At 37.0% G+C, this 72,089-nt stretch overlaps 2 protein-coding genes across 2 annotated transcripts; one reads left to right on the top strand and one right to left on the bottom strand.

The window, feature by feature from the left end:
* Positions 1 to 49,172: 49,172 nt before the first annotated feature.
* On the bottom strand, positions 49,173 to 64,844 carry bco2a (beta-carotene oxygenase 2a). The gene is made up of 12 exons (XM_062988331.1): positions 64,795 to 64,844; positions 57,992 to 58,178; positions 57,580 to 57,791; positions 55,953 to 56,068; positions 54,162 to 54,264; positions 53,932 to 54,060; positions 53,302 to 53,462; positions 52,768 to 52,935; positions 52,229 to 52,366; positions 50,651 to 50,833; positions 49,738 to 49,848; positions 49,173 to 49,624 (listed from the first exon to the last, which is right to left on the bottom strand). The coding sequence occupies exons 1-12, from the start codon at positions 64,820 to 64,822 to the stop codon at positions 49,508 to 49,510; spliced, it is 1,653 nt and encodes a 550-aa protein (XP_062844401.1). The 5' UTR covers positions 64,823 to 64,844; the 3' UTR covers positions 49,173 to 49,507.
* A 3,524-nt stretch (positions 64,845 to 68,368) lies between these two features.
* On the top strand, positions 68,369 to 71,016 carry timm8b (translocase of inner mitochondrial membrane 8 homolog B (yeast)). Its single transcript, XM_062988730.1, has 2 exons — positions 68,369 to 68,685; positions 70,243 to 71,016. The coding sequence occupies exons 1-2, from the start codon at positions 68,566 to 68,568 to the stop codon at positions 70,408 to 70,410; spliced, it is 288 nt and encodes a 95-aa protein (XP_062844800.1). The 5' UTR covers positions 68,369 to 68,565; the 3' UTR covers positions 70,411 to 71,016.
* Positions 71,017 to 72,089: the final 1,073 nt, after the last annotated feature.

Genomic DNA, 72,089 nt, shown 5'->3' with positions numbered 1-72,089 from the left:
AGTCTGGTGAAGTGTCTCTTGCCCCCTGTCTCTGAGATGTGTTAATACTATGTGCCTGGCAGTCTTCCGTCGCTGATTTGCGTGCCTTTGTGATGGTTACTGGATGAATTGTGATTAAAACGTGGTTAATATCATAATTACTCCTCCTCCCCTTTGTTTCGGTGCTCATCCCCAGCTCAGCATGTCTCTTTCTGTGTTTCTGTTGTGTTTTTGGCATCATTTCCACACACCTCCTTCTCCTGTCAGTGGGGAATCCAGTCACTTACACTGTTCTCTCAATAGAATGTGCATACGTTTTGGTTTTGAAAATTTTATTTTGGGTGTGGGTGTCAAACAGCGCTAGGGTTGTGGGGATATGGATTCAAACCTTCTTTTGTACCATTGTGTTTTTTCTTGGTAACCAAATTTCTTTCCACCTCCCAAAATCATGCCAGTTGATTACCAACTCTTAATTGCTACTTGAATGTGACTGAGTGTGTGATGCCCTGCAGCGATATTGTGACTGTTTAGGGTGTGTTCCCAAATGTTTTAGAGTAGGCTTTGGGCTTACCGACTATAAATTATTAATTATTTAATCAAACTTTTCAGTTTCTGAATGGCATTATGTTCCAGTTATTGAGGTTTGATGGCTTTTGTGCTGCAACTGTGTTTTAAATCCTAAAGACTAAGAAGACCACTTCAGGATAGTTCAAGACTAATTCCCCAATCTTTGCCTGGGATGATTTGCTTGCTGTGAAGTCCAGTTATCACCAAGGTTCAATTTGACCACAAAGGCACAACTTTCCACCTCAAAATCTAACCAGAAGATGCCAGTCACACTGTCAAGATTGCTAGAGTCTATATCAGAAAAATATCCACACATTGTCACTGACCCACCACCATCCTTGACCATGGGCATAGTATTCTTCTGGGCATACACCTTGACTTTCTTGCAGCAGGCTAGTGCAGCAGACTGGGCTGAACAATTCCAGTTTTGATTCATCACTTCTTAGAACTGTGTGCCAGAACTCTGCAAGCCTATACAAATTCCTTTTAGCGTATTCCAGTCAGCACTTCCTGTTCCTCTGGGTTGGCGACCCCATTCAACCCTTCCTGTGCTTCTTGGTTGGTGTATTACATTCAACCCTTCCTGTGCTTCTTGGTTGGTGATCCCATTCAACCCTCTTGGTTGACATATTCTAGTCAACCCTTCCTGTGTTTCTTGGTTGCGATCCCATTCAACCCTTCCTGTGCTCCTTGGTTAACGTATTCCAGTCAACTTTTCCTGTGCTTTTTGGTTGACATATTCCAGTCAACTAGGGATGTCCCGATCACGTTTTTTTGTTCCCGATCCCGGTCCCAATCATTAATTTTGATCCCAATCCGATACCGAGTCTCAAACCGATACTTGTATTTTCTAGATATTGTCTAGATAAGAACTAGATAATACTGTTCACACTGCACACTTCAAGTACATTACAGTTATTCAAATTAATCCAATGTATATGTTTAACAACTAAATAGCTCTGCAGTGCTGTAGGAAAAAAATTGCCTGCATCCAGGCTATTACTTAATGTTCTTTTATTTTTACAAAATAAAAGTAAACAAACTTAGTGCAGTATTGTAGTAGTAAAACTAGAACACTCAAACTGAAGTGAAGGTTCTTTTTGAGGAAAATCAGCATCTCAATGGTTTGATGGACGTTTCTATGCGAAGTGAGTGTGTTTTGACCCTTTGGGGCTTCCATAGTGCATGGAATAGCGTGCTTGACTAACGCGATGACTCTAGCTGTCTGCCATTCGGTACCGTAACAGAAGAAGTTAATAAAGTGTTGTGCTCCCGACAATTTGTGAATATACCGTGTATTTGTTTCTTTATTAAACGAGTGCATCACTACGTTGTTTTGTAAACCGGAGTGATCCTTGACTCACACACCATATAAATAGTAAAATGCTACAGTAATGAACGCAGCTCTGCTACTACCGCCTCGTGAAACGCTCACATTGCAGACATTACACTTCACTGTTGGACTTGTTTCACTTTCCAGTTTAAAGTATTTCCACACAGCGAACATGCTGACGTAAAACAAAGGATCGGGATTAGGATCGACTTTAGTAAAGCCGATACCGATCAGTTAAAAAATGCCTCTTTGAGATCAGGTCGGGACATCCCTACAGTCAACCCTTCCTGTGCTTCTTGGTTGGTGATCCAATTTAACTCTTCTTCTGCTTCTTGGTTGGCGATCCCGTTCAGCCCTCCCTGTGCTTTTTGGTTGGCGTATTCCAGTGAAACTTTTCTGTACTCTTTGGTTGGCAAACCCATTCAACCCTTTCTGTGCTTCTTGGTTAAGATGAGCAAGCATTGTAATGTCCAGCCATAAAGTCTTTGGTTTAAAGTAAACCTCTTTTGGTCACAGTGTTCATCAGGTCACCCTGTAAGCCATTTGTATTAACACAGGAGTGTATTTTCAGGACTTTGTTGTCCTGATGACTTGGCTCTGAGAAAAATTGGTATGCTAAGTGTATGTTCTTGCAGCAAAAACTGAATACAGTCGCAAATGGTGTATGTAAGATTTATTGATTCACTCTTCAGTTTCCTCTAATATTTCAGTTTCCAAACAGCTGTGTGTACAAATTCCTTCTTTTCTTCTCATATCTGATGTTTTATGGTTTAGCTGAAATGTCAAGAGGTGCTAAGAGCTCTCTGCTAAAAAGTTTAACTCAAATACAGATTCCATTGTGTAAGGACGTAAGTGCTAAATCAATATCAGTCATTTACATTCCTCAGAGTCTGGAATTTTTTGGATTCTTCATCAGGGTGTATCGCGCTGACAGCAGGGATGGCCTCGTACTTAAAATAAATAGCATTCTTTAAATCGTTTCCCTGTGACTAACGTATCACTAAAGGATGCTTTGAATAGATTGTTGATAAGAAGTTCTGTTAAATACAAGCTTAGCTTTGGAAAATTGATCAGTTTGATTGTGCTCCAAAATTACTGCTACTAAGGCAAACAGGTTTAATATCAGTGCTGCTGTTTGATGTTTGACTGCCACACATTCTAATGTAATACACTTAATAGCTGTGTGTCACTTACACCTGGATCTTAGCCTCTACATACAATAACTATTGTATCTTAATTCTATTGTATTGTATCTTAGTCTAGTGCCTGCAGGACACAACTGACCTGCTGCAAGTCTGGATTAATAAGATCTAGTGTGGAATTCCCCTAAAGAGTTGTTCCCAAACTATTTGCAGTCATGTATCTTAAGGACATTTATTTCATCAACATGTTTAACTGACTCTTACTGCCATTGTCCCTACCCATGAGCACATACTCTCAAGAATGTCTGGCATCGGAACAATAGGGGAAACAAGAATGCCATCCCACCTATCCAGAAAGCAGTGCCAAACAACTTATCGCCATCCAGATCTGCTGTGGAAGGTGCTGACTGGACCTCACTAAACCTACATCTGTAACTCCTATCTGTTTGGCCTTAAAATGAGTGAAACTGCAAAACATCTGGATATGCAAGAAAAGACAAAATGAAGAACAAGACCTAATAGAGTTAAAGCACTTTTGAGACTGATCGCTGGCTCAGTTGCAAACAGATGTTGCTGGTCATTTGCTTATTGAACAAATGCATGGTTGACAAAATCCAGAGCACTGCTTATTTTTTTTCATTGGTAAGTTTGCTTTTTGTCATTTTGTCATTTGCTCCCTTTAATGCTCTATCGCCATCTCCTTTGGCTTTAAAGGGATGATTCCAATACTTTCTGCCAAACATTTGGCTTTAAAAACAAGCAAGATGTGACCAACCAAACTCCACGGTCCACAAGGTCTGAACTGACTTTGCAAATCAACACCGGTACAGCGAAATACACTAAATTTGGATTGCAAAGACTTGTCAGAGAATTTAAGGACAAGCAGGATGTTGCCTCTATTTGTATGTGGTCATAATATTATGTTTAATTATTGTTTCATTAAGGTTCCAACAACTTAACTAAGAGTTTTTCTGTTACCAGTTTTTAATCATCCACTAACAAATATGCAGTACTCACAAATTAATCCACCTGTTGACTGGCACTAATGCAAAGGACTAAAGGTATCTAAATTAAGGTACTTTAAAGAACCTCGTCATAACACTGACCTGACACTGGCATTTCCATAAACATTTTATACTTTTAGATAATTTAGCAGATGTTTTTATACAAAGTAGCTTACAGAATAGCATTTTATGCTGCCTAGTGGACATTTCTGCACCCTGGTACATAAAGGTAATAGTCTATAAACACAGTTCAGCTAAAACTGTGTTAGGAAATATAGTAGGTGTAATTAAGTCCATAGTCAGTGCTTATGTAAGTACTTAGTAAAAAGTGGGTTTGTAGTTATTTACTTCAGACAGATGGGGAACCAGTTGGGTATCAGAACAGAGGGGTGGATCAAGTTAAGTCAGAATTGTGTTTTAAAGATAGTGAACTGGGTCAAAGTAGTGGATTTTAGAAAGGTAAAATTGGGACCATTTTTTGGCTGTTTCAGTTATCTAGGGTGATAGCAAGATTTACATTAACATTTTCAGCATTTAGCAGACACTTTTTATTCAAAGCGATTTACAGTACGTTGACAGTATTCTGTCTAAGCAATTGAGGGTTAAGGACCTTGCTCAAGGACTTGAATCAGCAACCTTGTGATTACTAGTCTAGTACTTTAACCGCTAGTCTACAACAGTAAGATGTTGATGTTGGGACCTTATATACCAGAATATCACATCATAGTACATACTATATCACATCTTTGTGTCTTAGACACAAATGGTCGAAAATTAACTTTGACAAAACATGCTAATATTTGCTAGCTTCTGCGCTAGACCCATACTGTTAGCTAGCTTTGTAGCTTACCAGGAAGCTATAGTAGTAATCTGTGGTATTTAAATTTTTATCAGCTCGACAAATTTTCTGGCTAACATCATTTTGTACCTTTCTGACACTGTGTAGGTTTAGAATAAATGTTTAGTGGACTTATTAAAACCTTACATTTTTTGTCAACTAGTTTTCATCAGAGACTTGATTTTTCTAAACAGTTAACTGTGTAAGAAGCATTTTTAACTTGAAGGACCTTTTTAAGCACAAAAAGACAACCAAAAATGACAAATTTAACTATAAATCTTCTATATACGGAAAGTTTAAGCACCCATTTAAGGTTCTATCCAGATCTGTTTTTCCCAAATGGAAAAAATAGTCATCTTTAGTGTAGAATTTACTGCAACATTAATAGATAACAGCTCGTATTGTAACACAACAAACAATATTAGCATTGAAATGAAGCCTTGTAGAGCCTCTTAATTTTTCTAATCATTCCTATTAATACCTTCTGTTGCTTTATTGTGTTTATATTTCAAATCACTCACTTGGTAATGTACTGACTTTTAAACATTTCCAGAATTGTACTGGGTCTAATCCTGGTAAAATGTTATGCTATTCTTCCCTGGGATTTCTCATGTATACTTAGAACTTTATTAAATATATAAATTCCACTTTAATTTTTGGTTAATAGGTCATAAAATGTGAAGTGTTTGTTTTATGCCATTACATTTTTGCGGCACAGGAATCCACATGATTGTGCTTGAGGGTAGTATGAAGGGTTCATCCAGTTTAAACACACAGCTTCCAAATACGTTGAACCAGCGCCAATATGGCAGAACTGTTATTGCCTAAAAGCCTGGGTGGATATATTCTGTCTAGCACTGTGTTTTATGCCACTGAAATACACTTGAAGATTCCTGGGAATGTATATGCTGTTGTACCACATGACTGCTGCATGTGCACCACTGAAATGTGTCCCCCTGTTATGTTAAGCAGTATATAGTATAGAAAGCCACAGTAAGATCTTTCATGCTAATCTCAATAAAAACACGTGTTTAAATGTAACTTAATTAAATATAAAGGCAGTTCAGCTCTGACACGAATGATCTGTAACGATGTGAATAATGAACATTGAGGGAACGGCATGCACGTTCACCAGACCGACAATGGCCGACTGACACGTGGGCCAGACAGGGAGTGTAAAGGTGACTGTGCCAGTTTCTGAATTAGGGTTGCCATGTAAACAAGCAAATAAATATCAGGATTTACATAAAAACGAACAGACAGATGGACAGAACGACACAAATTTATATACAAAATGGTTAACTGATGACGATTATCAAGAAAGTGTTACGCCCACCCAAAGGAGGGCTTTCCTTCCAGCCTTTCTTCTTACAAACCAGGGAAGTTTGCACAAAGTAAGAACGATAAAAGCCATTGTTTTGCCCGGCTGCCCGTTATTTTTTTCGTAAAATGATAAGTAATAAGCAATAAGCACCCTTGGCCATTTTGATGAAGCTAAATAAGACGACCCTGTTCTTTCTTCTATCCATGTCTCTTGTCCTTTCTCTACGTGGATTGGATTGGTTGCAGGCTGGAAGGAAGGTGGGAGCTTTATTGGAGACAGACATCAAAGCTCACCAAAGAGCGAGACATGGCACATTTTGCAGAAAAAGCAATCCGGTGTGAAAACAGTCCTCTCCACTTTAGTATTCCGCTCCGTTCCTTCTTTTTCAAAATCAAAATCCCCTGGTAAGCTGTACTGTTTTGTGTAACACCCTCTTTTGGCATCTCCCTCTTCTCTTCCCTATCGTCCCAAACTTTTGCTCAGTTTTTTTTTCCCTCCCTGCTTTATTTTTTCCCTGCTCCGATCCCCTGTTAGGTTTTATTCATGTGAGTCAAAGACAAAGAAGCATGCATATTTTGGCACTGTCGAGGGAGTCAAAACCGCAGCCAAGGAGCCTGCTGTGATCCAAAAAAGTCGAGCACAGCGAAGCGTCAAAAAAAAACAAAAAAAAAACACCCTTCCTTTGCCTGGTCACAAATTCCACTTTTCCTGTAGCCTGGGCAGTGCTGAAACTCCTCCTCGACCACATCTCACCGCATTCGACCTTTCTGCCTTCTCCCTCTCTTCCTCTAGTACGGAACCTTTTTTTCCAGAACCCGCCATGTCCTGATTTTTTTTTTTTTTGCCTTCGCTGGTTACTGTGGACTGAAGCTGCCACCAGGAGGGCCACCGAAGGGACAGACAGTTTTTTCAGGCTTTCTCCGCCAATTACTTGGCTGTACCGCAGTGTTGATCTAGCGCCGAGACTTTGGGCTGCTGTTTGTTACTGTAGGTTTCTGTGTACGCTTCATATTCAGGTCTGGACGTGTCTGTCTTTATTTTATGTTGTAACTAAACCTGGTGAACTGTGGTTTAATTTGCTATGTCCCTTTTCTCATTACAGATTTTTTAAAAACGTTTTTGGCGACGGTTTTGGCCTAGTCTGCACCCCAAGCCTGCGTCCGTATCGCGGCCATCAGAAGACTAAACGTTCCAGTTCGGACCATGCACCGGTCAGCGCCACGCATGCTGCCTTATGCCACCCTTCTCTGCTGGTATGCTCCTTTTTTCTCTCTATCTTCTTCTTTCTTTTTTTCTTTCTAGTTTTTTCGGTTTCACCTCCAGCCATTTCAGTGTTTTTTGGTGCTGCATTTGTGATTCGGTTGAGGATTTTCGTTGGTACGGCCAAATGTTGTAATCGAGCGCAGAATTGAAATTTAATGTTTGGAAAAAATGTTTGGCTGATGATTTTTCATGCTCGGATATAATTCTGTATTTTCAGCTCTATTAGAAATGCAGTGCCAAACATGGGAGGATGTATAGATGTGTAGATCTAGGCCAAAACGCTTAAGTAAATACGCTTTTATATATAAAAACATAGTATTTTTCTATGTAACGAAAAGGATTTGTACCTTGTAACAAGGTTTGTCTATTTTAAATCATCCGTAATCATTGCTTATATGTTAAATATTACATTTTGTAAACCTGGTATCCCCATTTATGCTTCCTAAAACATTCAAACATACTCATACATAGTGTTTTAGTGTAGTAAAATCATTCAAATCAAATTTCTTTGATGGAGTGGCAGCTGAGCTCGTTCGTGTCTGAGTTTGAGTAAACGAGGTAAACCTCTGGTGCAGTTAAAAATACGTATAATAATAACGAACAACAAAAATACTTTTGTCCTCATACTGCGGACCTGAAAATTTGATCCGTGAAATGTAGATATTTAAAAAAACCCAGCAAAATAGCGATAACTAAGCATTGCTGCATTGCTGCATTGCTGCATTGCTGTTATTGTTCAAACGTTCTTAGATCTGCATTTATTCCACAAATGTTGTATTTTCTACAACCTGATGCGTGTTTTACGGTCAAAACTTTTAGATTGGCAATGTAGCAAGTAGTGCTAAGGTGGCAATGACTTTCATAGTGACCTTGATGCTGTGCCGTTCCTGGTGAGACAAGGCAAAAATTTCGCATGCCAAAAATGTTTTGGCAAACAATGACCAACAGAGCTCTAAATAGATTGTTTTTTTGTTCTAAAGCTCGTGTTCACATGTCTTTTCACTTGCGGAAGGAAAAACACAATATTAATTTATTTGGACTGTGATAATTATGGGAAAATTCTTCAATCTTAATTTAAACATTATATTCTATAAAATAGTTTTTGAGCTGAACCAACTATTGAGACAATGTAATATTACTTACTTGTTTTATATTACATGCAGCATTGAGGTGAATGAAACAGTGTTCAATCCTCAGATTAGGAAAAACTTTTTATTTATTTATATTTTTTCTTCTTTTTTAATGACGTTTTACAATTAAATGTCTTATAATTATTTAAAAATCATATCATCTTCCTTTATCTGTCTAATATGAGATGAAAGTTGATTTTGTGTAACAGTACAACTTGGTTTAGGAAATGAAAAATCTATTGGTTGTGTTTAAACGATTTATTAACATTTACATTTTTATTTTTACATTTGATATGTATCCACACAGCCTGATCTCACACTAATGCGACACACTTTTGTTAGCACTTTTTACCTCTTAGTAGAAGTTGTTTTTTTATGATACAGGACAATCATGTAAAGATAAAAGTTGGGAAAGAGGATTCACCCGTTCAGAGCGAAACTGCCGGCTGACATAAACCCGTAGATCCGAACTTGTGGTGACTCTGGGCACAAGATCGTTTCTACAGGTCTGTGTCTGTAGGGTCACTGAGACGCCTTCTTCATATCACACCAGCGACCGTGTTTTAAAACTTTTATTAATTACATCTAAACTTGAGCTTTACCAGCTGTGGTGCATTTATAGCAATTCCATATAAATTGAGCGTAAAACTGATATTAATTCTAGTGGAGTTTTAGTAAATACATTTAGAAAATATTATTACAGTGTGTCTCTATGTCCACTGAATCGCTTATTTATATAATACATGAAATCACCTATTTGTGCATTAATATAAATTCCTAAATATTGCACTGTATATGAGATCACCCACTGGTGCTTTGATATTGGTATAAATTCTATATAAGATCGCGCAGTGGTGCATTGATATAAATTCTACATGAAATTGCCCAGCGGTGCATTGATATAAATTCTATATAAGATAGCCCAGTGGTGCATTGATATAAATTCTATATAAGATAGCCCAGTGGTGCTTTGATATAAATTCTATATGAAATCACTAGTGGTTAAGGTACTGGATTAGTAATCAAAAGTTGCTGGTTCAAGCCCCACCACTGCCAGGTTGCCGCTGTTTTGCCCTTAAGCAAGGCCCTTAACCCTCAATTGCTTAGACAGTATACTGTCATAGTACTGTAAGTTGCTTTGAATAAAAGCGTCTGCTAAATGCTGAAAATGTAAATGTATATCTCACACTGGTGCATTGATATAAATTCTATATGAGATCACCCAGTGGTGCATTGATATAAATTTTTTATGAGATCACGCAGTGGTCATTTGACAAAGATTCTCAATGAGACTGCCCAGTGGGACCTGAATTCTATATAAGATCACTATTTGGTCATTGATTTTAATTCTATTTAAGACCGGCCAATTATGCATTAATATAAATTCTGTATAGACCATCCAGTAGTGCATTGATATTTAGGATTTATATAGGATCATCCAAATGGTAATTTATATATAGGTTCTATATCAGATCACTCAGTGGTGCTTTGATATAAATTCTATATAAGGAAGATCAAATCTATATCTCATCATCTGATAGTGCACCAATAAAAAAAATTCTATATTTGTGGTGTATGAATGTAAGTTTTATTTATGACCAGCTAATGGTAAATTTATATTAATTTAACTGTGTATGAGTGTATGAGTTGTTCCATTGTGTACTTATATAAACTCTAAAATCGCTCATTGGTGGAGTGATACATTATTTGTGACTGACCAATTGTGCATTAGAAGAAAATGAAATGGTGCATTGTTATGAATTTTGTGTGATATGGCCTAATTGTGGTGCAATTGATTTAATTAAAATAGGATCTCTTGGAGATCTCTTGGAGACATTCTGTGATATATGGGGTTGCCAATGTTAAAACATTCTTACCCATTTTTTTCACTTTATTTTCACTGAAAGATTGTAAGAGCTTTTGATGGTTGACTCTCCATTCCTGTCTTTCTTCAGTGTAACACAGTTTTCTCAGAGTGAGGTAGTAGGTTGTATAGTTCAGAATGATACCGTCGAAGATAACTGTACAGCCTCCTAGCTTTCCCTGAGTAGACAGCCTGCATCCTGCTGACTGGGTTTAACACATGTTGCAATAGTAATAACTTTTTTCGCAAGCGTCTAAACGTGACAGACTCGTTGGGTTATTTAGGAAGCCTGTTTTAGTGCAAATCGAGAATTTGCCTATTTTACTTCTACTTGCCTATTTTTTTCTGTTCAGCCAAGAAAAGCATAAACGAACTACTAGAAGTATATTTGAAATATACAGCTTATATTATATAAATCATGTCTAACAGGTGAAGAAAATACGATTGATTAAATATATGAGTGATCACTACATGGAGCTGCCCACTGAAACGACAGACAGATGGCAATCCAAGACCACTGATTTCATTATACCTGACACCCTACATTGTTATTATTACTATCAGATGTAGCCTAAATATTTTTAAGAATGCTTCAATTTTGTAATTATACCAAGTTACCTAGCTAGTTTGGCTAACTATATGGCTATTCTCGCAATCTGGCTACTCAGACCAACTATATAGCTATCAGACAAGATGGATATTTGTAGCAGCATTAGTAATAGCTGTGGGTACAGGGAGTGGTCACGTTTGGTAGCATTGTGTAGGACGTTCTAATTCATTGACGCTCCTATAATAAAACATTCCAGAATTTTCTAATCGCCAATACAAAATGTTATGCTGTTTTTTAAGGTGTATATATATATATATGCATACATAAGGTAATATAAGATGGACATGTTAAAATTATGTAAAAATGTTGTTTACAGTCATAACAGCAGTAAATTTATGAATGTGATTGATTTATTCTCTAGTCTAATTTCCAAGCTAGCTAGTTAGTGTATATGGCTACTAACTAGGCTCTGCTGGTCAGACTGATTGTAGTGGTTGAAGGATCAGCTGCACAACCAGCAGATAAACCAGACCAAACCAGCCAGAACCAGCAAACCATATTAGGCTGATGAGTTTTTTTATTAGTAACAGAGCTACTAGTCTTGCACCACAAAGCACTGTGGTCATCGTTCGGTTTACTGTGCAGAACTGCACGGCAATCATTATAAACCTTTTTAAAATATAAAACGCTAACACTGCATGTATGCAAGTACTTCTTAAACTTGAGTAAACTTTTTTTAAGGTGAGCAGATGTGTACCGGCAGACTCCTGTTCAGTGATTTTTCAGGATAAATATAGCATTTGTTAAAATGGAGCGCCGCTGAAACTGAGCAGTTCTGTTTGTGATGGCAGGCATCTGTTCAGCATGGTTACATTCAGCTTACCAACGTTCTGTGTGATAGCAAGCTGACACAAGTTTCAAAAAAGTGGATTTATTTTATGTTACATATTTTCTCAGTCTCATTCACAGGGTTTTATACACATACATATACAACTAGTTTAATTAGAAGCTGACATAAGTGTCTAGACTGTGTTGCTACAGGGTACCTACAGTGGGCATTAATTATTAATCATTATAAATGGTTTCTTTACATTTTTGAATACAGAGTTTTCTTGCATGTGATTGGTTTAGAGTGATGCATTGATTATTCCTCTGTATTGATTTTTTAAAATTAATAATTTAATTTAATTTTGTTTGCTTCTGTAGTAAAAAATATCCAAAGTAAATATATGCTACAGGGTACCTACATTGCAGTTGATTGGTTTAGAGTGATGCAACTGCCTTTTTAATTAATAATTTAATTCACTGTTTGTTAGCTTCTGTAGTAAATAATATTCAAAGTAAATATATGTTGTAAAACATATACACCAGTGCTTCTAACTACCACCTTTGTGGCAACAGTTTGGGAAAGGCTGTTTCCTGTTCTAGCATGATTGTGCTCGTAAAGCAACATATGGCTGGACTGGAATCAGGACTGGCTGAGTACAAATAACTAAAGTGGCATACTAATCATACTATTTGGTAAAATTTAATTAAAACTGATTTATTAGGTGCCTAATGGGACAATTGCTTCATTCAAGGGTGATATGCATGTTTGTTCTTTAAATAACTTATTTATTTATTTATTTTTACAAAACGTGGTGTTTGAAGTGAGTTTTTACACTAATTCTTTTTGTGTAATATCAGGATTTGCTTAATAATCAAAAATAATTCATTGTAACAAATACGCGATTTCTTTGCAGTTGATGCATTTTTAAATTGGCCAGACATAAAGTGGATCTGTGTGAGATCAGGACCGCAGTATGTGTTCCCCTGCCACTCCTCTATCCTGCAGTCTAATGCGTCAAACAAAGGAGGCATGCAGAATAATGCAGGACGGGTGGCACACCTATCATGAAAGGTGTGTGTGCATATAAACTCTTTAAATAAACAATTAAACGTTGTCATTAAATCATTTATTGTTTTTTAGGAAAAACTTTATTGCATTGTGAATTTTATGATGTGAAAGATAATTTTGTGCTTGAAAATATTTTTTAATCCAAAAAAGGTTCTTCACACTGACTCTTATTTCACCATCACCAAATAGCTTTTGTGTAACGTCCAGCTTATAAATAAAAAACCTGGTTAATTTGTAACCTGAAACTTTTACTCATTTGTGAATGTTAACCCCAGCACTGCTAACCCTTTGCAGGTAGCCAGTCTAGATAATAATTGTCCATCAAGCTAGCTAGCATTGTGCAAATAGAAGCTAATACTGGTGTATTGTAACAGTACAATTACTGTAGAGTACAATTACTGTAAATTATTGGGTCATTTATAATTTGTAATTTCCTTATATTGCACTAACATTGGTGTCTGTACTAACCTGAACACTCTGTATAGTAAGGACCACCTAAGTGTGGTTTGAGACGCAGCCCCTCGGCTCAACAGCTGCAGTAGCTCCTAACTTCAGCATACAGTAATATAGTGAGTTTTAATTCTGCACATACTTCATGGTGTATGATAAATTATTACATACGTTCTATCATATAATCCATATTGTCATTTTTGTTATTGCAATTAATTTCTAGACTGCTGTCATGGTGCTCACATGGCGCAGTAACTAACGTACTTGTGAGTTGAATCTTTAAGGTGCTTCCGATGTGATGTGGCTTTCAACAAACACAATTCACTGTGTCTAAGGGAGGGAAGGCTGAAACAGGATTCACCTCCTTGCTGCTTTAATGGCCAATTATATTTTCTGGTTAAGGTGTTGGCATGATTGACAGGAGAATGAGGGGAAGAGTATAAGGATCCTCTAAGTTTCCTTTGTTTCCTTATTTTTTGCAATAATTGTTTATTTTTACCTGTTAAAAATTAAGTAGCATTACAATGACATTACAGTTATCAATAATCAGTTAATATTAACTAGTAAAGGTTAACAGTAATGCTAACTGTGCAACTATTTAAGGAGGCTAAAATAAGAGGATTTTATGTGATAGCTGGTGTATAAATGCATTTCTTTGGTCATAACAAGTTACAGGGTTTGACTATCTTGCACCAAACACCCTGCATTCCTCAAATACAAACATGGCAGACTCAAAGTAGCCAGTGGAAGTAAACAAATAGCTGATATCATGACTAGCACCACATTAAAATCTAAAATCTAGCCTCCTTAACATTGTAATGCAACAGCTGACAAAGGTTGAGTTCCTGAATAATAATAATAATAATACAGAATTTGCTCAGTGTGGTTTGGTTGTTCTTGTATTTCCAAACATTAAGGTTAAAGAACCATCTTAATCCAAAAAACCTCCTGGGTTTAGTTTTTGAACACACGAGTACCAAGAACCTTCTGTGTTATAGTGCAGGTGTGTGTACACTAGGGTGTGGTGTGTGTCTGCACATATTCTGCAGGTTGTGTTTCTGCTGGGGCTCTAAACGTTTATTCATCAATACATGTGCAAGCTTGTCACTGCGCATTTTTGCTGACCTGGCACCTTTTGCAAAGGTGGCACAGGAAGCCTGGATGAGTCTGATCCACGTTCATCTCTGTCCTGACAGGAAGAAGTAAAAATAGTTCAGGATTCAGCTCTTCCAGTTGAAATATTGTCATCATGCAGATTAAATGAAAATCACAGATGCTGTCTGTCTATCCAAAATAAAATAAAATGCTCTGACTTAAACCCGCTGAACTTTGGTCTCAAAAAACAAACTTTTGGCTGCTGTGCTGTTTTTGTTATTTGATCATGCACATGCTCTTTAAATTTACACACGTCATGTTTTTTGATTTGTCCTTAAAAAACTAAAAACTATGTATTATAAATGAAAACCAGCTTTAATATATCCTGGTATACATTCCAGTTTTGCTTTTTTAAAGACATGAAATGTCTTAGTCCTGTTTAAAGGAAAAAGCCCTGAATCATGATGCTTCCACCTCTGTACATAACTGAGTTCCCCAAACATGACGAGCTGAATTATTGTCAATTTGTTCTGTTTTTGTTTAATCCAGCCATTGTTTTACATTATCTTAATGCTTGTGTGTGAAATTGTGGTCTGTACATCATAAAAGATGTAGGAGTGTAAGAGGACAGTTTACTTTTAGTTCATGCTACTTTTAAGATTGTTTAGTGTGTAACTGTTGTTCATGTTGTTTTCAGGACTGTTTAGTGTGTAACTGTTGTTCATGCTGTTTTCAGGACTGTTTAGTGTGTAACTGTTGTTCATGTTGTTTTCAGGACTGTTTAGTGTGTAACTGTTGTTCATGCTGTTTTCAGGACTGTTTAGTGTGTAACTGTTGTTCATGTTGTTTTCAGGACTGTTTAGTGTGTAACTGTTGTTCATGCTGTTTTCAGGACTGTTTAGTGTGTAACTGTTGTTTATGCTGTTTTCAGGACTGTTTAGTGTGTAACTGTTGTTCATGCTGTTTTCAGGACTGTTTAGTGTGTAACTGTTGTTCATGTTGTTTTCAGGATTGTTTAGTGTGTAACTGTTCATGTTGTTTTCAGGACTGTTTAGTGTGTAACTGTTGTTCATGTTGTTTTCAGGACTGTTTAGTGTGTAACTGTTGTTCATGTTGTTTTCAGGACTGTTTAGTGTGTAACTGTTGTTCATGTTGTTTTCAGGATTGTTTAGTGTGTAACTGTTCATGTTGTTTTCAGGACTGTTTAGTGTGTAACTGTTGTTCATGTTGTTTTCAGGACTGTTTAGTGTGTAACTGTTGTTCATGCTGTTTTCAGGACTGTTTAGTGTGTAACTGTTGTTCATGTTGTTTTCAGGACTGTTTAGTGTGTAACTGTTGTTCATGTTGTTTTCAGGACTGTTTAATAATAATAATAATACATTTTATTTATATAGCGCTTTTCAAGATACTCAAAGACGCTTTACATAAGACAAATAATCAAAACAAATACGTACATACACCATACAAATCAAATCATAGTACAAAATCAAAATAGTACATCAACATCAAGAATAATTAAGATAAAAACAAAGAGAGCAGCATAAGACAGTTCATTAAAAATTAGCTAAATTATGAGAGAGAACAACAAATATAGAACAATTTCTTAAAATTAGACAGAAACAGGACAGATTTACATGCAATCAGGAAACTGAAAACTTTACAAGTTTTAGGATCTAGGACTTCACATTTCTGTCGTGATCTAAGTATAAAAACTATTAAAAAGAATAGCAAAAATAAAAGCATTTATTTCGTGTTGTTACAAGTTAAATGCCATATTGAATAGATGAGTTTTGAGAAGTGACTTGAATTTGGACAGGTCAGGACAATCTCGTAGGTGTTTGGGGAGAGCATTCCATAAAGATGGAGCAGCTATGGAAAAGGCCCTGTCACCCCAGGTCCGGTGCTTGGTCCTAGAGGGTATGGACAGTAGGTTAGCCTCAGAAGAGCGAAGGCTACGGGAGGGAATGTGCTGATGGAGCAGGTCGGTGAGGTAGGATGGGGCCTGATTATGGAGAGCTTTGTGAGTGAATAGAAGAATTTTGAATTGAATGCGTTGAGCAACGGGAAGCCAATGAAGTTTTTGTAGAACAGGTGTAATATGATCACGGGAGCGAGTATGAGTAAGGAGGCGAGCAGCTGAATTCTGGATATACTGAAGTTTTTTTAGGATTTTGTTAGATGTACCATAAAGGATGCTATTGCAATAATCAATTCTGGATGTAATAAAAGCATGAATCAAGGTTTCGGCGGCAGAAAAGGAGAGTGATGGACGTAGACGTGCTATGTTTTTTAGATGAAAGAAAGCAGTTTTGGTGATGTGATTTACATGGCGGTCAAAAGAGAGGTTGCTATCAAAAATTACACCAAGATTTCGGATGTTAGAAGACGGAGACAAAGTGTCATTATCAATGGTAATTTGAAAATTTTTTGTGGTTTTTGCCAGGGTTGTAGGACCTACGATGATCATATCTGATTTTTCACAGTTTAATTTGAGGAAATTAGCTTTCATCCACAATTTCATTTCAGTGATGCAATTTGTCAGAGTGGAGTGAAGTTCAGTATTAATGGATTTGGAGGAGATGTAAAGCTGAATATCATCAGCATAGCAGTGGAAATGTAAACCATGCCGACGTATGATGTCACCAAGGGGGAGCATATAAAGAATAAACAAAAGGGGACCTAACACTGAGCCTTGGGGAACGCCTTGGGACAGTGGAGCAATGGCAGAACTACAATTGTTGATATTAACAAACTGTTGTCTGTTTACGAGATATGACCTTAACCACAAAAGGGCAGTACCAGTGATGTTGACAGAGGATTCAAGGCGGGACAGAAGAATGGAGTGATTAATGGTGTCAAAAGCTGCAGTAAGATCAAGGAGGACGAGAATATTAATTTGTCCAGAGTCTGAGGAAAGAAGAAGGTCATTTGTGACTTTGAGGAGGGCTGACTCAGTGCTGTGCTGGGGGCGGAAACCAGACTGAAATGATTCAAATAGATTATTGGAATTTAGGTGATCTTTGAGCTGTGAGGCAACAACACGTTCCAGTATTTTCGACAGAAATGGAAGATTGGAAATGGGCCGAAAGTTACTCATAATGTTAGAGTCAAGTCCAGGTTTTTTAAGTATGGGAGTAACAGCAGCCAATTTGAGTGATTGAGGGACTGAGCCAGAACTAAGAGAGGAATTGATTATCTCTGTGATAAGTGATGAGATAACTGGAAAACAACCCTTAACAAGTTTTGATGGAGCAGGATCCAAAACACAAGTGGAGCTTCGCATCCCTGTTAAGATCTCAGATAGGTCCAAATGAGACACAGGTGAGAACTGAGACAGAGGCTGGGTAATAAATTGAGGTGAGATAGGCGGAGAAACAGAGATGACAGGGGAAACTGTCAGAAAATTGTGGATATTCTCAACTTTTGTTTGAAAAAATGAGAGGTAAGAGTTACACTTGTCAACTGTAAAGGAATTGGTAGTATTGTCAACTGGTTTGAGAAGTTTATTTATTGTGGAAAAGAGAGTCTTAGGATTTGTTGATCCAGCATGTATGAGTTCGGAATAGTAAGTGGATCGGGCTGCCGTAAGAGCGTCTTTGTAATGTTGAAGATAATCAGAATAAATCTGATAATGTACTGTTAGACCGGTTTTCTTATAAAGTCTTTCAAGCTGGCGTTTACGGGATTTCATTTGGTGAAGCTCAATTGTGTACCATGGTGCGGAATGACTAAATGAAACAAATTTGGTTCTCAAAGGAGCCAGCTCATCAAGACATGAGGCGAGTATGTCATTATAGTAATCGACAAGGTCAGATGAATTACTAGACAGTACAGGACAGACAGACATCTTTTTAACAAGAGAATCTGAGAAAGCAGAGGGAGAGATATATTGAAGATTCCTGAAGGATATTTTACGTTTAGCTCTAGTGATGGGCCTAGTGACCTCAATGTCCATGATGATTGTCAAATGATCAGAGACAGTAAGGTCATGGCTGGACGGCTGATGAACTAGGACACCAGTAGAGCAGACAAGGTCAAGAGTATGACCTTTTTTATGAGTTGGAAAATGTATATGTTGTGTGAAATTAAAACACTGTAACAATTCCAAAAATTCCCTGGCAAATTTACAGTTGTTGTCATCAATATGGATGTTAAAATCACCCATAAGCAGTACAGAGGATGAGAGGGCACTAAGCTGGGTTAAAAAATCTGAAAAGTCAGAGAGAAAGGAAGCGTTTGGCTTTGGCGGACGATAAACTACAGCAGTGACCAGAGGAGTAGGCCCTGACAACTTGAAAGCCAGGTGTTCAAAAGAAAGAGCAGCAGGAAAAGACAAAGTGGTTATTTTAATATCATCCCTATAGACTGCAGCAACACCACCACCTCGCCCTTCCATACGAGGTTCATCAATATACGAGTATCCCATTGGCGTGGTCTGATTTAACGTAAAATAATCCAAGGGTTTATGCCAAGTTTCAGTGAGACAGAAAAAGTCTAGTTCACTGTCAGATATAAATTCACTGAGTACAGTACTTTTTGTGTTGAGTGAACGAACATTAAGCAATGCCATTTTCAAGTGGTATTGTTGTGTAGTTGGCTGTGAGGAACGAGGAAGAGAACGGAGATTTGCTAAGTCCACTCCGCGTTTCCCATCCCACTCCGTGGACAGCGTTGTCATGGAGACTACACCGCTACTGGTGTGCAAGGCAGCAGCGCTCTGATGACGTGTTTGCGGAGCGACAGTGCGCACGGCTGACCAGAAGGATGGAATAGCGTTACCGTTTCGAAGATAAACAAGCTTTCTCCGGGAGCCCCTGTGAATATAACGAGGCCGGCGAAGGAGTCCAAGCTGTTTGATGACTGAAATACACGATGGAGTAGTGCAGTTGTTGAACTTCCTCAGCTGGTCAACGGAATAGTTCAACATCGTGCCGATCCCAGGAAAACTCATCCACCGTTCACCACCGGCCGCAGACGCGATGTACAGTAGAAAGAACAAAAAGTATCAAAAGCACAAATAAAAGTATCAAAAGTAACATAAAAGAAATAGATCCACAAGGTGTGTAAAAAGATGAAAACGAAAAACGATAAAAATACAATAAAATACGGTAAAATACGGTAACGGTAGCGGCAGCCAAATGCGCCAGCGTCCACCATCACCATGGCAACTCTGTGTTTAGTGTGTAACTGTTGTTCATGTTGTTTTCAGGACTGTTTAGTGTGTAACTGTTGTTCATGTTGTTTTCAGGACTGTTTAGTGTGTAACTGTTGTTCATGTTGTTTTCAGGACTGTTTAGTGTGTAACTGTTGTTCATGCTGTTTTCAGGACTGTTTAGTGTGTAACTGTTGTTCATGTTGTTTTCAGGACTGTTTAGTGTGTAACTGTTGTTCATGCTGTTTTCAGGACTGTTTAGTGTGTAACTGTTGTTCATGTTGTTTTCAGGACTGTTTAGTGTGTAACTGTTGTTCATGCTGTTTTCAGGACTGTTTAGTGTGTAACTGTTGTTCATGCTGTTTTCAGGACTGTTTAGTGTGTAACTGTTGTTCATGTTGTTTTCAGGACTGTTTAGTGTGTAACTGTTGTTCATGTTGTTTTCAGGACTGTTTAGTGTGTAACTGTTGTTCATGTTGTTTTCAGGACTGTTTAGTGTGTAACTGTTGTTCATGTTGTTTTCAGGACTGTTTAGTGTGTAACTGTTGTTCATGTTGTTTTCAGGACTGTTTAGTGTGTAACTGTTGTTCATGCTGTTTTCAGGACTGTTTAGTGTGTAACTGTTGTTCATGTTGTTTTCAGGACTGTTTAGTGTGTAACTGTTGTTCATGTTGTTTTCAGGACTGTTTAGTGTGTAACTGTTGTTCATGTTGTTTTCAGGACTGTTTAGTGTGTAACTGTTGTTCATGCTGTTTTCAGGACTGTTTAGTGTGTAACTGTTGTTCATGCTGTTTTCAGGACTGTTTAGTGTGTAACTGTTGTTCATGTTGTTTTCAGGACTGTTTAGTGTGTAACTGTTGTTCATGCTGTTTTCAGGACTGTTTAGTGTGTAACTGTTGTTCATGTTGTTTTCAGGACTGTTTAGTGTGTAACTGTTGTTCCTGTTGTTTTCAGGACTGTTTAGTGTGTAACTGTTGTTCATGTTGTTTTCAGGACTGTTTAGTGTGTAACTGTTGTTCATGCTATTTTCTGGACTGCCGGCTTCTCTTTGCTTATCAATACTCTGAAGGCACATTGTGAAAGCTTGAATTGCTCCATGAACTGTTCACCTATAGATTATTGAACCAGTTGCACTGACAGGGTGTTTAAGATGTTTTCTGTGTGTCTGTAGCTTTTTAAATTCAAGTGCTCTGAACTAAGAACTTTAGGAACCTTTATCATGATTCCTACTCATTGCATAAAAGGTTTAATTACAATGTATTTAAATAGTATAGTTTAAAAAAAGATCAAAATCTATCAAAAATCATACATTTCTTTGTATTTGAAACTAAATTAATTAAACCTGGATTTCAATTCTTAGGTAATGGAACTGGTCAATTTGATACTAAACACAGTACTGGAACTGGTATTTAGAATAAAATAGAACTTTACTTGTCATATATACATATACATGTGTACAGTACAACAAAATTTTTGTTTCGCATGAAGCTGGGGTCAGAGTCAGCCATTGTCCAGCGACTCTGGAGCTGAGCAGTTTAAGGGCCTTGCTCAAGGGCCCAACAGTGGCTGAATGGCAGGGATTTGAACTCTCAACCTTTAAATGACCGTCCAAAACTATACCCACTGTCCCTATATATATATACAGTATATATATATATATATAAATTTTAACATATTATATCATTTTAAAAGTATTTAGTTCTAGAACTTCAAATGTTCAAAGTTTCCAAAAACTAAATTCTAAACTCTGAAGCCAAAATTAAAACCTTTGCTGATGGACCTAGAACGTTTGGTACAGAAAATGTATTATTTTGTAATACGTAGAACCAAACCCATTGGTAGTAAAACGTATTTACTGCACTGGTACTGTCTGGTTTAAAAACCGGAAACCCTGATTCTGAAACTGGTGTCTTTGGTACAATATAGTATAATATACTATATAATGGTATAATATAGTGGTATAGTATAGTTTTGCTCAAAACTAAGACGTTTAGTCCTGGAGTTGGAACATTTATTACTGGAACTTGAAGATTTAATATTGGGACTGGAATTGTGTTTGGATTGTGTTACCAGAACTGGTGCAGTTGGCACTTGATCTAAAACATGAACTAATAAAGCTACAACATTTTTTTTTAATCTAAGACTTTTGGTACTGGAACAGGTGTCCAGTACAGGAAAGTTTAAATACTCTGTGCTATATAAAATAGGATCTTTTGCTCTGAGAAAATGCCTTTCTCTATCGCCACCAGTTCTAGTACCAGTAAGTTTACCAAGACTGGAGAGGAAAACGGTAAAGGTAGTAATGCAAATTAAAAAAGAGGGAGCAAGTGCATGCTGAGGCATTCATCCTGTCGCTGATTAGAACCTGTTCTGGGTTGGTTGTCGGATCGCCTCCTCTGTGATCCCCCTCCATCCTATTCCTTGTTTCTTGATTTCTTTCCTCTTTTCTCCTGTCGTTGTTCCCTCTCCTCTGCTGCCTCCCTCCGTTTTCTCTCCTGCCCTTCTCTAAGGAATGCCAGGGGAGATTAATATAAGCCGAGCACATAGCCAGCATGGTCTTTGTCTCTCTCTCTCTCTCTCTCTCTCTCTCTCTCTCTCTCTCTCTCTCTCTCTCTCTCTCTCCCTCCCTCTCTTGCTCTCTGTTTAATTTCGTTTTCTCATTTGTTCCCTCGCTCTCTCTCTTCTTTGGGCTTTGGGTCCCTCCCTCTCTGCTCCAATCTCCAGTTGCAGAAAGAGAGCTAGTAGGAGAGAGAGAATGAAGGGAATAATGTCAGACGAAGAGGGAAATTCCAAACTTTTTTGGGGGAAAACTTGAAAGAGGAAGACACTCGCCGGCAGGATGAAAAGGCCCTTTTACTTTTACTTGTCCTTTCCCACCACGTTCTTTTATTTATTTCTTTTTTTATACATAATTTTTGCTTCTGTTTCCTTTTCATTTAGCCCATGTCTCTCTTTTTTTTACCCCTCATTCTAGGGATAGTGGGCCCCTCGTGCTAACTGGTATCAGCTGTGGGAGGAAATGGAGAGATGATTTCCAGTCCACCATCAGTGCTTTTTCTTACTCTTTTTTTCCTCTCTCTTTTATTTTATTCATCTTTCCTTCCAGCCTGGATTTCAGGTGTTTAGTCAGAGAGCGAGAGAATCTCATGTGTACAGAGACACAGAGGGAACGACGGATTAATAAATGGAATGAGAAAAATGGTGAAGAACAGAAGACGATGAACAGAAGAAGAACATCTGGGATGTTCTTTATGTTTCTTCATTCTGCTCTTTATGGCTGTGTTTCAACCTGCTATAAAGAAGCTCGACTGTCAGGCAGCAACCTTCAGAATAGATACGCAGCACCGGCACACGTGACAAACAGGGAGAGAGAGTCTAAGCAAGTAAGTGTGTGTGTGTGTGTGTGTGTGTGCACGTATATGTTCTGTGATAAAAGAAACAAAAGGTTTTTACATTTTAAACTATTATCATTAAAGATTGTAGATGTGTGTAGTTTAAAAAATGTTACTGGGTGCAAATGTTACAAAAATTATACATAAGCAAGTAGATAAATAAATAGATGGATAAATAGATAGATATAATTATATGTAGTATTGAGTCCACATAGATGTATGGTTACAACAGTAATGATGATTTTTTTTTTAATTCAGTTTAATTTATATCATACAGTTCTGTAAATTTTGAGAGTTATATACATAATTAGATACATATATGTGCACATGGACAAGAATTCAATATGTACAGTAAGTAATTTACATAGATTTATAATTCCATCACTGATAAATGTAGATCTAGCAAGCTAGACATATGTACACGCATATACAGATATTGGCGTTAATTTAAATACATTGATTGTAATATTATTAAATCATTAATGGTGGTACATCGTTTTGTTAATTAGTAAAATCAGTTGACCCAAATCATGCTGTGTTGTCTGTTCATAGCATTAGACATTCACATTAAATTAATGTTGCATGAAGTCTCTTGAAGACAATGCATGTAGTGTTGTAACCTATATATAAGACAAATTACTACCATTATATACCTATTGTATTTAAAATGGTAAGACTTTATATATATGTAGTATTTTGCCATTAAACTATTTTTTTCTATTTTTTTCTAAACAATCTTTGTATCTATAATAATTATAGTCCTTTGCCATCATATACATTTTTTGTAATTGTATGCAAATATATATGATTTATAGATATGTATGTTCATCTATTTATCCATACAGTCATATTTATCTGTCCATATGTTTATCCATCCATCCCTCCTATTTACTTTTTACAACTACAGAACTTTCATCCACTTTCATCAGTTTTCCTTTTTTTCCTCCTTCTACTGTTTAAATTTCCCTCCTTCCTCTCGGCCTCGCTGTACTCGCTCTGTCTTTCTTCCCACTTGCTCCACCTCATGATTTCTCTCTCTCTCTCTCTCTCTCTCTCTCTCTCTCTCTCTCTCTCTCTCTCTCTCTCTCTCTCTCTGTCTGACCAATCCGTTTATGCTTTTCTCTTCTCGTGTCTTTTTGCTTTTCTCCACACTTGTTCATTCACCCCTTCATACACTTATTTCATCATTTTTGTTTTACACGAGAGCCTAAAGAACAGACGTTTCATCTCCATCTCTCTCTGTGTCTTTCTCAGTCTCATACACATGGGACTGCGGCACCTGGTCAGTCCGTATTGGCAGCTGAGTAAGTCCAGTCTTTTGCTTTGTGTGAATGAGTGTATATGTGTGAAAGAGTAGTTTAATGCCCCCAACATGTTATAACCTGTTATTAGCTGTCTGTGTCCATATGGTGCTTAGAGGGCTGTGATATGATGTGAAATAAGATATACCAGAGTATGCTTGTGTGTGTGTGATTTACATTGTCTATAGCTAAGAACATTTTATGGACTAATGCTTTGCCAATGATGTTTACTGCGTATATATTTATCCATCTTTTTTTATTTTTATTTTTTTTATTTAAGTAGAAGTTTTAAATTATTGTTACACCAGCGCACTGGAATTTCCAGCTGATACTTACTGTTTCTTGGAAAACGCTGCTGATAACCCACGCTACATGTGTATACCTTTTTGCATTGCCTGGCCACTAGGGTGCGCTGTGTTTTTTTTCTGTATCAAGCCAACCAGAAAGATTTTGATTGGTCACTGGTATCCTATCTAAAAAACCACAAAATGCCCTGAGGTTTTTTATATACCATGATGCAGCATCTGGTGTGTAAGAATGATCAGTTCCAGTCTGGTATTGTTTAGACTTCAAACTGGATGCATTCTTTATCTTAAATACAAAAAAATTTCTCACTAAGAGATTATAAATGGCATAGTAGCGTACTTCATACCATGAGCAGCACACAGCATCAGAATCCCAAGGACCTTGGTTTGATTGTTCATGTTCTTCCCTGTGTGGGTTTCCACCCAGTATTCTGCTCACCTCCCACAGCCAAGAACATTCAGAATATGAACTCACATTGATCCTTGGTGTGAGTGAGTAAGTGTGTGGTGCCATACAATAGACTGGTGCCCTGCCCGGGGTGTATTCCTGCCCTCCGCCCTAAACTTCCAAGTGACTTTTAACCAAGCCAAATATTATTAGCATGAATTAATTGGAAAAAAATTATAAATACAGCTAATAGAAACATACAATAACCAAACAGAACAATTTGTACTGTGGATTTAGGATTATTTATATTTAAATTAAATATTACATACAGTGTATCACAAAAGTGAGTACACCCCTCACATTTCTGCAAATATTTCATTATATCTTTTCATGGGACAACACTATAGACATGAAACTTGGATATAACTTAGAGTAGTCAGTGTACAACTTGTATAGCAGTGTAGATTTACTGTCTTCTGAAAATAACTCAACACACAGCCATTAATGTCTAAATGGCTGGCAACATAAGTGAGTACACCCCACAGTGAACATGTCCAAATTGTGCCCAAAGTGTCAATATTTTGTGTGACCACCATTATTATCCAGCACTGCCTTAACCCTCCTGGGCATGGAATTCACCAGAGCTGCACAGGTTGCTACTGGAATCCTCTTCCACTCCTCCATGATGACATCACGGAGCTGGTGGATGTTAGACACCTTGAACTCCTCCACCTTCCACTTGAGGATGCGCCACAGGTGCTCAATTGGGTTTAGTCCATCACCTTTACCTTCAGCTTCCTCAGCAAGGCAGTTGTCATCTTGGAGGTTGTGTTTGGGGTCGTTATCTTGTTGGAAAACTGCCATGAGGCCCAGTTTTCGAAGGGAGGGGATCATGCTCTGTTTCAGAATGTCACAGTACATGTTGAAATTCATGTTTCCCTCAATGAACTGCAGCTCCCCAGTGCCAGCAACACTCATGCAGCCCAAGACCATGATGCTACCACCACCATGCTTGACTGTAGGCAAGATACAGTTGTCTTGGTACTTCTCACCAGGGCGCCGCCACACATGCTGGACACCATCTGAGCCAAACAAGTTTATCTTGGTCTCGTCAGACCACAGGGCATTCCAGTAATCCATGTTCTTGGACTGCTTGTTTTCAGCAAACTGTTTGCTGGCTTTCTTGTTCGTCAGCTTCCTTTTGGGATGACGACCATGCAGACTGAGTTGATGCAGTGTGCGGCGTATGGTCTGAGCACTGACAGGCTGACCTCCCACGTCTTCAACCTCTGCAGCAATGCTGGCAGCACTCATGTGTCTATTTTTTAAAGCCAACCTCTGGATATGACGCCGAACACGTGGACTCAACTTCTTTGGTCGACCCTGGCGAAGCCTGTTCCGAGTGGAACCTGTCCTGGAAAACCGCTGTATGACCTTGGCCACCATGCTGTAGCTCAGTTTCAGGGTGTTAGCAATCTTCTTATAGCCCAGGCCATCTTTGTGGAGAGCAACAATTCTATTTCTCACATCCTCAGAGAGTTCTTTGCCATGAGGTGCCATGTTGAATATCCAGTGGCCAGTATGAGAGAATTGTACCCAAAACACCAAATTTAACAGCCCTGCTCCCCATTTACACCTGGGACCTTGACACATGACACCAGGGAGGGACAACGACACATTTGGGCACAATTTGGACATGTTCACTGTGGGGTGTACTCACTTATGTTGCCAGCTATTTAGACATTAATGGCTGTGTGTTGAGTTATTTTCAGAAGACAGTAAATCTACACTGCTATACAAGCTGTACACTGACTACTCTAAGTTATATCCAAGTTTCATGTCTATAGTGTTGTCCCATGAAAAGATATAATGAAATATTTGCAAAAATGTGAGGGGTGTACTTACTTTTGTGATACACTGTAATTATTTTACACATTTCTTATGTTTTGGATGCTTGACATGTTATGTTTTATATACATTACGGGTTGATGTCTTACACGTGTTATCTTTTACATACTTTTTGATACTTAATGCTTTTTTTTACACATTGTTATGTGAGTTTTTATATGTAATATTCTTTTGTGTGTGTTATTCTATGTCCTTAATATTTTTTTAAATATTCAAAAATGGCTGGAATTTTTGGTTTATTATTTTTTTTATATTATCGATTATTTTGTAAAACACTGTAAAATATCTTCCATATTTAGAAGGGTGAGTTTGTGCTGATTTATAAAATTTTATCACGAATTATAACCAGGTTTGTCTGGGTGGCCACATTCAGGCTCAGTTTTTAAAGGTTTATGGATTAAGTTCCGACAGACATCAGTGTAAATGTGTGTTTTGTTTTATTGTGTGTACATCACTGATAATTGAGACACTCATGTATCTCCGTCAGTGTGTGTGTGTGGTCGGCATGCGGAGCGTGTGGCGCCACTCCTCCACTCTCGTGCTAGTCTTCAGCGAGCATGCGTTTCTGTGTACAGGACTATCTTCGTATGATGCAATTTGACAAAACCGTGTTTCAAAATCAAAGCGCAATGAGGAATAAATGAGGAATAATTATGATTTTGGGAGAGCTAGAGAGCAGATGAGTTAAGAAGGTAAATGGTTCAATGAAGGAATGGTGTCAGCGTGGCACGGGCGAAGGACTGGCAGAATGGCGGCCTCTCTCTTTCTTTCTTTAGACTGGACCGTGCCTCTCTCCTTCCCTGAGACCCTAACTTGTGACGTTGTGGCTTGAGGTCCACGGGTTGGGTTCTCGGGAGCTGTGAGGGGTACCTGAGCCTCGAACCGAATCGGACCAGAAACAGAGAACGTGATTTAAGGATTAGTTGCAAGCAGAATAAAAAGAGCAGTATGAGGACAGCGAACGCATTACGATCGAGTAAGGAAATCGAGAAAGGATGAGAAAAAGAACAATGTAATAGATAAAAGAAGAAAATAAGAGGAACATTTAAGGTGGAGGGGGTAAAATGACGACCTTAGAGTCATGTGGTGGGGGGACTGAAAGTGAGAGAGAAATAAATGAATGGGTGCTTTGGGTATGGGTTTGGTCCAAATGTAGATTAAAATGTGAGTCAGGAGACTGTATGTGTGTGTGTGTGTGCGTGTGTGCATGTGTGTGTGTGTGTGTCAGCATCTGTAAACCAGATTTGGGTGACTTCATCTGTTTAGCATTATGTTTGATTAATTTAAAACGTTTCATTTCAGTCACAGTCATGTGAAAGTTAAAGAGACTTTACGAACAAATTCAGGGACAAAAATGATTCTTAGCAATTATTAATTATAAAACTTTAATGGAAAATGCTTTAACGAGAGTAAAAACATTTAACATCTCTCTTTGTACAACTGGTTTGATAATAAGTTTAGTGTAAAGTTCATTAAACCACAAACAATCGTCCCTAAATCGTCCCTAAACAGCTACATCTATGATTTTTCATGATTTTTCAGGGTAAGAAATAAATCCGCACCTGTTAAGAGACCAAAGCATTTAATCACCATTAAGAAAGATTTGCTTTTGCATACTGCTCAATAACTGTTAAAACTAATCTGATGCTGGTGGTCTTCTCAGCCCTGTCCAGTTGGTGTTTTCTACTGATGTAATTTGAAGCATTTCAAAATAAAAGGCCCCCATGAAAAAAATGTCAGGCTTTTTATGTATAATTGTGGGCAGCACGGTGGTTGGTGGGTAATCCTGTCGTCCCACAGCAAGAAATCCCGGGCTAGATTCCCGTGTGGAGTGGTCCGGGTCCTTGCTGTGTGGGGTTTGGATGCTCTTCATATGTCTGTGTGGGTTTCTTTGGGAGGTCTGGTTTCCTCCTACAGACCAAAGACATGTAAGTCAGGTAAATTGGAGATACAAAATGTGTAGACACAGGGAGAACATGCAAACTCCACACAGAATGGACCCTGGAATCAAACCCGGGCCCTTCTTGCTGTGAGGCGACAGCGCTATCCGTTACGCCACTGTGCTGCCTTATGTATAAAATCAGCTGCTGCAAATTGATTGTAACTTTGTGAATTTAAATCTCTTGTTGCATGTTTCCCCGCAGGGTTCCACTTGTGCACCATTTTTGTTCTTGAATGCAGGGTTTTTATGTACAATTGCACTCAAAACTGGGTGCAAAAGGCTTGAAACAGTATAACAAGAAACACAAATTTAATAGTGCATATACTGTATAGTAATGTGGTATGGTATCTGTTTACCTAACAAATCCAGTGCAAATACTGTCCTAACCATCACCCAGACACTAATATAATATTAAATGTATAGACACTTTGTCTGTGTTTTGTTCTACCACTTTGAGAGCATCACAAGGTACTTTTGAGAGCGTAATTCTGACAGCTCGGTACATTTGTGTTTGACCTCATGGGAAAATTCAGCGTAAAGATGCAGCGTGTGTCTGTGCCATGTGAAACAAACATGTTGCCATGGTTAATGGCCATGTGTTTTTGTTTGAACAAATGAATTGAACAAACGGCTTGAATCAGAGGTGTTTGACGACGTATTGGCGAATCAGCTTGCTCAGACCCATGGCTTGTGCGTAAGATGTGTAAGATGGAGCTTTCTCTTTTCCGATTGGTTCCAAACATTGCATTACTCCCTCTCTAGCATCCTACGCCGTGCCTCCCTTAGTGGAGGCTCCCTATGAGTCAGAAAGGGAGTATAAATGACTAATTTGAAACACAGCCGAGAGCACGGCCCTGTCTGGAACACCCAGGCGTATGGAAGGTTTTCTCAACGACACAATAACACACTGAACCACAGGTTACACATTCTGATAGAATGTTTTCTCAATCATTTGGGTCTAAGAGTTTCGGTTCCTTAAATGTTTAACCCGTCATGTGTTCCGAGACGTTTATTTATGAAACATTTGGAAATGTTTCCCTTTAATTTTTTTGTCTTCTAGCTTTCAGATCATTAGCATGTTATGATCCAAACCACCACTACATTATATTGTCAGAACATTTACTGTAATGTTTTAGAAACTATGGATAATAAAGATCAGGATAATCTAGGGCAGATCGGATGCCTTTATTTGTCATATATACATCTACACATGTACAGTACAATAAACGTCTTTGTATAGCCCAGGTCATAGCTGGGGTCAGAGCGCAGTGGCAGCCATTGTACGATGCCCTTGGAGCCAAGAGGGTTAAAGGTCTCGCTCAAGGGCCCAACAGTGGCAGATCTACCCACAAGGCTACCACTGTCCACTTGATAGGAACAGTTTGTATATCCTATTTTTAAGACTTTGAAGGTATGTTGTAAAAACATGAAGCAAAACTGTGTTACATTTCAGTAAGGTTTTTTCCATGTAACAAATATTTTTGTTATATAAAGTATTACATTAAACATATAGTGTTACATCACAAAAATAGTATTACATCACACATAGTATATCACAAAAAAATTGTATTATATAACAAAAATAGTGTTAGATCACACTTATAGTACATCACAATATATTATTACATCACACTTAAAGTATATCACAATATATTATTACATCACACTTATAGTATTATATCACACATATAGTATTATATTACACAGTATATAACAAAAATAGTATTAGATCACACTTATAGTATTATATCGCACATATATTATTATATCACACATATAGTAATATTAAATTACAAAAATAGTATATCACTCAGTATTATATCACATATAGTATTATATCACTCATATATTATTACATCACAAATATAGTATTACATCACACAGTATTATATAACAAAAATAGTATTATATAACAAAATAGTATTATATCACACTTATAGTATTATATCACACGTATACTATTATATCACACATATAGTATTAGATCATACATATAGTATTATATCACATATAGTATTATATCATACATATAGTATTATATCACACATATAGTATTAGATCATACATATAGTATTACATCACACGTATACTATTATATCACACATATAGTATTAGATCACACTTATAGTATTATATCATACATATAGTATTATATCACATATAGTATTATATCATACATATAGTATTAGATCACACATAGTATTAGATCATACATCTGGTATTACATCACTCTTATACTATTATATCACACATATAGTATTAGATCACACATATAGTATTACATCACACTTATAGTATTACATCACACTTATAGTATTACATCACACATATAGTATTACATCACACATATAGTATTACATCACACATATAAATATAAATTTTCTCTATTTTCTTTGTTAATTCAAGAACATGTGAACCATTTTTACAGAATTATTGGCCATCCATCAATGAGTGAGACTTCCCCAGACATCTGATGGCACTAAAAATCAGTTGTGGAGTTGTGATGGACATACGCCGGTATCTGTTCTTATGTGTTTGTTTCTGTAGGTAGATTATGGGTATCTAAAAATATATCTGACACTCTGCTGTTTAAGCTATTTAGTCTTTAAATCCATTCACATTCTTTTCATTTTTAGCTTCCTCCCGCTCTCTGTCCTCAGCTGGCTTTTGCCCTAGTTTGCAGAACGGAGCTGAGACGAGCCAGCCTCCACAGTCATAACTGCCAGACAAACACCCTATGAGTTCTGGTGTGTGTGGGTGTGCAAACAATAGAATAACTGGGTAGAATAAATATTGTAGATTATCCTAATAGACTGCTGGAATATTTCCAACACACTGACTTCATAAAGACAAACCAAGCAGACACACCAGTGTCAAAAAAAAAATATATAAAAAAACAGGTAATATAAATGTATGTCGATCCTGAGAGATGTGGTCACTTTATTATGTCTGCTTTACCTACAGGCTAGTGTCATTCGGCATGACAGAAGAGTCACAATAGCCACAATAGCATCTTTAATTCAACATGTTAAATTAACAGATATTTCTTTTACACTGCTTGGACATTTCTGCTGATTTATTTGTTTATTTACATGTTAATGTATATTTGTGGACAGGAATGTTTTCTATTTTATAAAAAGGCAAAAATGGAGATAAATAAAATATTTTTTTAATAATCTGAGTTTAATACATTTTCAGCATTGTGGTCAATAATATAAAATATGTTTTGAAAAGCAATGTCAAACTGGCCCTGAAATTTCATAAAGACAAAACCACACATTTTAATAAGTGGTTAGAATAAATTTGTACATTTTAAAATGGTGAGGCATAAAGCATTAGCAAACTGAAAAAATCAAATAAAAGCAATGCAAAAAACCTTCTAGGTTTAAATTCAGGGCTTAACACAGAATGAGAATAAAATCTGGCATTTCAGTAGTGGTGATGACAATACTGCGCCTGTACGAAAGTAAACTCAGGAAATCTAGAAGGTCATTTAAGTTTTAAGTGGTTTGTTACACACTTGGGTGTTTAAAAAAAAACGTCACAACTTGGCATTTCAAAAAGCAAAGTAGAAAATGATAATGACAACAAAACTGGAAACTCCCAACCACAAAATCACACACACACACACACACACGCTCACTTATTCACAAGCACACATTAGAAAATGTGAAATAATAATTAAACTTAGTACAACTGCATTTTGAACTACACAATGAAACTTTTTAGATTTTCATTTGATATGTTAAATATGTTCAAGAACTGAACAGACGAAATTGTAAATTAAAATAAAATTACCATCACAGCAATAATTAAATATAGAGGATAATTTAATATAATCAAAGTTCCTCATATTTTCCTAAAATAATGCTGGTCACTGACATGACCAGGTAAGGAATTACTTACCTTTTTACCTTTGACCTTTTCTACTTACTTTTCTACAACAACAACAACAACAACAATAATAATGAATACAAGAACCAGGTTTACACAGTGGTAAAGGGAATTAAACTAAAATTACAGTATATAATGGGAATATTGTGGAAATCGATGCTGACCATCGAGCTGAAGAAGGGTGTATCTTTTACTGTGCTTTGTTAAACCTCTTATGTCTTTTGCTTTATGAAATGTTCCTCTCATTTTTTTACACACACACACACTCTCTCTCTCTCTCTCATTTACAAAAAATGAACAAAGAATAGCAGGTCTGTGCTGCAGGGTCAGTGTGTTCTTGTTACTTTGATTTTAAATAGTTTGGATGTTTAAATATTTTATATTAATATGTATATTTTTAAGGTTCAGACATATTCAGTGTAAGATTAAGCTCATTCATCACCAACACATTTTTAATTACTGTATTAAGGTTGCCAGTTATTATCGAGATGTATGTCTACCAGTTAAAATGTTAAACATTTGATGTGAGACTTTAAACAAGGGGATTTAACTCTTGGGTTTATAATTTTTTAAGGTTGTCATGAGAAATTGATTAATCTTTTTGTATTTTAAATGTTTGTAGTTGATTTATTTTGCTTTAAATGGATACATTTATTGTAGAACCAACTAAAGATATTAAGTTTCCTAATATACTGTAATAATACACCAAAATAACAGAGATATTTTACTGACACAAAAAGATGCCTTAAATTATTGCCTGAATCAAAGTTTAAATTAAATATATTAGATAATATAGATACTTAACTGAACTTGAAGTCGTGTTGCATCCAAAACAAACATACTTTCATATGGATTTTTCTTGTTTTATAATATCTAGATTATATTTTTGAGGTTTTTTTTACTGTTATACATGAAATGTAAAAAATACATGACCAATGACCATGTAAAATCTGCATGTTTTTGTTTGTGTGCCACAATCAGTATTTTTCCCCACAAAAACTAGCATCGACATTACACAGAATTGATTTTACTCTTCTTTTTGCTCATCTGTTTTTAATGTTACATTTCTACCTTTGCTTATTTATAGTTCTATGGTTATTTTGTCCAGGTCAGTGTTACTATGGTCCTAGCACCACCTGAAAACTCTGGGTGCAAAGCAGGTACTTGGTGGCTTGGACAGAGTGCCAGTCTATCAGTTTTCTGTATATATTAGGCTCCATATTCAAGATTACTGTTATTGAAAATAATAATAAAATACATTGTTGCATTTTGTTGACCTATTCTATTTCCCTTATCTACAGTATATTTCTGCAGATACAATGTCTAATTTATTTGTGTTAATTTAATCATTTTAGCTGTTAAATGTTTTTGTTGTAAATCTTGGAACTACAACAAATGATTGGACTAATAAAAAAATCAGACTTTATGTCTTAAGAGTTAAGACTTAACATGTTAACATGTTTGAATAAAATTTAATTTGCAGAACTTTTACAACCACTGTTGTCCTCCACAGACCCAGCTGTGGCTGAGAAAGGTTTCTTCTCTCTCGTTCCTCTCCCCCCTCTGTGTCAACCAAAGTCCTTTTATAATGAATGGCAAGGTACGATAATAGCCTTGTGGTTTCCATAGAAACCAGACAGGAGCCCTGTGTGTATGCCGTATCCTTTTTTTCCCCTCTTTTTTTTCGAGGGAGCAATTGATAGTGGAATGTGAGGTGCAACAATCCCTCCCTCCTTCCCCTCACGCCACCTCCTTCACTCTGTGCACTCGATGCACTGTATTCCCTCTCCTTTCCCCCTCTGGCACCGGCCTCATGTTCTTCCTACGTTTGCTTTCTTCTCTGTAGTTCTACTCAGTCATATATGTTTAAATAATTACAAAAAAAATCATTGCATTAAAATGGGATTTTGATTCAAATGTAATTAGAATTTACCTGCAGTTGATCACAGTTCATGTGTTACTTTATTCCACATACGTGAACCAATACCATTTAGTTCACTGACTGAGTCTTTTTTACAGACATTTAATAGCTATCGTTGTTTGTCAGATGGTTACCTGAGTTACACTTATTTATTATTAGGTAGGCAGTGGTAGCTTAGTGGTTAAGGTCCTGGATTTTGCCAGGTTGCCACTGTTGGACCATTAAGCTCAGCCCTCAATTACTTGCATTGCATTTGATCAGAACTGTGAGCTGCTATAATTGTACATGAACAAATAGTCTAGTGACCACCTGTAGGATGACCATGATGCACCAGAAATACAAACCGCTAGGTTTTTACAAACTCAGTTACTCGAGTCATGTTTTTAGCTGATTTAGACTTCGAACATCTTGGACATTTTGACTAACCGATTACTAACTGAATTGCCGTAGGATTGTTAGGACGCCTCATAGTGCAGATTAATCAGTAAACATAAGGCATTTGAACGCTACGTGAATAGAAAATGTTGAATCGCTAAACACAAACCTTAAAGTTTGAATTTCACAGCATATTGCATATTACATGGGAAACGGCTTATTTCACGGTTCGTGATGCCATTTATTTTAATGGCCATGAATTAGGTAGGGAATTAGATGTAAAGCACCAATCACCAGCCCAGAAACACTAATATGAAACAGTATCAATGAAACCACTTTGAAAATGAGCATTTTCTTCATTGTTGTGATGAAAACGACTGGATTTTGCTGCACTTTTACCTGTAGTGTGAACATAGCCTTGGATAACTTGTACAGGTGCTGGTTTAACCACAACACAACTTTTAAGCACTGATGCTTCCTACAAGATTCACCATTGCTGCTTCAGTGAAAACAGAGCTCACCATAGTGCTGTTTCAGCGCTTCCTACATGCAAGGTTGCAACTGATAAATCGATACTAAACCCGAATCGTTTTAGTGCGTAAACTTGCTCTGGATTCTCTTTCTGTCCAGGCTGCCTTGCTCTGGTCAGGCAGTATAGCGTCTGGGGGATGAGGACATACAGCAGGGTGGTAAGTGGTGCACACAGATTAATCATCAACACACACACACACCGTCCTATATGTGCACACACACAATGCTCGTACAGCTGTCAAAGCCAGCGCTGTCACCATGGTGACAGCAGAGCGCTGCTCAACAGCTGCTCTCTGTGGAGATGGTATTGATTGAGTCTCCGCTCCAGCAAAATGTGTAGATGTGTTTTAGTCTATATGTGACTAAGACAAGTGGAGGGCAAAATATATAAATGCACTGAAACAGTAACAACACCATTCATGATTTCTTTTGTAGTTGCGTTTTGTCACACTGAATGATTTTAGATTATGAAACTAAATGTTACACAAAGGTATCCTAGGTAAAACACTAATTGATACTCTCTACTTATTATACTCTATATTTATATAATTTTAGCTTATTTTTTGTTGTACTGATATATGTTTTAATATTTTACATTTAGTCTCAATAAAAGCTACCAAACAAAGTTTCATTGTATAACCACAATGACAAAGTCTATCTTGTCTATCTTATTTTATCTTTATTAAGGGGTCGGAATTCAACACTTATATGAAAATGTAACACTTGTGAAAATGTAACTTCTAGTTAACTTAATAAATGGTAGCTTCCGTAAAACATTTTAGAATTTGATGTTTGTGTTTTATAGCATAACTGGGGGGTATTTTAACCATAATTTATGTAAATCAGACACACGGCAAGATTCAGAGTAAGGCTTTATAGATGTACTATGTTCCAAATATTGTCCTGCTGCATAACCTGACTCAGCTTCAGCTCATAGACAGATGACTTCAATCCCTCTGACATTACTACACTACCAAACCTATATTTCACTGTTGGTGTTCTAACTATAAGAATGGCATAATTATTTTTCCCCAGACCCTCTGTCCAATTTTGATCTCTCCTTACAAGGTTATACCCAAACATTAAAGGGTCATCCATGTTCCTTTTTTGTATTGCCAGAACAGATGTTTCTGTTGATTAGCATTAAGGTTTTTATTTGGCTATACCCTCCTATGAATTATATTTTAACTAATTATATTTCTCTTTCATATTGTGAGAATATGAACACTGACCATAGCTAAGGCTCGAAACATCTGCAGTTGTTTACGTTTCTTTTTTTTTTCCAGAATCTAGAAACTTCCGCGATGCATTTTCATTGAGCCCTTGGAGGTATTTCATTTTAAGATAATATCTCCTACTTTAATGAAGTTTTAAAGTCTAAGATATTTTTACTCTTCCCAGGTGGATATATTTTACCAACTTGATATTTTACCAATTTTCTTAGATTTTGGTGTTGTGTTTGTATAAACTGTTTGACTTCATTGGTAAGGTTTAAAATAAGGTTTTAATGTTTTATTTTAGAAATATATATATCGTGGTGTTCATTTCCATGTTGTGATTATAGACCAAGTAATGTTTCCCCTGTACATTGTATCAAAATGCTCCAGCACTTCTCATTGTTCCCAGACTTGAAGACCCTTCACTAGCCCCATTCACCTCCCTTTCAGCACATTGGGTATCATCAAAGGCAGGATTACAGTGGGCAGAGCACCTGACAGATCTAAGCTTATTAGCTTCCATTAAAAAAAACTGCACAGGAAGAGTTTAGAGGAGGCAGTAGATGAAATGTAGCTAATCTGTTAGCATTCCTTTCAGATACTTTAAAGAGAGGTGGATAATCTGTCTTTATGAAAAATGAAACTGAAGTGGTACTTCCACTCTCAAGTTCTGCTTCTGCACTCTCTAGCATTAGTTTCCAGTGATGTTTGATCTTTAATTTCCTTCAGGATCAATAAAGTATCTATCTGTGTATCCCTAAACAAGCCCATCACCTGGCTCCCATTTTATCATCTTCACTGTGGAGAAACTTTCTTTTCAAGATATTTTAACAAAGTGGTCACTGTGCTACATGCTTTTTTGTTTCTGATCAAAAATGGTGCATCAGCTGATGCACACAAGTGTTTCTTAGCTAAACTCACCTCTTTATTCCTAAAACCTTTTAATTTCTAAACAGAAATGTGGTAAACCATCTGGCAGATGCTGTTTTTTCTAACATGTGAACTGTTCCTTAAAACAGCCATGCAGTACATTTCTGGGTGCAAAGCAGAAATGCTTCCTGGACAAACCATAACCAGTTTTACACACTCACTCCTTTACTCATTCAAACCTAAAGGAAATTATACTTTCTACAATTCTTTGATTTAAGGGATGAAGGAGAAATCTCACATATATGTACCGTTTACAAACAGAATTATAAAAATCATGATGTGTAATATGTTTCATTTAATGATCTTTAATAATTTATTATGATATGCAATTGCAAAGCAATAACAAATCAAGAAAGGGGACAATTATTTCTTACACCGCTGTATAAACGTAGTTTGTGATGTTCCAGTTTAAGCTCAATTAAAACTAACATGCTGTATTATAAAATATTTGGCTTCCAATTAATTCAAACCCAATATAAAATAAAACAGAAAGCAGTGGTTTGTAACTGTATTTTACAGGTATATTGATGTTTTAAAGATATTTCATGTTTTACTGCTACACCAGATACTCATACCAGTACAACACACTACTGTATCATTATTGTTAATGTCACTGCAGTGCTAAAAATGATCCACTACCTAAATAACAAGTCAGTGGATGTCTTTTGGGGTTCCTTTTTGATTGATAAATGGGGTGCAGGGAAGTGACGGTGTACAGAGCAACAATAAGTAATCTGTATGGTAGGTATAGCTAGTCAAATAAATAATAAAATTAAAAATAAATGATTATAAAGATTGATTGTACCCATTGTAAGTTTAAACACTGCTGCACTGCAGTTTTTTTGTATATATATTCCATGTAATGACATGGTTGCCTGTATAGTTCTGGTATAAGTGTATCAGGTATATATTAGCGTTTTATATAGTATATATCAGTGTATATTAGTGTTCACTCCTAATTCGATGGTAATACTTTCCTAAATTACCCCTTTATGTACTACTTTCCTTTATACGGTTCAAGTCATGGTTAATTAGTTAATCTGTTGCACCTGTTGCTGATGCTAATTCTTTAGTCTATTTAACCCTTCAGTGGCCCGCTAAAGGGTTTTTGTCTAAGCTCTGTGAAAGACAAAACTTTGAGTTAGCTAGCAAATTAGTTGTGACATTTTATTTATTGAAAGATCCAGATTTAAGCAACCTTCACCAAAATGTGTTCGAGTTATGCTTAAGACCTTTTTTAAATCTTACTTTCAGTTAAGCTCTATGTAACTCAATATGTTTTATAAGTAGCTAAATATCTTGCTAGCTTGGCTAACATTAGTAATACACAAGTAGGTGGAAATCAATTTTAACACTTGTAGAAAAATTCTGTGTTTATCTGTGACGATGCAGGCTAGTTTACTTGCAGATTGCTAGCTGGCCATCTACAGGGATGGCAAAATAATCTAAATATACATGTTGGGGGTTTTAAAAATGGTATATATTAGTAGATCTCTTAATTTTTTTTATTTAGTAGTTTCTAAGATATGATGCTACTAATGTCATGTACTGTGATATTACTAATGACACTTGAACCAGTGACCGGAGTTGCAAGTGATTTGTTTCCTCTTCTAAACATACAGCTAATCTGTAATATTTAGTTAGCATTGTCCATTAGATAACATAATGTTAATGTGCTGCTAAACATTTTTACTAATTTCAGTTGGCTTTCCACCCTATTTGTTGCTTATAATAGGCTGTGTTTTCTGAAAAGGCTTTAAAAAGATTAAGCCAGGAAATGTAAACTCATTCAGACAAAAGAGCATGAGATCAGGTACTGAGGTAGGACAGGAAGGTATAGATTGCAGTTTATATCTAAATGTGTCCAATCTGGTTGAGGTTGAGACGTTATACACAACTAAACTCGGTGTATAAGAGGGGTGTTCATGTACAGCCATATAGTGTATACTAAAGTTGTTGAATCCTTTCACTAAATCGAAGGATAAGTTAGAACTTTGAAATCAAGAGTTATGCAAACCCTGACTATAAAGCAGCATCTGTTTATTTTGGAAATCCCTGTTTTGTAAACCCCACTTTCAGCCCCAGCACATCATTCAATTCTAACAGGCCAGAACTACATAAACGCAGTATTGTAGAGTTTTATGTTCATCAGCAGGAAATCCTTTTTTATGAGTTTATTTAGTGTACAGGTGCAAAGCAAACACTCAGGAGATGTTTTACCGTGCTGGGTTACGGCTTGTGGAACCGTTTAAAAGGTTTGAATTCCATGTCAGCTACGTTGTTGTTTGATTAGGTCATGTGACCAGTTTAAAAAACAACAATGAAAAATCCCTGTCAGACTGAATAAACCTGCACTGATTGCTAAGAAGTGTATGCAATCAATCATATAAATGTATAAAAGTAATGTGCTTTTTAATATATATTATAAACAGTAGAGCGTGAGATCTAGAATCCTTGTAAGCACTCCTGAAGAAATGCTGTTTTCAAACTGCTGAATTATTCGCTGAAGCATTTTTTACAGATTTATGAGCCTTAATCTTTCCTTGCTCATAAAGGATTTGGCTTTTCCTGAATTCTATTTTTAAACCCAAATATGATTCGTCACTTGTTTAAAAGGTTTTTTGTGCATTCAACAATGTTCTCACTATTAAAGTTTCCCCGTCTTAAGATTTTTGATACCTGCTGCAAGCCACGATTTGTAAACTAAACCGCGATTTGTTGACTAAAATGTAAACTCCAAAAGCTTGGAGTTTTGTCCTAAATAGGTTATGCTAACTTGATAATTTATAAATGAATTTGCAGTATGAACACTGCTACTGACAGGACTAAACCACTTTGTAAAAGTAAAGAACTGCTAAGCAGTAATACTGTGAGTGTATTTTTCTAAAGCTATGCTTATACTGTACTGTATACACACACAGACTGGGCACAGTAACAGCTGGACATGCTGTAACCTGTTAAAAGTTAACTTAAAATCGAACAGAACTACCCAGCTCGAGTGCTCTGTCAGACACAAAACTAATCTTACTTCACCAACATTTGGAATGAATAAACTTCATGTTCAGCTCTTTGTTTTACCCCCCAGGCTGATGTCATTCCAAAGGGTTACATTTTGTTTGATCGGCTTTTGGTTTTAAAGGTTTTCATTTTACATCCCTTCATATCCGTTATGAAGGATGTATTTTTTTCCTTGTGCATTTACAGTTTTTATCTCTCTCTCTTGCTTCGGGTTTTTGTCTTCTTGAGGGTTTGACCTCCCTCTCTCTGGCCTCTTTGCTCAGTGAGCCTTTAATTCCTCTCAAGTTTTGTCCTCTTTTTTTTCTCATTTTACCTTCTTTTAACTTGTGACTCTCCCTCTTTTTACCCTTTTTTGGTTCAGCTACATTCTCAGATGTTTGTAGAGCCCAAAGTACCCACTGTCCCACCCTTCTCACTTTCAACTTTTCTTTCTCTCTCCCACACGCATTTTTCCGTCTTTAATCTTTCTTTGAACTTCCCGCCATCTCACTAATCTGAGCCTTTTTTCTGGTGGCCTGGCTAATACCTCTCCTCTCTCGTTTACTTTATCCACTGTAGTTGGACATTTTAAAAAAGCTGTCAAAAGACGTGATTATGAGAGAGACCCAGTGATCTCTTTACATAGACGCATTTTACATCATTTTACTCCCGATAAGAAGAGTAAATTCTGAATGTCTAAATTCTTAGATGCATTACAATGCTGCCTACTGAGGTGCCTTAATTCTAAGCGATTATCTGACTGAATAACGAGGGACCATCCAATGCTTTCTTAGAGGTGAAAGCAATCCCAGCATTCAGTGTGGCACAACTTTTCTTACAAAAAATTACAAATATGGCAGGTGAATGCTGAGCAACGACCTGAGTTCTTTTCAATTGTAAATAAATTGTCATTGATTTTTAATTTGTATGAAATTGTCGCTTATTTGCACATTTGGGCTTATCAGTGACAGTTTATCCATTTTTTGAGGGAGTTGTGCTGCCTCAGCCCATTGGTTTGAATGTCTTGAGGCTAACTGTGTTAGCTTAGTAAGCTACTGTAATTGCCGTAATCGCTGTATAAGTAGTGCATCTAAATAATCTGCCTTATGAGTTTGATATCTTATTAAAATCCACTCCACTTACAGTAAACAGCTGCCCAGTTAGGCAGTAGGCAGCAAGGCAACTCACTGTGTTTTCAGACAGACCCATGGACTCTACTAGACAACTGATCTGGTATCTGGTACCAGAACATTACCAACAGGTTCTTCAACATCTGTCTGTTGTGGGGTGAATGATGGATCATCATATAGTGCATCTTGGTAACATCTGTTATGTGCATGGGTAAATGATGCAGATGTTACAAGTTATTCACATGTTCTTGTAGAAAACTGTATTTGTCGGACCAGTAGACTTTCCTCTATTGTTGTGATGTCCAAATATGATGACACCTGTGTTGCCACTATAGATGTTTTCAACACTGGAAAGAAAACCTTACATATAGTTTTTTAAATATATATATATAGTTGATGAAAACTACTTATTTTACATTATTGGTTTAAAAAATATAGTTTTTTTTTTTTTCATTTTTCATTTTCATCAACTGCTTTATACTCGTCAGGGTCGCAACTGGTTTGGCTCCACCTGGACTCATCAGACACAAGGCAGGAACACGCCAGCCAATCCATCGCAGGGCTTTGGCCACCCCAATCACCCCAGCCCTCTCAAAATGTTTGTGTTGATGCCCAATCGGCTGATCACACCGCTGAGATTCGGACCCAGATCTCAGCAGTGGTGGGCTAGCGTAATAGATATAATAGTTAAATATAAAATATAAAAAATTAAATATAATAGTTAAAATCTGTATAGACCTATGCACATCATCTATATTAAATTTGCTTATACAATGTCTATATTTTCAATTAAATAGTAGCATTAGTGAGATCTTACATAAAATAACGTCACTGAAAAGTTTGACTACGTTATTTTCTACATCGACTCTTACGCTGCATTTTTGCATACAAAACAGGGAACGAACAAAGCCTTCCTGGCATTACCATAGCAACTTGAAGCAGCAACAGAATGCCAAGTGTGTGCGGGTACACCGCTGGCACTGCAGGGTCTCCAGTCCTGTGCTGCAGGGGCTGTCTGATTTCACACTTTGTCTCCCTTTATGCACATCAAACATTAACCTGCTAAACAGAGAGATCTGTGGAGCACTTCAATGAATAAAACGGATTTTAAATGAACACAGTTTTACCTGTTACAGCTGCAAGATTTATATATTTATTTATATAAGCTTGCTTGATGCACAGGGGTGCACAGGGGTGAGACAAAGCCCTGACCTAAACCATATCAAGCACCACATCCATGCCTTAGATTTTAATGGGAAGTCCAACAATGTCATGGTCAGGTGAACACATCCTTTTAAGCGTATAGAGTGAATTCTTTTGGAGTAATGCTAGTGCTACATGAAGAAGTAATTCTGTAAACTTTTGGTTAACCCCTGGGGTAGTGGGGGAGGTGGGGACAGGTTCTTGTGGGGACCATGTGGTGGGAAAATTATAGGGTTGTAGTTCTCCTGTAGATATTGCTAGACAAGGAACATGGTAACTATTGTTATTTTCACTTTTTTAAAGATTTTAATGACCGGTTGGCTTTATTGTAGACTTTATATTTAACGGTCATGAATTGCTTGCTTGTGTTTTTTGTTTGATTGAAGCATTTTTAATTTAATTTAATTGTGACCCTTAATCTTAATAACAAAATGAACCAGGAAAGTTTTCTTTTCTAAGTGCTTTTCTAATGCTTAATTAGTCAATAGCTTTTTTTTTTTCCTTAAAATTGTCTTAGTTTTCCTTCTAACACTTCTCTAAACCTGCACTCAGGGCCTCTGTAACTCACTTCTGTGCTTTGCGTTCTCTGCTGAAGACGTTGAATTGGCGACACTCCGCATGGCTTAAAAATTCTGTGCGTATTCTGCTATGTCAGCTCATGTTAGACGGGCCACACCAGAACCTACAGAATGGTAAAAAGCCCAAAGGCTGAATTCCTGTGGAACAGAGGTGAGAAGAAATGTTAAGAGGTAACAGGAACATCACTTTGTTCTAGTGTTGTCTACAAAGTGATGGTGGAATGAATAAGAATGCACTTGGCCTCAAATTGGCTCAACTGAAAATTTAGCAATGGCTATAAACTGAAACATATAACTGACGAGAAGTATAAATTATTATAATTCTCATATTGAACGTACTGGACCCAGTGGAAAGTGTCAACTGTGAAGTGTGATGAAGAATGAATACTTGTCTGTATATATACACATTAAAAATTGAAATGTAATAATATTTAAAAAATAACAGTCTTTAAAGAAGTTAAACAACTATTGCACTGAAAGGTGTTGCACAGTTGTAAGTAACAAAGTAACAAATGTTGCACAGTTTTTAAAAAGGTGTTGCACATGGTTTAAGTTTATGATTGTGATGTTTAGAAGTTTTTTTACATGGAGTCAAACTTTAAACAACTGGGATGTGCGAGTTCTGGGAAGTGCGAGCGTGAATGTGTGTGGCTAAGCGAGGTAGGTGGGAATGTTACTCCACAGCGACTCCCCGTGCAGTGCCTCTCGCTCAGCCGGGGTCAGTGAGTGCACGCTGCTACCCAGAATCCCTCTAGTCCTGTCAAATGTGCTGCACATCACTGGTCCTTTAAGAGTATGAAACAGGAGCCGCCTGTGTGTGCCCCCACCAGACACCCAGGCAGGAAGGAGAAAGAGAAAAAGAGCTTGGGAGGGAAAACTGGTGTGTGCGCGAGAGGACGAGAGAGCATGACAGAGGAAGAGTGAAGAAAATCTGAGAAAAGATAAACACGTGAAGATGGGAGATAAGAGAAAGAAAGGGCATGAGAGTGTGTGCAAAATGCAAAAAGAAAAAGCATAAAAGAGAGAGAAAAATGCAGTAAATGAAAATTGTAAAGCAATAGTAAGAAAAAGAGCATCAGTGTGTGTGTGTGTGTGTGAGAGAGAGAGAGAGAGAGAGACCAGACTCTACATATAAATTAATTAATTTTCAGTAATTGTTGTATCCTGGTCAGCATCACGGTGGGTCCGGTACCACATGAAAACATTAGCAAAACATTAGAAAACATTTTTTCAAATTAATTGAAAAAAAACAGAGGTAGAACATCCAAAATTTCCCACCCACTCTAGCACCTGTGCCACAATGCCATCTGCATACTGAACAGTAAGGAGACTGAGTATTGGTGTAATTATTTGTCATGTAGTACAATAATCTGGATTGGGACACAGCCTGAATGCATCCAAGTCAGCATTGCAGTGGGTCTGACATCACCCAGAAATACTCAACACTAAGGCAACATAAACGTACATATTTATTTACACCTCGGGAAATTTGACCCAATGGAAAGTGTCAACTGTGAAGTGTGATGGAGGATGAATAATGGTCTGGATTTCACTTCTAGTCAGGGAAAAATCTAATTCTTCAGTGTTTGTAAACATGCTACAGTTGTTCTACAAACCTAGTTTGGTGCAAGTAAAAAACAGTAGTGACAAAATGTAAAAAACATTTTAGATGAAAATCATGATATTCTCAGCCATCATGAATGAATGAAACTCCTTGTCAGTTTGGATAATTCATTAAGGCATCATACTTATATAAAGTGGCAGCACTGTGGCGCAGTGGGTAGCACTATATTTAACAGCAAGAAGGACCTGGGTTTGATCACACAGCCAGGATGCCATCTTCTCTAGAATCCGAAGACATGCAGTCAGGCCAATTGGAGATACTAAAAAAATTGGCAAGTGTGTGTGTCTGCCCTATGATGGACTGGCGACCTGTCTAAGGTGTTTCCTGCCTTTCGCCCAATGAATTGGACCCACCGCGACCCTGACTAGGATAAACCTGATCCACCTTTTTATGGATGCTGAAAACATCCTTGTGAAAGCATTATATGAACATTTATGTGAGTGTGTGTTAGAGAGAGAGCATGTAGACAAGAGAATGCTGCTGAAAAGTGCAGGAGGGATGAAGAATGGATAGAGAAGACCAGTGATGCAGCTTATGAGGAGTAGTAGATAGGAGAGTGCTGAGGAAGACTGAGACATGGCACGGCATCCCTGCCCCCACTCCAAAGCCCCAAACTCACCATCATTCACGATTGTAATATCGGTTTTCTCTGCGGCGCTGAAAGGAAGCAGCCCTGTTGCTAAGAGAATGGAAAAGCCACCATTTCTTATTGGCTGTAAGGATGCTTTTCATTATCCAATAAGAACTTCAGAATTAGCAGGAGAGTGGGTGAGAGATATTACGAGAATGAGAGTGAGAGAGGGCCACACCGGCACACTTGATTAATATGCCAGGCATGTTTTATAGGTTACAACTGGTCTGGGAGTGAATGTATTGCAAATGCAACACGTGGTGTGTGCGTGTGTGATTACAATATGACCTTACCTTACTCATTCACTACATACAGTAAATGCTATATAACATACTCTTTAGGATACATGTTAAGTATTAAGTCCAAATGAACATACAAATGTGGGATAAGTAAAATAATGGATAAAGCAGAATACAATAACACCACAATAAAATTGGTTTATGGCATTTTATGACTATTACATAGCTCAAAGTTGATTGGGGGAGATTTTTGGGGGGTTGTAAATAATCTTGGTCATATTTTTACATCACAGCTGGCTGCATATGTGGCTGTGTAGCTGCAAACCAATCAGAATGCACATACTTACTTCTGTAGGCTTTAGCATCAGAGCTAAACCACAGACCAATGAAAGATGATGGACTGGTCTAATGAATCAACAACTGTCAAACTTTAATTATCCACTGCTAGTGCTAGTGCCAGAGACCATGTCTTAACAGGTAAAAGCTTTCTTGTGGCAGTTCTTGTGGCAGTTCTTGTGGCAGTTCTTGTGGCAGTTCTTGTGGGACAGTTGTAGCCTAGTGGTTAAGGTACTGGACTAGTAAGCAGAAGGTTGCTGGTTCAAACCCCACCACTGCCAGGTTGCCACTGTTGGGCCCTTGAGCAAGGCACTTAACCCTCACTTGCTTAGACAGTATAATGTAAGTCGCTTTGGATAAAAGTGTCTGCTAAATGCTGAAAATGAAAATGTAAATCTTGTGGCACAATTGGCTAATCCGAATGTGAAAAGAGGGATCTGATCCCTTTACACCTTGTGAGCAGCGTTTTCAGTATAGGCCTCAGACCCACCATCACTTAAACAATAATAAAACACTGAATTAATTAATAAGAAGTTTTACTGATAAAATTTCATATAAATATATGCGCATATTGTTTAAATGATGTTTTTGCAGTGCTGTTTGTTTTGCGATTAACATTAGATGTGATGTGGTCAGCCAGCTGCCCCATTTTTAACAGGTTCTGGCAACACACTCAAATAAACTATAAAAATAAATAGAAAATGAAGAAAACCTGAACCAAAGTATTCAGCACGTTGTTGGTGCCGAGACTTGTACAGTAATGTTGGAGAATCAGAGTTACACAACACAAACTCCTATCCACTGTTTTTTTTTTTCTCCCAACATTAAAAACTAAAACAAAACCAAAAGTGTTGCACTGTGGCACAGTAGATAGTGTTGAGTGCCCGAGGAGCTGGGTTTTATGGGCTTTAACCTTGTGTGCACTATCTGTGTGTCTGTTTTGGTGGAAAAAGAACTGCACAAGGTGGTTTGATTACTCTAAACTGCCCCTAGGTGTAAGTTAATGGATAACTGAGTGATTTTCCAAAATAATGTGATTTTAGGCTGCATTACATGATTAGTGACAAGTATAACCAAAAAATTAAATACACTGGATGCAAACCTTAGATAACAAATCCTTTTTAATGTTATTTCAGTGTAAAAGGTAAAGCAGGAAATTTTAAAACTGCTCTAGCAGAACACAAGCTGTTTGGATTATATAAACTGAATTAAGTTTGATTATTAACATAGTGCTTAAATGTTCAGAACTGTATAGTGCATCTAATATTAATCATTAATGAATTACAAGATTTGCATTATGAGATTTGATTAATTAGGGTTGGGGATAATTAGGGTAAAAAAAAAACCCCATAGAAAATTAGATTGTCCCGTTCTGTCTGTGCTCTGTCTGTCTGTATGTCTGTCTGAGTAGAGTGCAGGTGTCTCTCTCTCACACACACACACACACACACACACACACACACACACTCACACACACACACACACACACGTGCACACACACACACACACACAGTGTCTTATAGTTTGACCATTGTCTTTTAGCACCCTCATTATTGATTTAGTGTATGTACTCTGTTTTTAAACACCAAGCTGTGGCCTAGTGGTTAAGGTACTGGACTAGTACTCAGAAGCTTGCTGGTTCAAGCCCCACCACTGCTAGGTTGCCGCTGTTGGGTCCATTAGCAAGGGCCTTAAACCTCAATTGCTCAGACTGTATACTGTAACTGTATTGTAAGTCGCTTTGGATAAAGGCGTCTGCTATATGCTGAAAATGTAAATGTAAACACCCACAATAAACAATTTTAATTCAAAATAGTAGCAGAAAAAGTAAGTTGCAGGAATAACTGAAATCCTAAGCCTGTGATTAGATGTCTAATACAAGTGTATGTAAAATTTGTACTTCAGATGTAACATTTGTAACTTTTATATTAACCTTGTTATCAATCAGCTAGCTGGGTTAGCTATTTAACAACTGGTAAAGCCTATGTTGAAATGATACATTTTTGGCTTTACTGCTGTAAAACGTATAGAATTAAAGGTTCAGGTAAAGTTAGAACCTTAAACCACAAACAGAAGGAAGAAAATCATAGTAATGCAACATAAAAAGCTTGACTTTTAAGTAACTATATAACAAACACAGCTACGTGTGAGTTTAATTGGGTTTAAAAATGGTGTGAAGTGGAAGTTTCCTGGCAAGGATGGACAGCCAGAAAGGGACTGAAGTGGCACCTCTATGACCCAGTCCAGGGACGGAAAGTTTCTATAAACCAAGACTATGGGGTGTAAATGCTTGTTTTACAGGTTGGAATCTCATTCCGGTTATTAACGTGGAGCAGCTGTGAGGAGCTTCTGCCCCCTAGTGGTCAAGAACACAAATGTGCTGCAAAATTGTTAACCTTATTCTGGTTTCCACATAATTCAAATGTAGTAAAATACACTGTTTATTATATCTGAACTAAACAATATACATGTTAAATGAACTCGAAATGTTCCAAATTTAAGCAGTGAGAATTAAATTTCCAGGCACTAAAGTTTGAAGTAATCACTGGTATAAAGCAGGCAAACTAGGACAAGTGTGTACATTAAAACTGATTTATAGTTAAATATCATTTATATCTTTTTAATAACTTGGTAACATCATGTCACTGGTTACTGTCTGTAAGGTGTTTTGCAATGAATTGACATGGTCAGTTTACAGCAGGTAAAATATTTTATTTAGTTTTTGCTACTATAAAACAAAGGTTTAAAATAGCTACTGTAAAGACAGCATGTTTGACAGGTAGGTTAACATTTGCAGATTGATTGAGTAATATAAAACAAACATCATTTTGTAAAAACATGATTGCTTAAATATACTGAATTACCAATAACAAAGTATAGAATTAAAAGATAGTAAAAAAACGACAAAGCAGTGAATTAAAAAGCATCTAAATTAGTGAATAATTGTGGCAAATATTACAACAAAATAGCAATTTTAAGTCTGTCAACAAAATATTATCATTTAGTAAGTTAACATAATATAAGGATGTAAAATATGAGTATGGTATGTATGGTAAGCTTTTTGTAGAAACAAATCTCTATGCAGTGGAGTTGAAGGTACCATGGAAGCCATATGGAATGTTGACAGGCACTTCAGCTCTTCCCAACTCTTTGAAGGTCTTAGCATCCAGAACCAAGAGGAATGTTTCTTTATCCTAAATACAAAACATGAAAAACACCTTTAATGGTATTTACTGTAATGGATGTGAAATGTTTGTTAATTGAAGTTTGAAATTGAATGTAATGGTATTTGGCTATTCAATCAGACCTTAGTGGGCGTGAGGACGACGGAGAGGATGACTCCATCATCCTCTTCCTCTGCACTGGGTGAAGGCACAAACACCGGCTCAGATGGGAAGAAGCCTGGCTGATACCATGCCTGAAAATTAAGAATAACATGAAACAGAACATCAAAATATAGTGTCAACAAAAATGGTTTTAAAGAAGATATATTATAAAACCTTTTATTATGTTTTATCTATGGAAATTGTACTTGAAGAACAAGTACAAACCTTGATAGAATGAATAGAATGAATGCCATTATTTGTCATATATACATATACAGATGTACAGTACAATGAAATTCTTTCTACGCATATCTCAGCTTGTTTGGTCCGCTATCATACAGCAACCCTGGAGCAGAGAGGGTTAAGGACCTTGCTCAAGGGCCCAACAGTGGCTGTATGGCAGAGCTTGGAATCGAACTCTCAAGCTTTAAGCTGAGAAGCTCCACCCACTAGGCTACCACTGTCTGATGGCTGATGGTTATTTTAACCTAGTCGTCTGAAAATAACAATTTGGCCCTACTAGTAACTACCTTCAGTCCAACATTTAATATATCCCAGACCTTCAAATGCAGAATTGTTATGATGTAGCGGGTGGTCCTACTGTTTTAGCTCATGAATGTAAATATTTATAGTCCTTGATCTTTGAATATATATAGTCTTAGATGATTATTTTCATTTTATTTTAGTTCTAGACTAAAAGTTGTAGAGAAAAGTAATCAGTGGGTATAATTTAAGAGAACGTCTGCTACTAAAATAGTCTTTTTATCTAGTTTTTTTTTGTTTCAGTTACTTCTTAAACAAAAGTTCTATTTTATTCTAACTGTATACTGTCAAACCAGTACTAACAGATTTGGTATGGACTGGATAGTTTTGAATCAGGCTTAATAAACTCACTTTGAGTTTTTTATCTTGCAGGTCCATCTTGATCAGCGAGTCTCCCACCAGGTGACGTAAACCACAACCGTAGAAGTAATGATAGGGTTTAGTGTTGAACCTCTCATAGTGAATGTGGGGGAAATCCATCCCACCATAATCCAGCAGATCATCACCATGCAAATCCTCAAATGTGCAGAACACCTGAAAAGAAATGTATGTATGTTTATATTATAATAATTCTACTATATGTATTAATGATAGTCTAACTAAATACACTTCCAACCTGTAAATCATGTATCTTCTATTCTCTGGTCTTGGCTATATTGTCGCTGTTACTATGGCGACGCACCACGTGTGCTTTGCTTGTTTTGATTTTTGTTTTGACTGCTGACAGACAAAAGTAAAAACAAGCAAAACAGCGACTCTATAGCCAATGTTTTGTCTGTAACCTATGCCTTCATCCAAAGCGACACATTGAAGTTACAGTATATAGTCTGAGCAATTGAGAGTTACGGGCCTTGCTGATGCCCAACAGCAGCAATCTGGCAGTGGTGGGACCTGAACCAGCGATCTTCTGATTACTAGTCCAGTATCTTAACCACTAGGCTACAGCTTGCCCATTTAACAATACCTTAGTTTTGTTTGGTTTTGACTTTTCAATGTGGGTTAGACTACCACTGTCTGGGTTTGTTTTGACTGCGCCACCACTTTGATGCCCCAATGAAATAAAATGTGCCTATGACACACTTTAGTCTTGCTTTATGTCTGTTCGTTATACCACCACATCCCCTATAAACCAGTATAACAAAGGATATTTGCATATTTAAACTTGATTTGTACAATACAGACCGACATACCTCTGTAGTTTTGTTAGAAGAATTTTACAGGTTAATAAAATTCTATTCAGTTAAATTCACTACAGTCAACGGGCTTGTGAGAAAAAACTTCTTATAAAAATTACATTGGCAAGAGAATTTTAAATGACGTTAAACCTTAAAGTAAAATGGTTTAAAAACAAACTAGATTTTTATCTTTAGGCTTCTAAATGTGTGAATACAAGAAGCAGCTTCACAAATCAAACCATTTTAAGAACATCTGAAGCTATTTAGATTTGCCATCATCTTGTGATTTTTTTCTAACATTTGTTATTCCACGATCAAAATTATGTGGACACTTGAACATAAGCTTGTTGGATATTCTATTTCAAAACCATGGGCATTAACATTAACCAGTATTTGTTTACTACATTTGTAACATTATATATATACTGTATATATATTAGGAGAGGTATCCAAATACTTTCACTATATAGTATAATTTCTAGCATTTTAAACAATAGCTTGTTTTTTTACAAATAGGGTGAACTGTGAAACTCTACGAATACAAAAAACCTAATGATAAACCACATCATGTATCATGACATAGTATAGTCACAAAAAGCTTTTTTAAATATCTTTACTAATGTAAGTATCTAGCAAAATTCTTAAACACATAGCAATAACTTTAGTAGCAAGAATTTCTTGAAGAAAGTTTATAATGGACAAATCTAGGATTGTAGATTACCACACAGCCAGTGTAGTATCTTCATGAACCCACCCTGTCCTTGCTGTTGGCGACTGCAGTGGCAGAACAGTTGGGCCGTGTGATGAGGTTTGTGTCCAGTGGAGTTTTGTCTGTAATGTTTAGAGGCAAAACAAAGCGGCGAGGAAGTAATCTGGCCATGCTGTTGTACACCTGTAAATAATGCAATAAACCAAAAGTAACTGTTTAAAGTATTACCATTCTCTATCTAATGCATATATCACATAAATAAAAAAATAAATAAATACAATTGATTTATTGGAACTTTAAAACACTTCATTTAAAAAGCTACACAAGTTTTGTTGACTGGACCGACTTTCAGTATGAAAAAACCCGTCTTCTTATTGCAAGTACAGTATATGGTGAAGACAAAGCAAAGATGAAAAATATTTTTTTCTTGTTTCTCTAACTGTACTACTGTGCTTGTAAGGTTTTACCAGTCATGCACACTAGCGTTATCGAAAATGCGACAGCTTTGTGCATTTGAAGAACCTATATGTACAGCGATTAAAAGAGATTAAAACATTGGAAACAGGACCAGAAGCATTACAAACCTCATCCAGACCTTCTCCACTCTTGCGCAAGTTCTGAAGAAGGTAGATGTTAATGGCCTCTCCACTATCCGAGCAGCACATGTCCAATATGAGGAAGCCATCCTCTTCAAAGGCATTAATTTGGTGGAAGGTGGACAGAGCCATGGCGTAGTATTTTACTTGATTTACCTATTTCACAACAGCAAAGCAAAGTAAACCATTTTAAACATTTAATCATCACAATTTGAAGTTTTTATCATTATTTGCATCATTCAGCTATTAACTTTTAGGATTAAAATGTCGTTTTTCCTCAGTTATTTATTCATTATTTATTCATCCACTTCCCGTGATGCAGTCGTATTTAATTTCCTCTGATTGCAACCCTGCTTCTTTTTACCTGCCTGAGACGGGTCTGTGTGGGCACATCGCTGGTCGATAGCACAGCTGAGATTCAAACTCAGTGATGGTCCACTAGCACATTAGGCTGCAGCACCACCCAAGTGCTTTAATACAGTAAAATTGGTTACTGAAGACCAGTGAATCAATGCACATCACCTTGCCAGTGTGCTTGTTGATGACATGGAACACAGTCTCTTGGTTTGGGTCCCAGTAAATGCCCTCACTTATGCCTTTCCCTCTGATCTTACACGTCACTATCTTAAACAGGTCCATCTTTATTGGCTGCTCGATGAACACCACAAAGTTCTCTGACATGGCTGAAAGAAAGAAGAAAACTAAATGTCATTTTAAACAGGTTTATGTTTATTGGCTGCTTAGACATACCTGAGAGAGAAAAAGAGCACTAAATGTAGTCCCTCCCACAGTCCAAAGACGTGCAGGTGAGGTGAATTGGAGATACAAAATTGTCCACTGCGTTTGACATTAAAACCTTGAACTGATGAATCTTATGTACAGAGTAACTTTGATTTGATCAATTAAGAAGTTATTTACACTATATGGTCAAAAGTATGTAGACACTTTGCCATGGGCTTGTTGAATATTTAATTCCATTGATAATGAGTTGTTGTCCCCCAACCAGTGAGAATAACACTCTCTACATTTCTAGGAAGACTTTCTACACTATTTTTTTGATGTATCTGTAAATGTTTGTGCTTATTCAGTCAGTAATAGCATATGTGAGGTAGGACTGGAAAAAGTGAGTAGCTGATGTAGGGTGGACTTTACCAAAGCTGTGGTAGTAGGAAGGTCTGGTTTTGTCACCAGGAGTAATGGAACACAGCACTTTTGCCCCTTGCAGTGTGTCATCAGGGCTTTCTTTTTCTGGAGGCACTGTAATAATGTTGTACAAGGCACCTGCCAAACATTTTGCATAGAATTAATAAACTTTGCTCATAAAAATTATTTTATTCTTATGATATGATAAGCAACTTGCAACTTTATTGTCAGTGTCATACCTTTGCTGCCATATGAGTTACCCATGTTATAAACAGTTCCATCTGGATCAACATGAGGATGAGCAGTCGCACCATTAACTGCAATAAACTTGCTCCAGTCCACCTTGAGGAGATTATTGGAAAAATACATTTGGCTTAAACAATAAGAATGATAAACTTGCATATACAGTGTATCACAAAAGTGAGTACACCCCTCACATTTCTGCAAATATTTCATTATATCTTTTCATGGGACAACACTATAGACATGAAACTTGGATATAACTTAGAGTAGTCAGTGTACAACTTGTATAGCAGTGTAGATTTACTGTCTTCTGAAAATAACTCAACACACAGCCATTAATGTCTAAATAGCTGGCAACATAAGTGAGTACACCCCACAGTGAACATGTCCAAATTGTGCCCAAATGTGTCGTTGTCCCTCCCTGGTGTCATGTGTCAAGGTCCCAGGTGTAAATGGGGAGCAGGGCTGTTAAATTTGGTGTTTTGGGTACAATTCTCTCATACTGGCCACTGGATATTCAACATGGCACGTCATGGCAAAGAACTTTCTGAGGATGTGAGAAATAGAATTGTTGCTCTCCACAAAGATGGCCTGGGCTATAAGAAGATTGCTAACACCCTGAAACTGAGCTACAGCATGGTGGCCAAGGTCATACAGCGGTTTTCCAGGACAGGTTCCACTCGGAACAGGCTTTGCCAGGGTCGACCAAAGAAGTTGAGTCCACGTGTTTGACGTCATATCCAGAGGTTGGCTTTAAAAAATAGACACATGAGTGCTGCCAGCATTGCTGCAGAGGTTGAAGACGTGGGAGGTCAGCCTGTCAGTGCTCAGACCATACGCCGCACACTGCATCAACTCGGTCTGCATGGTCGTCACCCCAGAAGGAAGCTGACACACAAGAAAGCCCGCAAACAGTTTGCTGAAGACAAGCAGTCCAAGAACATGGATTACTGGAATGCCCTGTGGTCTGACGAGACCAAGATAAACTTGTTTGGCTCAGATGGTGTCCAGCATGTGTGGCGGCGCCCTGGTGAGAAGTACCAAGACAACTGTATCTTGCCTACAGTCAAGCATGGTGGTGGTAGCATCATGGTCTTGGGCTGCATGAGTGTTGCTGGCACTGGGGAGCTGCAGTTCATTAAAGGAAACATGAATTCCAACATGTACTGTTACATTCTGAAACAGAGCATGATCCCCTCCCTTCGAAAACTGGGCCTCATGGCAGTTTTCCAACAGGATAACGACCCCAAACACAACCTCCAAGATGACAACTGCCTTGCTGAGGAAGCTGAAAGTAAAGGTGATGGACTAAACCCAATTGAGCACCTGTGGCGCATCCTCAAGTGGAAGGTGGAGGAGTTCAAGGTGTCTAACATCCACCAGCTCCGTGATGTCATCATGGAGGAGTGGAAGAGGATTCCAGTAGCAACCTGTGCAGCTCTGGTGAATTCCATGCCCAGGAGGGTTAAGGCAGTGCTGGATAATAATGGTGGTCACGCAAAATATTGACACTTTGGGCACAATTTGGACATGTTCACTGTGGGGTGTACTCACTTATGTTGCCAGCTATTTAGACATTAATGGCTGTGTGTTGAGTTATTTTCAGAAGACAGTAAATCTACACTGCTATACAAGCTGTACACTGACTACTCTAAGTTATATCCAAGTTTCATGTCTATAGTGTTGTCCCATGAAAAGATATAATAAAATATTTGCAGAAATGTGAGGGGTGTACTCACTTTTGTGATACACTGTAGTCAAGGACTTTTGATAATCGGTTAAAGTACCTTTCCATTTGTTTCCAGAGTTTCTGGATCCACTTTGTGCATAAAGTTTGTCTCTGTGCTGACAAAGTAGTCTCCTTTGTATTTCACAAAGCTCACGCTTGCATTGTCTGTGGGCTCTGAGAAGGGAGAAATATTGGTCAGTCATGCAAAAGACTGCAAAAGTCTGCGAGAGACTGTTATAAATGTTGATCATGTATGTTAGAAAGTGTGAATTGTTTATGCAAAAGTATGATAGTATGTGTGACAGAGTATGCAAGAATGATACTGTGTTTAGAACATCAAGTTTCAATTATAACCTAAATGGTCTCTTTTAGAAATCCCCAACCTCACTGCTCTACAGTTTGTGTAACCTCTATGTCCTTGTGTCAACTCATTCTGTTTATCATTTAGTAGCTGCTTGCAACTTTCAATTTACAAGTCAAAGTGAATTTGATAATTTGAAAATTTGAAAATTTAATTGATGCCAAAGGGTTGGTACAGTATTTGCTTAAAGTTTTAATAAGCTTTAAGGGCAGAGTACTCAGACAAAGTATGTGAACAATAAACTTTACATCCAGATATAATAATTAACACCTTATTAATATAGAATTGGCCTTGTTTTATTGTTAAGACTTCCTTGACTTTTCTCACTAGGCTTTTTTAATGCTGGATTTGGTACCTGACTTTAGGGATTCACTAAAGCTTATTAGTGAGGTAAGGCCTGGCATCTAACAAACTGCCAGTCATAATTCATCACTTCAATAAAGTGTTAGGAGTTGGTAAATATATAGTCCAAGGGTGGCAGAGAATGGATAGCTAATTCTCTTAATTTTTAATTTGGGAAACACGATGGTAGTTGATATTTATCACACGTTATGTGCTTTAGACCCTTTTTCATTTTGTAAGCCTAAATGGCTCATTAAGTTGGCTTTTGTTGATAGACCTAAATGGTTTTGCTCAAAAATAACAGAACTAGGCTTGGGTTGATTGGTGTCTAAACAGACATGATTGGCTATTTCAGTGGAGAGGTTGGGGTGGATGCATCCCTAAATAACCTTGTCAAATGTTCTTTACATTTTTAAATCTTTGTGATAACAAGATGAGATGTGAGCATGAGCGTCACCCTGAGTATTTTCAGCAGATACAGCACATTTTGTTGTACTTGCATTCATTTAGGGCAGCGCTCTATTATCGCTCTATTAATTAATTCCCTGAATTTGATCTGTAATGAATTGTTCGCATTATTTCTGCACCAACACACTTGACCTAGTTCCTAAAGGCATTAATAACAGTTAGGATAGTAAACAGCCCAAATAAGCCACACATAAAAACACGAACTTAAAAGGAACTAAATTTGAGAAATTGTCTAATTTTGGATTTTTCCTCCTATTTCTGCTACAACAGTTCTAGAAAGTTCAAGAAGATCTGTCAGGCAGATATATCGGCTGATAAGACCCATTAACAGTTGACATTCCAAGTGTTCTTAAAGGTGTTGGATGGGATCAATGAATTTTACAGATCTACACTCGGTCCTTAATAAGCAATACTGGCAGTTGTTTAGAATTACATTTAGATTTGGATTAATATCTACTGTGCATTACTGTTGACTGTTGACACTACCCAGTGTCTCTTGCACCATAATACTTACTCATCATCTCAAAGCGAGACAAGAAGCGCTGAAAGACATTTTTGCAGGGGTCAGGAAGAGCAAGAGTGCCAAACTCAGAAATCACGATGCGATTCATTTCATTGTTCTGATTGAAGGAGTCGCTGCGCAGGAAACGACTCCTGTATGCCACCTGACCATCAGCGATCTGAAAGCTGTGCAGCATGGCCATCCCATCAAACCAGTGGTTAAATCTGAAAAAAGAAAAAATGTTAAGAGATGTACTGTTTGAGGATTATCTGGATTTGACCTCAGTAGTTTGCAGTAAATTGTGTGCAATTGTTAGCTTTATGTACAGCTGGACTTTTTATCTACCTTACTTGCAAGTGTGGTGTGGGCAGTAATTTTTTTTGTAATGCTAAATTAAAACCAGCAATTTATTAGCACTACTTACTGTTGGTTTCCGAACTCAAACTTTCCAGGGCCGTTGCGGAGTAAATTTCCACGGATCCATGTGGGAATGTTGCCTTTAATGGTGGTAGGAATGGGCTCTGGAGTTTCCTCTACACTTTGCACCAAAGGGGCAATGCTCTGAAGTCCATGAATTTTCTTAAATGAATTATTTTGTACATTGTTGACAACTGGAGAAAGTCAGAAAAAGGCATCACAAGCTGATTTTAGTACAAATTACAAATGTTACATTTTATATACTGTACTGGTGGTTAAGAAATACTGTTCAGGAGGGAAGCAACAGGAAATATGCAACCTCTGAAAAACGTTATTAGGCTGACTGGCCTCTTGAAATTGCACTGGGTATAAGTAAATCTAAGCAAATCTAAGCTCACCACTTGATGCAAGACTTCATGAGAGAGTTGTTGATCAGTTTAAAAAGAACATTGTTTCTTTTACCATCTACTGTACATAATAATCCCTTAGGCAGCACTGCTTTGAAAAATTGTTGTCACTTAATACAGACAAATGCAACAAAAAACTCTATTATTTAAAAAGAAAGCCATACATCACTGATAAGCCAAAACATTATGACCTAAAATGTATATAGCAATATTTATTTTGTAACACCTGTGCATGTCAGTCAGGGATATTTTAAATGTTGTGCTAATGATCAGTAATTGTATTACACATGCTAAATGCATCACATGATTGTATATATAGCTGTCTGCCTCCTCAGAAGCTCCTGCTTTACCAGGTAAAGTCACAAGTATGACATGATGAAGTATGAAACAGTCTGGATTTGCAGGTTATTTTTTCCTTATAAAAACTAATTATTCTGGTTACTGGAATTTTTTTTCATTCCATGTCTGACTCCAGTAAAAAAAAAGATCAATAGTTCAAAACATGTTTCTTTTGGTCAACATCAAACTAAATTTATAATTGCCTGTTTTTGCTGAATATGATTATGTTTATATTTAGATTATATAACCATTTAGTTCATCTCACAATAGAACCCTGTTGCAAGCTAATTACCATGTGACAACACAAAATTAAAAGTTGAAAGTATTCAATAATCTGAAATAGCACTTTGTGCTGGAGCATGTGGCATTTCATCTTCTGAAATAAACACCTCAAAACAGACTAAATATGTTTCAACCAGTGTGACACTCCATCCTATTTATAGAGGCTTCAATTATTCTTTGAAATTGCTCAGATTTTTAAATACAGATGCAAGAAAAAGTTTATTAACTCTGCAATGACCAGCATCTCTGCTACTTATAAAACATGTGACGTAACAAAACACAAACCCACTGTTTTATCTTAAGTAAATTGGAGGCGTGGGTGGTATAAATGACAAATAAAGTATCTTATCTATAGATGTCTTATAGAGAGGCACATAAGGTCTGAATCTGCTCTTCTTAAGAACGATCTGTTCATGTTAACATGCCTTAATAGAAACTAAATGGAAATGCTCCTAGTATTTTAATTGAGTTTTAGATCTGTTTATAGTCATGCACTGAGAGGGAATCGCGTAACGCTTATGCCACAAGCACAATGTGCACTACTGAAAGTGAAAAAAACACTTTGATAAAGTTGTTCTTGAGTTCAATTTAAAAATACATTAAACAAAGACGATAACAGAGGGACAGCACAAAAAATACTGTTGTTGCCTGTCTCAACTATACACAAAACAATTATTGTGTCTTCCTATTAATAAGCCCCTCAGAAACACTCATAAAAAACCAACCAGTTGCATAACATGACATGATCTGCAGCTGTAAAAGACCAATCCTTGGTTAATAAAATGAACTGGTACCTCGCCTGACCTTTCCTTCCAAGACACTGCCAATAGCACCTCAAAAACTCGGACTGAGACTCACAGGTGACAGTGGTGGGGCAGCATATTAGGATGTATTAGAATGCTGGCCCACTCGAGCACCTTAGTTTTTATCATATCTTTGTTAATGCTTGTCTAATTGAGCTAGCTGGTTTCTCGCTAGTTCGGGCAGACAGAGGGGAGCAAAGCGGTAAGAAGAGAGGAGGAGGTCTTGCTGTATTTGTCAACTCTAAATGGTGTAATCCCAGACATGTGACGGTAAAGGAACATATCTGCACTCCAGACATTGAACTTCTGGCGGTAGGTTTGAGGCCGTACTATCTACCGCGGGAGTTCTCACACGCCATTGCTATTGTTGTTTACATCCCTCCATCGGCTGCGGCAAAGAACGCCAGAGACGTCATTCACTCAGCCACGGCAAGACTGCAGACACAACATCCCAGCGCCCTTACAGTGATCTGCGGGGATTTTAACCATGTCTCCCTCTCTTCTGTACTGACCAACTTTAAACAGTATGTGAACTGTGCAACGAGAGAGAACAAGATCCTGGACCTCTTTTATGTCAATGTGGAAAGGGCATACAGTTCCACTGCTCTTCCCCCACTTGGAGAATCTGACCATAACCTCGTACACCTGGTGGCCACCTACAAGCCACTGGTTATGCAACAGATGCCCAGCACAAAGACTGTGAAGGTTTGGTCTGAAATTTGCATCTGAGCTAAACCTGTTCTTCAATAGGTTTGATACAGCCCCCACCACTGGGTGCTCAGACAGTGTGGACAATTCTTCACTCAGCACCCATAGCCTCATTCACACCTCTGCAGGAGTCAATGCATTCCAACCCATCGACACCGCTGCCCTCACACCCTCTCTTAGAAGACAACTGACCTCTGACAGCCCAGACTGTCCTACAATCTCCACTCAAGCAAACATTAACATAACACTGGATAATGGCAATTCACCACTCACACCATCTCCTCTACCAACTATTCACCCACAGCCAGAAACCCACAGCTATGTGCAAAGTCCTTTACCACCATGCTCTACCTTCACCATCACCCAGGTACAGCGGGAGCTCTTCAGGCTTAAGAGAAGCAAAGCCAGTGGACCTGATAACATCAACCCCAGGATGCTAAAGGTATGTGCCTGGCAGCTCCCCTACAGCACCTCTTTAATCTCTCTCTGAGACTGAAGAAGGTGCCTACACTGTGGAAGACCTCCTGCATCATTCTGGTGCCGAAAAAGAATCGTCCCAGCAATCTCAATGACTACAGACCTGTGGCTCTGACATCACACGTCATGAAGACTTTTGAGAGACTGGTTCTACGGCACCTGAGGTCTCAGCTGACAGATTTCCTGGACCCACTGCAGTTTGCATACCGGCCACCCATCGGGGTGGATGATGCAATCATCTATATGACACACAAGGCCCTCTCTCACTTGGACAAGCAGGGAAGCACTGTGAGAATTATGTTCTTTGACTTCTCTAGTGCCTTCAATACCATCCAGCCCTGCCTACTGAGTGAGAAGCTACTGGAGATGCACCTGAATACCACATCATGGATTACAGACTACCTCACAGGCCGACCACAATATGTCAGAGTGGATGGCTGTGTTTCTGAGTCTGTGATCTGCAACACTGGTGTACCCCAAGGAACTGTACTAGCACCATTCCTCTTCACGGTATACACCTCGGATTTCCGATTTAACTCTGGGTCCTGCCACCCCCAGAAGTTCTTAGACGACTACTCCATTGTTGGATGTATCACCAGAGACAACGAGGAGGAGTACAGAGGACTGATCGAGAGCTTTACTACTTGTGGTGTGCTGGGGTGGTGGCATCAAGGCTGGAGATGCCAACAAACTAAATAAGCTGGTCAGGAAAGCCAGTTCTGTTGTGGGTCTACAACTGGACTGTCTGGAGGTAGTATGTGAGAGAAGAACTAAGGACAAAATCAGGGCCATCCTGGATAATCCTTCTCACCCTTTCAATGAGGAACTATGGCGGCTGGGCAGGTCTTTCAGTTATAGACTAAATCCACCAAAGAGCAAGACGGAGCGCTTCAGACGCTCGTTTGTGCCAACTGCCATCAGACTGCATAACAATAGCAGAATACACAGGCTGTCCTCACACTGATGAGCCAGCCCACCCCCCTACAATAACTCAAGATCCCCCCAACCCCTTTTTTAACATTGGACTCTGTTTCATTATTCACATATATTTACATATAGAATATATAGTGTTTTTATTATATTGTAGTAATTACCATACTGTTGTATAATACTAATTGCATAGCATAGCTAATTTGTTTATAATTTCCTTATTTTTTATTCTACCCTATTTTATTTACTGTACTTACACTGTACTGGAGCTGCTGTAATGCTCGAATTTCCCCCATGGGGATCGATAAAGGAATCTTATCTTATCTTTGTTAATGCTTATAAACACTATATTATTATATAAAGTCAAATATGTTATATGTTATATGAGTACATATTCACTGGAAGTATATATAATTTCAACAGAAATAATTGTTTCACGTACTGCTTCATTTTCAGAGAATATTATTATTTTTATATATAAAATAGTGATTGTGTAACCAGTAATTATCTGTCCTGTCATGAATGTAACCAAAGTGTGTAAAACATGATGTTAAAATCCTAATAAAATAATTAAATATAAAAATAGTATGGCTCCAAAAAATACCTGTACAGCAACTGTAACACATTCTATTATATATCTGTCACTACAGGGACACTTGTTCATCAGAAAATCGCAGGTTTGCCTTACGTGCCTCTGGGATGGCACAGGAAACATATATAAATAAATAAATACATAAATAAATAATATTAAGCTTTTTATAATGACTCACTGGACCATTAAGTTCTGCAGTTCCTGTGCTAATCCGTTATCATCCAAACGATTAAAGATCTGGATCTGGTCGGTAAACCGTGCCAGCGTGTGGCGCATCTTGCTTGCGCTCCTGTACGGTGGCCCGCTGAGTCAAAACACGATAACATTTACAAAACAAACAAAAGCTGACAACACAACAACATTAAGGAAAAACGCAAATACAAAAAGCACAACACAACAACATTAAGGAAAAACACGAATACAAAAAGGACAACACAACGAAATTAAAGAAACACGAATACAAAAGGACAACACAACGAAATTAAGGAAACACGAATACAAAAGGACAACACAACGAAATTAAGGAAACACGAATACAAAATGACAACACAACGAAATTAAGGAAACACGAATACAAAAGGACAACACAACGAAATTAAGGAAACACAAATACAAAAGGACAACACAACGAAATTAAGGAAACACGAATACAAAAGGACAACACAACGAAATTAAGGAAACACGAATACAAAATGACAACACAACGAAATTAAGGAAACACAAATTCAAATCCTACAACGGAAATGCTCCCGGTCACTAGAGGGCACCTCTTTCATTTTTTATCTGTATGAACATTGCAGCAAAGAAAGCAAGAAGCAGAGCAGCGTAGTGCAGAGAATCTGGATTCGGTTTAACTTTAATGTTCAGTGATATAATTCTTAATAAAATTGAGTTTTTGATAAATTTATTTCAAACCATTTTCATACAAACACATTAATGTTTCTCACCTACTACAAACTATTTTATATTAATTTTAAATAAAGATCAATAAATCTGATCATTTTATTTTGGAGATGAATTAATCTATGCAGGTCTCGTAATTTTATTTATTAGTATAAACCTCAGTGTTTCCCATTTACTACAAACTTTTTTTAGTTACATTTTTAGTTATATTTTCTTTTAAATTTATAGTTAAGATAAAAAAATGTATGCTCATTGTACTGTACATCTGTATATGTATACATGACAAATAACGGATATATTACCTTATTTCATATAGGATAATTGTAAATTATAGAATTATTTGACATGATTACATTTATTAATGTAAACTATTTTATATATACACATACAGTACATACCCCTCACCTACAAACTTCTTTACATTATTAAATCATTTATTTTAATTTCTAGTTAAGATCAATAATTGTATGATAATTATATTTTACAGGTGTGTCCATTTGTGTCTAAAAATGGTTTGACATTAATCTAATTAAATAATACAAGATTTAGATGTATTTTTTTTTTTTTTTTTATAAAAGAAATAAATTTTTGTAATGCTTTGTACAAGGTTTGTAATAGGTGAAAGAAACCGATGTGTATATAAAAATTTGTTTGACATTAATACATCAAATTATATGACACTTTAATGGATTCCTTTTTCTGAAAAAAATGCACAAAATGTTATGAACACGACTCAGTTTTTCCATTAGTTTTTTTTTAAGTAAATAGACGTAATCTTAAAATTAAAATGAAATAACTTTTTAAGTATGTTACCTATTTTCATGTGTAAGAATTCATAAAATAAGTCTTAAGTGTTTTTTCAAGCACTTATTTAAACCAGAATGCCGAATGTCAAAAGAATGTTAAATATTAAACTTGTCCTTTTGTATTCGTGTTTCCTTAATTTCGTTGTGTTGTCCTTTTGTATTCGTGTTTCCTTAATTTCGTTGTGTTGTCCTTTTGTATTCGTGTTTCCTTAATTTCGTTGTGTTGTTCTTTTTGTATTCGCGTTTTTCCCTAATGTTGTTGTGTTGTCAGCTTTTGTTTGTTTTGTAAATGTTATCGTGTTTTGACTCAGCGGGCCACCGTACTCCTGGACAGTGACGCATCAAACAGATGGATCGTGTCCCAGGAGGATGTCATGAACATCAGCGTAGTACTGAGACTTTATCATTCAATAAGACTCAAAACTACTTGTCCATGTGTCGAATAATGCAACAAAATGTATTTGTATTTAAAGTCTCTTATCAGAATCACCGCACCACTAACATCCCTGCTGCATTATGACCAACAGTAAAAGATCAGAAGCTGAGATGAGGTGGAATGTTACCTGCAGGCTGGCGCTTGACTCTGGGCATAATGAACGCTGATGCTCTGCTTCTGTTACTGCTGATGGCCCGGACAGACCGAGGAAGCACAAGGTGGATGCGCCGAGCTGTGCAGAAAGAGAGAGACGCGCTGACGTATAAATAATTAAAGACCACTCCCCTTAATTTACTCCACTTACTGTTGTGTAATCAGTAATCCTATCATAATTAAAACTCCTGACCCTACTTGTTTTCTTTATCTTTTATTTATTATTGACAATAATCTTTTCTTATAACTGCTATCAGACTGTTTAACAATTCATAATAATCCAAATAATTATTATCTATCTGTCTATCTATCCTACAAAGTTGAATCAGTTCATCTGGACACAGGACTTGGTGTGCATATATGATTTGTCACTTATTTAATGACCTCTTCAGTTTTAGCTGGTGGTGAATACCCCAACCTTATATGTAGGACATAAACACCAAAAACAGCACCGTTGCACAGTTTTATCATGTTCAAGATGACCATTATAGCCACGAGTGCTATTTACATATGACTGGGGAGTAGCTGCAATCACTATTTGCAATTGATAAAACACTGATTACATCAATCTTAGAAACATAATCAAGCACTTGTATCCAATCTGCTTTAAACTCAAACATTAGTTTGTGCAACTAGCATTTGGGGGTAAAAACTTCTTATTTACTATTTTATAGGCACTAATAGCATAGTTTTGTAAGGTAAAATTACAAACAATTTATAGGACAGGTTTGTACACAACAGTACACAACACATATTTACAGAAGAAAATGGGACAGTATGGAAATAATAATAATAATAATAATAATAATAATAATAATAATAATTTTAGACAATATGAACCCAAGATATTTCGTGTTTTGTCTGGTCAACTTTTTATTTAAAATTTTATTTGTTAATATACATCCATTCTTACATTAATGTAATGTAATGTTACATGTAAATTTGTACATTGTCTACATATAGTCTTGTCTGTATATTGTATATTGTTTGTAAATTGTAGAGAGCTAACAACAGCCGGAAACAAATTCCTTGTGTGTGTAAACATACTTGGCGAATAAAGCTGATTCTGAATCTGATTCAGGCATTAATGTTACCATTTCTTCTCACAACACCTAAAACATGTTTTGGCACTGAGGATACTAAGCAATGAAGTGTTTCAGGTATTATTTTGTCCTATTCTTCCTGCAAACACGTCTTAAGGTGTGCAAAAGTACAGGGTCATCGTTGTTGCATTTTTCCTTTTAAAATTCTCCACACATTCTCTATTGGGGACAGGTCAGGACTGCAGGCAGGCCACTTTAGTGGTTTTGCATTGTCTTGTTGAAAAATGCATGGAAGGCAGTATATAACGTAAATTACCTTTGTTAAAGGGCACTGACACGACCCCATACCATGACAGACCCTGGCTTTTGGACTTGTTCCTGACTGATAACAGTCTGGATGGTTCTTTTTGTCTTTGGTTCAAAATACATGCCAGACATTTCTTCCCAAATAAGATCTGGAATACTTATTCATCCAACCACAATACATGTTTCTACTGTGTAATGGGCCATCTAAGTTGCCTCCAGGCCCGGAGAACTTCATGCTGCTTTTGGACATGGTTAACATAAGGCTTTTTTTTGCACAGTCTTAAGTGGCATTTGTGAATGTAACTCCGTATTGCAGTGTTTGAAAAAAGTTTTGCCAAAGTAATTCCTTGCCCATGTGGTTATATCAGCTATTAATGAGAGACTGTTCTTGAAGCAGTGCCATCTTATGGATAAAAAATCACAGATGTTCAGCGTAGATTTGCATCCTTGCCATTAACTCACTGCAAATCCCTTCTAATCTTTATGTGAGGAACATTGTTTTAAACATTTCAATATGTTTTCACTCATTTGTTGACAAACTGAAGATGTGTGTGGTGGTGGGTGTGTGATGTGGGCTGGGTTTGTGGGGTGTTTGATCTGTGTTGGACTAAGGAGAAACCTAAAGAGATCTGTGTGAGAGTATATGAAGCATCACTCTCTTATTTATTTAATTTATTATTTATTATTATTATTTATTATTTAGATGTTTAATTTTTTATCTTTATATTTGCATTTATATGAGAATGTTATTAAACAATTGTTTTAATCTTTAGTAAAGTAATCTTTTGTAAGCTTGAAACCATGAAAAAGCCTTCCCAGTTATTAATGCTTTAGTCCATTATAGCTTTAAACTCATCTGGTATGCCCATTGGAACCCATACATTTGACAAAGTTGGTTCTTTATTAATCAATATTCTCCCACCTTGATTTTCCCACCGAAGCTTTTGATAAAAATGGAACTAAATTCCCATTTAAAGTCACCGGGGCATGGCAACAACCAAAGCCTTTGGGCAGCTCCTGTGACAGCACATAATACATCAGCTATTGGCAAGGTTTGCCATGCAACAAGCATACAAGTATGTTTAAACGTTGGATTTGAACTGTTAGCACCATTTACAAGTTCACTGCTTTTGACTGCAGAATTTGAAGCAGTGAGTAGTAATCATGATGCAGCTTACGAAATATCTCAGGAACTCGTTTACTGAACAGAAAAATTACCTGAACAGACAGACGTTAGTGCAATTTTACAGTACAAAGGTTTGATAAACTGCAAGTTAAAAGTTTATGAAACCATAATTCTTCTTCATAAGGAATTTAATAAGAAACAGCAGTCACTGCCTGAAAACAGCTGGGTTGAAGAAAATTTCAAAACAATCAGTGGTTCTCCCAGGTTCTAGTTTAACAGCTGTCTGTCCACTAAACATCACTGTGAAAACATTGAAAATCTATCTACTTTTATCAGTTACAAAATTCAAGAGAATTAACAAATCACAGATTCTTCTTTTGACTGCAGTTTACTAAACATCTCAACTTTTTAAAAAATGAGGATCATATTAGAAAACTACTTAAATAATAATACAACACAATTACAAGGGATTCATCATATGAATAGTGTAGTTGTTTTAATAGTCTATTTTACTCTACATGACTTTAACAAAACTTTCAGTGCAAAGATCAACCACAAGTTGATATTTGTACACACTGATAGTGAGTTCATCAAAGGGTCAGAGATAAATTGTGGCTCTTTCATTCAACAAAGTGTGAAGTCCATAACCCTTTTTAAACCTTCTTTCATAAAAATAGCATCTAAAGAGCTTAGATAGACAATAAAGAATGATTGCTTGCTGAAAGACTGTAGAGTTTATGACTGTTCTGTATTGGTCATGTGTGCACAGTGCTGGCAGTTTTGATAAGCCAGATAAATGTGCATGATGATCAGCCTGTAACCAATAGTTTTGTTAACCAACAGAAGAAATGTTATTAGTGATAGTTTATTATTGTACTGTAGTTATTGTAGTTATTTTGCCGATTGCTTTCAGGACGCATTTTTTAAACTATGCTGCCATCTAGTGTCCGTTCTCCAAAAGGTGCACCATCTAGTGAGGATTCCTGTGGTTTGGTGCCAAGTTTGTGTCCATCTGTGTGGAACCTACTGGAGATTTTCTTTAAAAACAAACAAACAGACAGTAGAAATGGCTGCTGAAGCCGGTTCCACTCCAAAAAATTGATTAAAGCTTTAATTGTTTAAACACGTTTCATTTTGCCGGTGGATAAGTGACGTCATATCCAGCCGGCAGAGGAAGTCCTAAGCTGAAACATGCTGTAGCTCCATGCTGGTTACCCTTGAGGTACACTTGTGTTAATATTGCTGCTTCAGTTATAAAACATCTGTAATAATGGCGGATTTCAGCAGTTTTGATTCTTTCTCCTCGGCCGGTTCCTCTGATAAAGCGGAGGCGGCTGAGCTGCAGAAGATGATCGCGGTGGAGCAGCAGAAAGCGCAGTTCCAGGCTCAGGTAGGCCTGATAAGAACACGGGTGTTTATTTATTAAAACTGGTTAATTTAAATACATGTTAATGCTAATGAATGTAGACTGAGTGTTTTATTAGTTTTATTGGAATTGTTATACAATGCAAAATAGTTGTGGCCAGTTGTGGCCTAATGGATAAGGTACTGGACTAGTAACCCAAAGGTCGCTGGTTCAAGCCCCACTGTTGGGCCCTTGAGCAAGGCCCTTAACCCTCAATTGCTTAGACAATATACTGTTACAGTACTGTAAGTCACTTTGGATAAAAATCAAATCTAAGTTAAATAGTTATTTCGAACGATCATACACTAATCACATAACATGAGCCTATACAATACTGTAATGTTATATATATATATATATAGATATAATACAATGTAAACTATCACCATATAATTTACAATTTCTTTTTTATTACAACAAAGAAATCTAACTTTTTTCAGTTATTTTAAAAACTATAAATAAAGGGTGAACCTGAAGGTGTCTACATTTATTCATATAAAACTTTGCTAGTAATAAAACATTAATGCCAAAGAAATGCAATGACCTTGACTCATTCATACACGTTTTTATGTAATGTAGACTGACTGTACTGTATAACGTGTGTTGTGCTGATGCTACAACTTGATTTTATATCAACAGTTGATTAATTTCTTTGCTGTATTTTATGCTCTAATATATTCACTTTTCACCAGGCAAAATAAAAAGAAGCCAATATGCATCACCTGAATCACTGCCTGTTAATCTTTAACCATACATTACCATTCCATTTTTAACATCCATTTTGAACACATCAAATATTTACATGGATTTATCTTTCGTGTACAAGAACTCTATGTAAGTGAGCTTCCTTGCAAATGTTCAAGAAAACTATTAACGTATGGTCTCAGGAGTACATTTCTTTAGTTCTTGCTAGGTTTCTGACCAAGGATTTGTTGTTGAGAACTTGACAGACCTACCCATCTAATAATTCCCAGATTACAAACCTGTGTAATGTGCAGTAGTAGGTTCTAAAATTACATGTGGCACAGAATATTTATATTTTAATATTTATTGCACTGTAAACAAAAAATATTTTATGCATAAGTACTTAAAGTAAGACAAAATTTATTATAAGTCCTTATGCAAACTGACACCTAATTGCTATTTACATTGGTCGACAATTGTACTATCAATCAGCTCATCAGTGTGTTTCATTGATAGTTTTGCTCTCCTCATATGACATAAATATACCATTGTAGAATACAATTTACAATTGTTGATGCATTTTACACCAAAGATTGTTGGTTAAAGACAACGGTTCGGGGCTCATTAGAAACAATCTTACCAAGACCCACTTTAAGAGTTTTTAAATAATTTGTGGCTTGTACTTATTTCCACTCTGGCACCTGGATAAACACTTCCCACTATTTAAATTGTTATAAAGGCACCCTATATAATCTTTGATCATTTACACGTTTACAAATACTGACTCATCTTTAGCTAATGTATTGGTAGTAAGATAGTTTGAAGTGGTACTGAGATTAAGTGGTACTCTTTTTACAGGTGCACAACTTCACCGATGTGTGCTGGGACAAATGCATGGACAAGCCAAGCTCAAAGCTGGACTCACGCACTGAGACCTGCCTTGTGAGCTGTGTGGAGCGCTTTATCGATACCACGCTTGCCATCACCAACCGCTTCACGCAGATGGTGCAGAAAGGCACACATTAAGCATGATGTCTCGTCACATCTTCTCAAGGACATAACTTGTAGATCCATTTTAATAACACCGACCTTCACTAGGAATGAGAATGAAAGAACTGGTTTAATTTTTGGTGGGAACAAAATGAAATGGCTTTAACTCCATATAAAAGTCAACTAAACAGAGTTTAATGAAATACTGGCAATATCATGGAAATGTGTATCATGATGGAAAATAATTTAATATCATATTGTTATACTGCCTGGCTACTAGCTGTCATTTTGCCCATCCAGAAACCATAAATGAAAGACATTCATTCATTTTTACACTTGCAAAAATTAACAATGTAATCATATACAAATAAACCTATCATACCTTCAAAACTTTGTAGTTCTCTATACATCCGAAAGCCACACAATACATCTCACCAATCTTTTCAACAGTTCAGCTACAGACTGTTCAACGAGAGATCATTTTAATGGACTGTATAATTCTACAGAGACGTTTTGGCCTTTTATTGTGTAATAACCAAACAAGTGTTCTTGCATCACTGCTTAAAGCTCTGTTCAAAGTATGTGTATGATTATCAGTTGTACCTGTTTGTTTATATATTAAATGGACATTTGTTGAGTGTATGAATTTGGTTTTTCAGGCCTCTTATAAGCCACTATTACACATAATGTTTACTTGAGGTATACAATTCCTGACTTTGGCTTATTTGTTGCTCTGTACACGGTCACTCATCTGTACTGTATTTATCAATCAAAAGGGGACCCACACTGACTGGATTTTGTTAGGGTAGTGGAATGTTCCCAGCACTTCAATGACACTGACATGATCGTGAAATGGTAATGTGTTTTGCTCATTATAGGTATAGCAGGTGCAGCAGTAGTGTTAGGATTTTTAAACAACTTAGTGTCCATGCTGGGAGAAAAATACTGCTCTAACCATTAATATTATTCCAAATACTGGGAAAGGATTATCACATTGTTATAGGAAAAAAAAGAAAATACCTTTGGTCTTTACCTAATCCCACAATAAATGCTAACAGGTTATGTGTATACTGTGAACAGTACTTCTAATCCCATTAGCACTACTCCACCTGATACACGCTACCATATCAATACACACAAAGAGTACAGAGCAACAGTCTGTAATTGTACCTACAACATCTGTAGGGTAGTAATATAGTCCGGTGACTATGTATGTATGGGTGGGTGTATATAATCTTAAGACCACTAGTGAAAATTGTTTTTAGTTTTTTTACTGTAATTTAGTTTTAGTCACACATGTAGCACTAACGAACAAGGCCTTGTGAGATTTCTATGGTCATAGCTTGTGAAGTGGTGCTGCCAAAAGCTTAATAGCTAAACATATTTTTTTTTTAAAGTTTTTTTTTACTAGACTAGTCTATTTAGTGCTAGTTGGATGTTAAGGAATAACATTAAATGCTGCATAGATTTCTTTTAAACTGCAATACCACCTTAAACAAAATAGTTTTTATTTCCTCCTTCATTATATGGTCTGCTAGTGTCCTCGATTTATCAGTCTTACCAGTAAACTGCAGATTTGTTAAATGATTCAGAACTTCTAGATATAATGAACACTAGCATCAAGTCATAATGCACATCATGTCATACAGCAGAGCTAGTTTCTGGATCAGGATAAGTTCAACGTTGACTAACTGCTATGAACAAACAGCCCTCAG

This window comes from Trichomycterus rosablanca, chromosome 26, assembly GCF_030014385.1.
Source record: "Trichomycterus rosablanca isolate fTriRos1 chromosome 26, fTriRos1.hap1, whole genome shotgun sequence".
In the NCBI taxonomy this organism is placed as follows: domain Eukaryota; kingdom Metazoa; phylum Chordata; class Actinopteri; order Siluriformes; family Trichomycteridae; genus Trichomycterus; species Trichomycterus rosablanca.
Note: the sequence above shows the minus strand (reverse complement) of the source record. Positions and strands in the feature narration are given on the sequence as shown.

Excerpts from the sequence above, each read along its gene's own strand:
- bco2a (XM_062988331.1), bottom strand. The coding sequence starts at position 64,822 with ATGCCCAGAGTCAAGCGCCAGCCTGCAG. Across the intron at positions 53,463-53,931 it reads TTCCTACTACCACAGCTTTG|CCATGTCAGAGAACTTTGTG; the intron begins GTAAAGTCCACC and ends TCTTTCTTTCAG. Across the intron at positions 52,936-53,301 it reads TCAACAAGCACACTGGCAAG|GTAAATCAAGTAAAATACTA; the intron begins GTGATGTGCATT and ends GTTGTGAAATAG.
- timm8b (XM_062988730.1), top strand. The coding sequence starts at position 68,566 with ATGGCGGATTTCAGCAGTTTTGATTCTTTCTCCTCGGCCGGTTCCTCT. Across the intron at positions 68,686-70,242 it reads AAGCGCAGTTCCAGGCTCAG|GTGCACAACTTCACCGATGT; the intron begins GTAGGCCTGATA and ends CTCTTTTTACAG.